We start from the raw sequence: 56,799 nt of genomic DNA, 5'->3' as shown, positions 1-56,799 counted from the left end.
TGTCGGAAGCTTAATGTCCATTTGAGACATGTATTTAGTCGGTTTATCTCTTGATACAATAATATAAGGAGACCACCACGATGGGCTGAATATCAAACTTAGGAAAATGTGATGACGGTATTGTATTACAGATTGTATCTACCGAATATTAGAGTAATTATAACTGAGATGGTTGCTAGTAAATGTCGTCATCACATCAACCAAGTCGTTCGGTAGTTTATCCAAACATACCGGTATTATATTATTTTGAATTTACAAAACATTCTGCTGGTAATAATTACCCTTGTACACATTATACATCGACCTGATAAAACATGTCGTATATCAAGACAATTGTGTACATATGCAAGCTCAAATTTGTTGTCATTTTTAGCAAACGTTCAAGTTCAAAGGCATTACGATAGCATATTTTGGTGAAAAAGATTGCGAGTAATGATGTTTTATAAGATTTTCTGTTAGAATTCTTCTTTAATGTTATCGTTAGGTCAATAGCTAAAAACATGAATATACATGAGTATCTTAAGTTGTGAATAAACTCAGGGTAATGTAATGAATTTATTACCTCTTATCAGCCATATTTGGAATTCCGTACATAGGGCATATAATGCCAAGTGAATAAGGGGCGAGATTAATAGTTCAATGTAGACAAAACTAAATTCTTATACCGGGGCCTCAGACCCCCACCCCCATCCCCACCCCACCCTTCTAACTGAATTGGCCTAAATTGAAAATTGCTTCAAACCATACAATCAATTTCAAATCAGTATGTAGTAGTATGTAATGTAATGAATATAAAGCCAGTATGTAGTAGTATGTATTGTAATGAATATAAAGCCAGTATGTAGTAGTATGTATTGTAATGAATATAAAGCCAGTATGTACATGTAGTAGTATATAAAGCCAGTATGTACATGTAGTAGTATGTAGTGAGTAAAGAATAGTTCTTTTGTTGACACTTTATTTTATTTTAACAGTGCAATGCATCTGCTATGTCAAAATTTCTTCCATTTCTCAATTTGTATTTAAGGGTACAAAAAATCAATTAAAAGTAAAATTGATTTTGTAGGATGAGAACTAAAATGGCTCAACCCTCTACCCCTGCCACCCCTCCCCAGTGACCCCCAAAGTAAAATAATTTATTTTTTTATCCTACATTGATCGCGCCTCTAAGTATGCCATTGTTGTGACAAAGTCAACTACTTAAGAACATGACCTGGTACCAATTTATAGACGTCACCGAGGAGGTACAGGTGGTCTAGTACCTAGTACAAGTGTATCGGTAAAGAACTAAATTGTACACAATCTATTATAATTACATGTGGTCAAGGTTGGCGATACTTCCATTATGTGGTGCACGTATATCGTACAATTCAAAGTCCGGTGGCGACCTGGTCGATCTTTGATTTAGTGAAAATATATTAATGTGAAGCTGGCGGACTAGTCACTTCTCAAAGCAGTGCCCACTCAGCAGTATGGGTGAAGGATCACGATCGTGGTGCAATAGTAGTCCCTCTTTGTACAATATACCTGTGTCACGAGGTATGATATGACGTGGCATGAGATGACGTCATTGCATTATAGGCTATTCTTCATAAGTTTTAGAACGACATCAGCCAAGATTTATTGACAACTTAGAGGAGTATAAAGCTTATGTGTAAGCTTATAGTACACGTCGTCAAACACATGAACTATTGACAATTGTTTTTCTTCAGTTTTGTGTTGAGAATTATTACTAAAGTCGACACGATACAAATATATTGTTGGAATACAAAATAAACAAATTTCAATTTAAACAAAACGAGTGAAAGTTGTTGAACTTCCTGGTACAAACAAAATTGAGCATTTTATACTTGTTTTTAAATACTAAACAAGCAATGCAATACTGTTTGAATGCTAGTCTGTACATATGGATCTATATGAACTATGTTACTAACTGTTGTATAAATGCCACCATACAGTTCTAGTTAGCGGTAGGGTCGTAAATATATATAAGACAACAATATTGCGCCCCCAGTGTTGAAAACCTTAATAGTTATATCTGGCCAAATAGCATAGATTCTGCAATAGAATTTAATTGTGTGTTTAATTATTTGGTTGCAGATATAATGAGAATCAAATTGCGATAGTTAATACATTAAAGGTCTATGTTTCAACCCCAGGTCATCGTCCTTTGAGTTGTCTTATCAGAAAATCCATTATGGATTGTATCATGATGGGATCATTATTTTTTTCTGGACTAACTTGTTCTATAGGTCTACTAGAGACTACTAAGTTTCACAACTAAGTTGTAGTCCTAATCCCGCCCTCAACGTTGATGGAGAGTCTATGATGTAAGGAATGTCCATATGTAAACTATAAAGCCATGAGAATTTAATCGAACATAATCGTTTACATAATATACAATTTCTAGAATTTCCAGTTCCCGCCAATATTCACTTGGAAACAATATTACATTTTTTATTAAAATATCACCTTATGGTATTTTCATGACAATATCATCAGTTAGTTGATGATGTTGATTGAGTCGACAAAATTGACTTTCACCATCGCGCGAATTCTCTGAAAATATTAGAAATAAAATTATTGAATTCAGCATCAAATCAACAGACCTTCTATAGCCTGGGGTAGGGAATTCTGGGTATGTTAGCAAGGGAGGTGCTTATTACATATTACAAAATAGGGCTGTTCATTACCATGGTTACAATGATGCTGTAATAAAAGTGAAACAAGTTTTGAGCACTTCATATAAATAATTAAGTCTGTAATAATTAAAGTCAAGTTCCTCTCTTTCAATTACGTCTCTGATTACGTAATTTACTCCAACCAGCGTCAATTTTTTTATCGAATAATAAATTATTGATTATTTATGACACCCAGCTATACCTAGCATGGATAAGTATATCGATAAACATTTTTAAAACAGTGCAGCTGTGCTACAACGCCATTGGCTCTATTTTTGTATTTGTAACTAAGATTACAAAAATAGCTGAGTTGTATCATAAACGCTTCCGTATTACGGACTTCGTTCGAACTCATTCAGCCATTGTGACAGCAAAGTTTTGGAACACTATAACTCGCTAGCGACACATGACATGCATGCGCGCGCATCTGTTGTAGCAACGCACACAGCGAACATTCGATACCAAACTTCGCTTGACGAAACTTTGAGTACTCATTCTACATCACTAAATACGTTTATTTTCACCTGAATTCTTAATCACTATGCAAACAATGACTTTTACTTGTTATGGCAATGTCTTGGGTAAGTTACTGTCATACATCTAAATTAATTTTAAATGAAATATTATGTCCCAGTAAAGAATGTACACTGTATTCTACCACTGAAAGTTTGCTATCAAGCAATATTTCTGGTCAACGTTGGTTACACAAAAGACATTTCTGCTGATATTTTGTGCTTAGCAACATGCCCAAAACAAATAAATGCATCTGTATAAATACATTTTCACACAGAATTGGATCGTTCTTGGTTTAGAAACGATGACTTGTTTCTAAAAGACTCACAACATATACGTAATACATCAGAAATACAAGTATGCAAACAAGACATAAGGTATGTAGTATTATCAAAGTTGAAACTGATTTACTAACATGTACACAACTATCAAAATATAGGGACATTAATGTTCCCATTACACATGCATGTCCACTAACATATACATCCCTACATTTCACTATAGTGGTGCTGTTCTATGGAACAATCTACCCCTATCCATAAGATCAGCCCCGAACCCATCGATATTTAAAAGATACCTTAACAATATATTATAGTCTGGTAATGTCATTGGATATAATTTTGAAGTACACTGTGCCTCTGTAACGTTTTGTCCTAGTTTGTCTCTTTTTTTGTTTATTTTTGTATGTAAGTAATCTTGCAACATGTCCAACTGGGAAAACAGTGCTTAGCATTTAAATGGTGTATGTATATTAAAGATTAATAAATAAAAAGTATCTGTCTATCTATCTGTCTGTCTGTCTAACTGTCTGTCTGTCTGCCTGTCTGTCTGTCTGTCTGTCTGTCTGTCTGATTGTGAAATAAATTCCACACATCTTGTCATATTTGTTGTCGGACGCTTTTCTCCCTCTCTTTCTTTTAACAATAATGTTTTCTCTTTACATTCAAATTCCTCCAGTATGACAAGCCAACTGAATAACTCTGAACTATACGTATTGGTAACGAGGTAACATACACCGGACCCACGATCATGGGATGAATGGGCCAATATGATTGAAAGTGAAGATCTGGATGAGAAATGTACGGCTGTCAAATAAATGTTTAATTTAGTACCAAACACAACAGATACAATTCCACAAGGTTCTATTATGCCATCGGAGTTCAAGGAAAAGGAAAGTAAAAACAGGTAAAATGAATACTAATATATTTTTAGCAGAATGGAACAAAAGTTCACTTTTAGATGCAGAATGTTCGCTGTACATGTTGGCTGACCACGTGTTGTTTGATACTAACCAAATCTATCATTTTCGCCGAATGCACGTTTCAAAAAGAGTTTATTCCACTGACAAATGTTGTGGAAGACGAGTTCATGACGTGGGATCAGTGGAAAGATTTGGTTGAGAGTGACAAAGTATTAGCCATGAATATCTAATGAAGGCAATTCCAAACCAACCAGTGCACGTCCCACAAAATGATTTAGAAAGTTATGAGAAGAAATATATCCAGAGAAAACGTCAAGACTGGTAACGTTATCCTACAATGTGAAACTTACAATATTGGAATTTTACCAATTTTAGTTTACTCTCAATATCGAAAATTCTAATCGATAACGAACCTTAGTTTTTGTGTTGACTGTCAGAGGAAACTACAAAATTATAGTGTTGATGTTCATTTGTTTCTCTGAAATTTCATTTTGAAAAGTTGATGAATATCCCTAATCAATGTAATATTTTCCTTACAATTCCTTAGCAACAAGATCCAAACGAGTACGTACCAATAGAGACACAATCATGAATACAACTCTCTATCAAGTCAGCCAATACTAGGACCATTCACAATGCCAGAAAGATTAGTCATTCAAGAAACAAATAATGAACATACAGAATTGAAATCAAGGAAAGGGAAACTTGTTAATTGGTAAGTTATTGATTGCGACCGTCGATGGTTGAATCCACGTCGAAACATTTTATGTTCAGGACAATATCCGTGCGTCTATCTGTCATATTAAATGTAGTTCACATTGATTCAGTTTGTACAAAGAGATTCACGAATGAAATCATATCGTAGTAACATTTATCGACTGTCTTCGTCATTTAGTTATAATCATCTTCGCTCTCTCTCTCTCTCTTTCAGTTTTCTTCCTCCTTCTAAGAAATTCCTATATGTGGCATTGAAAACCAAGAAAACCAGAGTGACTTCACCTCTTGTTTGGATGAATCCATGATGCTCAGTTCGTTTTGTAGCAATGAAGGATATCATAGATTGAGAACAAAGAAAGAACCAAGGAGAGCAAAACTATTCAGGTGTGTACATCAAAATATCAAAGACACTAATATCAATTGAATCAAATTATTTCACTATCAGTAGATAGGATATGAACGTTCGTAACATTTCTTGTAAGGATATGATGGTGAATTAAAACGACAAAAACACTGTCGATCTAACGACGCCCAAACATACGAAATACCGTTGACATCACAATACAGTGATAGTTCTAATTGTTTTGACGGCTGACAAGTACAAATTAATTTCGTATAAAATGCATCATCTTATTGTTCACACACGCACGCACGCACACGCGCACACACACACACACACACACACACACACACACACACACACACACACACACACACAAACACACACACATTTTAAATTTAATTTAGTTTGTGGTTCGTCAGGTTTTCGATTTGTAATAATCCATGTTGATATGCCCTTCTCCAATCTGATTAAAATCCGATGTAGACGTCAGCTAATCATTCATTGTTATTTTACCTCGGTATTTTTACTTCAATTGACCTTCGTGATACATGTTTACGTTTTCGTCTTGATGACCACCCACACAGGACCGTTCCTATCTTAGACGAATATTTCGTCATAGCAACCACGAAGACTGTTATTGCTGTATAACAGCACGAGTGGTAATATGACATCTACTAGTGACCGAATAAGGCCAGGCAAAAAGTGTTTTATAACACATCACATTCTCAGGAACATATTCTTTCCATAGCCAAATAAAATTTGGGATAAGACTTCCTTGCTACGTACGTAAATAGTGCCCCTATACCTACGTTATGTCAACTCAAACCGAATAAATCTAAAGCACTGCAGTATATGAAAGATTGTGTATATAATGAAATATTATTTACATAATCACCCAATGAACAACTTTGGAAGTTTTTCCGCTTCCATAACCATGTAATTAGTTTAGGGCAAACTTTGCATTCTTTGTATATCAGTCTACATTCCAAAAACGAACTTCTGTCGTTGGTGGCGCACTACGCCAGGTTGTTTCTACATGCTCTCCAGACACTACGATATATGAACATACTCCTACACACAATGGATGGAATTTGGTGGTTTCTCTGTACTTTTACAGTCACTAAATTATAAATTAGTATGAAATAAAGTGGGGTTGTGTGCAAATTGTCTTAGGATATGACGTTATCAATTTTATATACAAAATAATCTGAGATAATTTCAGACATTGCAAGGGTAAGTGACTTTATATCCAAAAGGAAAACACACATTCTTAACTTATATGGCAATAGTTTATTACAGACGAGTATTCCGTAGCCACAGACAGACAGACAGACAGACAGACAGACAGACAGACAGACAGACAGACAGACAGACAGACAGACAGACAGACAGACAGACAGACAGACAGACAGACAGACAGACAAGCAACCAGACAGACAGACAGACAGACAGACAGACAGACAGACAGACAGACAGACAGACAGACAGACAGACAGACAGACAGTCAGTCAGTCAGTCAGTCAGTCAGATAAAGCATCTCGTTTTAATACCTTGTATGTTGGCAAACTTTTTCACCTCATTTACCAACGATATATTTAATTAAGAGCCAATTGATAACCAAGCGAATATGTTTATCCGAGAGACATTATGGATTACACACAGTAATTTCGTTGTGGACTAACTTGTTCTATAGATCTACTAGACTACTAAGTTTCTCACCTAAATGTTAGTCCTAATCCAGATTGTGCATGTAAGCATAGACCGCCCCAACTTTGGTGGAGAGTCTATGATGTAAGGAAGGTCCATATGTAAACTATAAAGCCATGAGAATTTAATCGAACATAAGTTTTCATAAAATATATTTAATAGTGATCTTAGAAATAAACCGGTATTTTTTATTTGTAGGAATTGTGATATTTAACAGTGAAGCTAGATTTCTAAAGATTCTTTTTCTCGGTAATTTCCATAGAAATGGTCACATGCAAGTTGGAAATAATATATAAATATTATTAAATATTAGATTTTTATTTAAAATACCTTCTTATGTCATGTTCATGACAATATCATACGATGGAGTCTTCATCAAGTACTTTTTTGAAAACAATGGCAGGTCCCCATCACTACTCGAAAATTCAAATTTACCCACTTTTACCAAACCTGTGAGCCACCTAACCACCATCTCTGTCCAGGGATAGTACGAGACCAGGTACCACCTTTGATTGTCTACAGCCCCCAGGGGAGAGATCACCGGTGGTAAATTAAGTCAAAGGTGGAACTTTATCTCATACTCACCACATTCACATATCCTCTGCTCAAGCTTTACCCAGGGTGGAAAGACATGGTCAAATACTATGACTTTTCGTATAGTGCATATTTGCTTTGCATTAACTAATATGTCTTTACTTTCCCAATGATATCACACGAGGGCGCTCTACTATTAATAAGGAAGGAGCAAGCGAGAGTGATTTTGCTCTGCAGTTTATAGTTGATGTTCATTGAGTCGACGAAAGTCACTTTCACCATCGCGAGAATTCTCTGAAAATATTAGAAATAAAATTATTGAATTCAGCATCAAATCAACAGACCTGCTATAGACTGGGGTAGGGAATTCTGGGTATGTTAGCAACGGAGATGATTATTACATATTACGAAATGGGGCTGTTCATTACCGGTAACCATGGTTACAATAATGCTGTGATAAAAGTGAAACATGATTTGAGCACCTCATATAAATAATTAAGTGTGTAATAATTAAAGTCAATCTCCTTTCTTTCAAATTACGTCGCTTATTATGTAATTTACTCCAAACAGTGTCAATTTTATCGAATAATAAATTATTGATTATTTGTGACGCTTTATCACTTTTCACAAGTGTTTGTATTTTCGATATGTTGAAATGAGGAAATATTTTGTAATTCATAGATTACTATAACTTGCTGTGGTCTGGTATTTTTACATGCCTTTATATAAACGTATGTGATTGTAATACACTGAAAGTTGAGATATTTTTATTGCTCATGTTGGGACAAACTACAATATGTATCACGGTGTGGCAGTGAGCATTTATATCCCAAGGGAACATGCTAACATCAAGCAATTATCAAATCCATGACCTTAATTCAACCCATCTCCTATTCTTTGTAATTAACAAAACTGTTTTGAAAATAACTTACAGTAGCTGATCATGAAACAAAAACGTAACATCAAATTACTGTACGTAGAGGGCGCTATACAATACCCCGCCCCAAAAGAACATATGGGATATGCTATATTCTGTCTTGAGAATTAACAAATGATATGACAAACATTTATGTTATTTATGTGGTTATATAAATTATTTTTCTATCAAATTATAATTTTTTTGAATTTCATCCTGTAGAGGTGACAAACATTAGACGGTGCACTGTCTCAATAAACTACAGCCGTAATTCATCCTAGATACGTTTTGCCATTTTTTATATTTGTAACTAAGATTATAAAAATAGCTGAGTTGTATTATAAGGCTTAAACTCTTCCGTATTACGGACTTCGTTCGAACTCATTCAGCCATCGTGACAGCAAAGTTTTGGAACATTATAACGCGCCAGAGACACATGACAAGCATGCGCGCGCAACTGTTGTAGCAACGCACACAGCAAACATTCGATACGAAACTTCGTTTGACGAAACTTTGAGTACTCATTCTACATCACTAAATACGTTTATTTTCACCTGAATTCTTATTCACTATGCAAACAATGACTTTTACTTGTTATGGCAATGTCTTGGGTAAGTTACTGTCTGTCTGTCTGTCTGTCTGTCTGTCTGTCTGTCTGTCTGTCTGTCTGTCTGTCTGTCTTTCAGTGAATTATGAAATAATGAGGAGTAATATGACATCTACTAGTGACCGAATAAGGCCTGGTAAAAAGTGTTTTATAACACATCACATTCTCAGGAACATATTCTTGCCATAGCCAAATAAAATTTGGGATAAGACTTCCTTGCTACGTACGTAATTAGTGCCTCTATACCTACGTTATGTCAACTCAAACCCAAATAAATCTAAAGCACTGCAATACATGAAAGATTGTGTATATAATGAAATATTATTTACAAAATCACCCAATAAACCACTTTGGAACTCTTTCCGCTTCCATAACCTTGTAATTAGTTTAGGGAAACTATGCAATATGGTATACTCATATTAAATTCTTTGTATATCAGTCTACATTCCAAAAACGAACATCTGTCGTTGGTGGTGCACTACGCCAGGTTGTTTCTACATGCTCTCCAGACACTACGATATATGAACATACTCCTACACTCAATGGATGGAATTTGGTGGTTTCTCTGTACTTTTACACTCACTAAATTATAAATTAGTATGAAATAAAGTGGGGTTGTGTGCAAATTGTCTTAGGATATGACGTTATCAATTTTATATACAAAATAATCTGAGATAATTTCAGACATTGCGAAGGTAAGTGGTTCTATATCCAAAAGGAAAACAGACATTCTTTACTTATATGGCAACAGTTTATTACAGACGAGGATTCTGTAGTTAGTTAGTCAGTCAGTCAGTCAGTCAGTCAGTCAGTCAGTCAGACAAACAACCAACCAACCAACAGACAGACAGACAGACAGTCTCTTTGAACTTTTTAACAAAATTAAACCTCAAAAGTATCTCGTTTACCTTGTATGTTGGCAAAATTGTTCACTTCATTTACCTACCATATATTTGATTAAAAGCCAATTGATAACCAAGCGAATATGTGTATCCGAGAGACATTATGGATTACACACAGTAATTTCGTTGTGGACTAACTTGTTCTATAGATTTACTAAACTACTAATTTTCTCACCTAAATGTTAGTCCTAATCCAGATTGTGCATGTAAGCATAGACCGCCCTCAACGTTGGTGGAGAGTCTATGATGTAAGGAAGGTCCTTATGTAAACTATAAAATCATGAGAATAAGTTTTCATAAAATACATTTAATAATAATCTTAGAAATAACCCAGTATTTGTTATTTGTAGGAATTGTGTAAATATTAGATTTTTATTTAAAATATCTTCTCATGTCATGTTCATGACAATATCATACGATGGAGTCTTCATCATGTACTTTTTTGCAAACAATGGCAGGTCCCCATCACTACACGAAAAGTCAAATTTACCCATCTTTACCCAACCTTTACCCCTACCTGTGACCCACCTAACCACCATCTCTGTCCAGGGATAGTACGAGACGAGGTACCACCTTTAATTGTCTACAGCCCCCAGGAGAGAAATCACTCTGGGTAAATTAACTCAAAGGTGGAACTTTATCTCATACTCACCACATTCACACATCCTCTGCTCAAGCTTTACCCAGGGTGGAAAGACATGGTCAAATACTATGACTTTTCGTATAGTGCATAGTTACATTAACTAATATGTCTTTACTTTCCCAATGATATCACACGAGGGCGCTCTACTATTAATAAGGAAGGAGCAAGCGAGAGTGATTTTGCTCTGCAGTTTATAGTTGATGTTCATTGAGTCGACGAAAGTCACTTTCACCATCGCGCGAATTCTCTGAAAATATTATAAATGAAATAATTGGAATCAGCATCAAATCAACAGACCTGCTATAGACCGGGTTAGGGATTTCTGGGTATGTTAGCAACGGCGATGATTAACTTTTTGTCATAAAACCTTAGCATTTGGGTGTTTGAGACACACACAATTCTTGTTTGAAACACACACAATCCTTGTTCGAAACACTCTGAATTCTGGACATAAGACCTTAGCATTTGGGCATTTTCTGCAACAATTTACTCTAAAACAGCACACATCAAAGGGCCGTCAACACGGATTGACAGTTTGGGTAGTCTGCACGATGGGTGTTTTCGGTGACCAACACCCCGCACAATTCTGACTCTCTGACGCCCAAGCGGTGGCAGTCGCTCATCATGGATGGGTGGGTACCCCGGCGAACTTTCATATGTACCCCTTTTCTAGTTAATATTTCAATGAAAAAGAAACCACCCCCCCCTTCCTTTTTTTTTATAGTGAATCTGGGAGAAAATCACTTCAAAAACCCCCTTCTTTCCGAAATCCGGGAAGTTTTACCTTCAACTAGCCCTGGATTTCTATGCTATGGGGTTTTGACACGTCGTGTCAAAACCCCATAGCCCCGCCGTAGCGTATAAATCCAGAGGTATATACCTTCAACGACACCTAATCCATACAGAGAGAGAGAGAGAGAGAGAGAGAGAGAGAGAGAGAGAGAGAGAGAGAGAGAGAGAGAGAGAGAGAGAGAGAGAGAGAGAGAGAGAGAGAGAGAGAGAGAGAGAGAGAGAGAGAGAGAGAGAGAGAGAGAGAGAGAGAGAGAGAGAGAGAGAGAGAGAGAGAGAGAGAGAAGAAATGGGGCATCGTACCCATATTCTCGGAGGGTGATCTGAAAAAGTACCCCCTTTTTACGATTCAACGGACCTAGATGGCCGACGAGATGCGAAACATCCATTGGACCGCGACCAAGAAAACAGGTCGTAAATTGTGATATTGCGATTCTGAAGAATCACTTTCACGGTCGTCATGCTCGCAGACGGTGTACGCGTTTCGCTCAAGGGACGACTTACTCCGTATGCAAGCAGGACTACTATCACGGCAGAGTACCATCTAATTTGGATGAAGAATCATTGAAGTTTGAGCGTATCATACACCACTTTTTAAAATTTGATGTAGAACTGGACGTGTGTACTCTACGAAAAGACACAGCGAGAGAGGGGTGAAAAAAGGAGACACGAGAAACATCTGTGGAAAGCGGAATGGTCACCGAAAACACTGGACATCGCGTAGACGTCTACTGACTGCTCGAGCGCTCTCTTCAACGTTGAAAGCGGCATCTTCTGATGTTCATAAATGCTTAGCATTTGAGAGTTAATGTCAACAATTTACTCTGTTCGACAGACCAGAAGTTAGTGTGTCTTAGACACCACACGAAATTGTAACAGTGTGTAAAGCAGGATGCTTTGAAGAAGTTACCTCCGACTAACGCATCTTTTGATGTGTTCTGTGTTAGAGTAAATTGTAGCATAAAACGTCAAATGCTAAGGTCTTATGACCAGGATTCAGTGTGTCTCAAACAAGGATTGCGTGTGTGTCTCAAACAAGAATTGTGTGTGTCTCAAACACCCAAATGCTAAGGTTTTATGACAAAAAGTGTATTACATATTACAAAATGGGGCTGTTCATTACCATGGTTACAATGATGCTGTAATAAAAGTGAAACATGTTTTGAGCACCTCATATAAATGATTACGTCTGTAATAATTAAAGTCAATCTCCTTTCTTTCAAATTACGTCGCTGATTATGTCATTTACTCCAAACAGTGTCAATTTTATCGACTAATAAATTATTGATTATTTGTGACGCTTTCTCACTATCCACAAGTGTTTGTATTTTCGATATGTTGAAATGAGGAAATATTTTGTAATTCATAGATTACTATAACTTGCTGTGGTCTGGTATTTTTACATGTCTTTATATAAACATACCTAATTGTAATATACTGAAGGGAACATTCTAACATTCTAACATCAAGCAATTATCAAATGCATGGCCTTAATTCAACCCATCTCCAATTTTTTGTAATTAACAAAACTGTTTCGAAAATTTACAGTGGCTGATCATGAAACAAAAACGTAACATCAAATTACTGTACGTAGAGGGCGCTATACAATATCCCGCCCCAACAGAACATATGGGATATGCCCGGGGATATGTTATATTCTGTCTTGAGAACTAACAAATGATATGACAAACATTTATGTTATTTCTGTGGTTGCATAAATTATTTTTCAATCAAATTATAATTTTTTTTAATTTCATCTTGTAGAGGTAGGTGACTAATAGTTGAAGATGCACTGTCTCAATAAACTACAGCCGTAATTCATCCTCGATACGTTTTGCCATTTTTTATATTTGTAACTAAGATTATAAAAATAGCAGAGTTGTATAATAAACTCTTCCGTAAATTTACGGACTTCGTTTGAACTCATTCAGCCATCGTGAGAACGAAGCTGGAATGCTGTACAGCAACGTTCTGGAACACTAGAATTCGCTAGCGACACATGACTTGCATGCGCGCGCAACTGTAGTAGCAACGCACACAGCAAACATTCGATACCAAACTTCGTTTGACGAAACTTTGTGTGCTCATTCAACATCGCTAAATACGTTTATTTTCCCTGAATTCTTAATCACTATGCAAACAATGGCCTTTACTTGTTATGGCAATATCTTGGGTAAGTTACTGTCATACATCTAAATCAATTTTAAATGAAATATTATGTCCCAGTAATTTGAGTAAAGAATGTACATTGTATTCTACCAATGAAAGTTTGCTATCAAGCAATATTTCTGGTCAACGTTGGTTACACAAAAGACATTTCTGCTGATATTTTGTGCTTAGCAACCTGCCCAAAAAGAAATAAATGCATCTGTATAAATACATTTTCACACAGAATTGGTTTAGAAACGATGACTTGTTTCTAAAAGACTCACAAGATATAAGTAATACATCAGAAATACAAGTATATAAACAAGACATAATACTGTACATCTTAGTCTGTCTCAAGCTGTGCTACAACTACCTACTAGCAGCAAGTCTCTCTATTGATCACAGTGTAATCTTTCATTCCCTGATGTTTAGTGACCGGTCAGTTTCTCCAGCGTGGGGGGGGGGGGGGGTCGGGGTCGGTGGATTCTTCCAGCAGGACGACAAAAAGTCAATGAGCCCCCCCCCCATCTGTAAAACCGAAAATAGGCTGAACCCCCTATCCTACCACTTAATTCTAAAACAAGATGACCCCCCCCCCCCCATATATCATATTCACATTCACATATTCACAGGTATTTTTTTATCGTGACTAAGTTTGGACATGTAGTATCCGAAATAGAAAGTGTATTAATCCCTTCTGACAAGTTCATAGTGACGAGTAGAACAATTTAGATTAACTTCTTTTATAAACTATCTATGAAGATTACCATTACGAAACGTTCAAGTTCACTTTTGCCCAAAAAGTCCAATATAAGTGAAGCATTGATTGTGAAACAGCCAAGCATTTACATGACATGTTCTGTAACTAGTGGCGTAGCTAGGTAATACATGTATATGTACTGTATGTATAGTTATGTTTGAACTCTTACGCGACATAATATTAAAGAATTGATGTAAGAAACAGGGACAAGAACAAATATTGACATGTACCACATTTCAGACAAGGCTATATGCCATTGTATAAAGGTTTTTTTTATTCAACCCACAATTTTCAAAACAGCATGACCCCCCTGCCAATAAACAGGGTGACACCCCCATCGACCGCCATCACCCCTCCCCCTCCCCCTCCCCACCCTGCAACTGACTGGTCCCTTAATTGTAAACAATCTTTTGATAAGACCAAGGCAGGCATGTCATTACACAGATAATATGACTCACACACAAATGTACACTTAAACTCAATTCACTCAAACAGTAAACAAACAACACCAACATTTGATGTTAAATTACCAACTACAACACAATACAGCTTTACAATATTTATCCATATTATGCCAGAACAAACACAGGTCAGTTTTCTTTCTCCTTCTCAGGGGCAAAAATCTGGAATAGCATCCCTGTCAACATAAGATGTATCAATACGCTTAACGAATTTAAGCGATCTTATAAACAATTTCTTCTAGAAGAGTAAATTAAACCACTGTACAATTTATTGTTACCGTATGTTCTTCATAAGTACTATGAACTCCGAGGTACTATGTATTTCCTTTTGATATATCACTTTGCTGTCAAACATTGTATATAACTATGGTAGGGGACAGACTTGAATAGCTGTAAGGCTGCTTTTTCACAAAAACTTGTTGGGGGGGGGATATATTTTTATTTTTTTTATTTATTTTTTTTTGGGGGGGACTTGAAAATATATGGATAGTGTACCTGAAAAAATGTTATGGGTTGTACCTGAAAATTTTATGGGTTGTACCTGAAAATTTTGTACCTGAAAATAAATTAACATCATGACTTTTCAAACATGGGAAAATAAGCTTTTAAAATGTTGGTTTTCCTTTGTCAATAATAACAACAACAACAACAACAACAACAACAACAACAACAGCTACAAACAACAGTTGCTCACAAGTTAGTAAAATGAAAAACAAAAACAGTCAAATTTTAATTTTCTTTTAATAAACTGTTAATGTAATGATAAATTGAAATGGGCGAATTGAGTGGTACAGATTGTTTTTTGTCTGAAAATACCAGTGTCTTTCATGTACACTACTATCTACTGAAATTTGGTTCATTTAATGTGTGAAATTACCTTTACACTGTACTGAAAATATTCTTTGTGACATGACTGTGTTTTGGTTTGTGGTTAACACAATGATATGTAACTTTTTCATGTAAATTCTTACTAGTATTAAATGACAGACAAATATGACAGACAACATTTTACATTTGCAGCTCTTGGTTAGTTAAAAAAAATGAGTTGGAAAAGGTTCATCTCAGCCTGCCATCAAAATGTAAAAGATGCACCTGCACTAAAACATACTTGACAAGTATCAAAAACTTCTGTGCAAGGTATTTTTTCATCCTATAGATATGACTATAATTTTCAACATAAACTTTTAATAACACATTCTAAATATTTCCTAAAATTAGCATATTGGCAACGTCTGCTACATGTGAAACAGAAGACAATATCTCACAAGCTGAGTTAACAGAGAAAAAGTAAAAAAAGTTTTTTGCACATACTTTTCAACTTTGCATGAATATACTATTACTTGTAAATATAAAGATAAATAAATAAACTTTGACATAACTCTCAATATAAAGTTACCCTAAAGATATATATGGCAGGAATGAGGTAGTGAACTGAAACAATATGAGCAAATACTCCAATATAGTCTCAATAAACATTTTCATAAAGTAGTGTTTGCACAAACTGTGGAATTTTTTTGGAATGCTTATAAAAACATATCTCTGTAAAACATATCTGAATATAAATTTGATGAATATGACTGGGATGCGCTTGTCAGAAACGGTGACATTTCCAAATTGAAAGTGAAAGAACTTGATAAGTACCTTTCCAACTATGAAATTCCAGCTGTGGCAGGAATGCACAAAATAGACAAAGTTGAGGCTGTAAGATGCCACTATTATCAATCTAAAGAAAGTGAGAGTGATTTGTCATCTGATGACAGTGACAGTGAGAATGATGATACAGCTAGTTCCAACTCTGATGAAGTTGAAGGAGAAATTGGGTCTGATGATGATGACAATGCCATGTTTATATACACAAGATCTGGAAGGAGAGCTACCACTTGGAAATCAAAAATTTAAATAAACACATTCTGAGACTTTGTTTAAAATCCTGCATTCACCTTTGTAATCCAATGTCAAAACCAGTCCAATAATCAGGCTCTTACAAGGTAAATGTATTACCAGGTTCATTAAGATATATAATTACTATGATAATAGGGCCATCTTAATTATCATTACCACTAATATATATCACTTGATTCCTATTCTGTTAGATGAAATGTGGCTGGTATGTTTGAGTCATACATTTATTTTCTTTTGACATTATATTGAACTAATTTACATCAAATAAGAACGGGATACATGGCAATGCATTTTATTAAGAGTTTTTTCAGTGTTATTTAGACCAATTTGATTTCTTTTAGCACACATTTAGGAAACTGAACTGGAACAATACAGTATAAAACTCTCTTTAGATAACATGTGCATCACAATTGACATTCAACTGTAACACTACTAGTATAATGTACTGATACAATATTGAACAGAAAACAAAGACTCAGTTGGTCTGCTGATCATTTTACAAGAGTTATTCAAAGTGTAATTCAAGTATATGTTGTTTTTTGGAAAGGCAATGCACTGGTTAACATAACATTTTGTTTTAACTGGTGTTTGTGTATATATATACACACAATATACAAATTGATTATATATATAATGGACAAAGTTGGTATTAAGTGTATTATGTACAGTTTTGTACTTGGTATGGAATGTTAACGCACTGGAAGAGTATTCCAAAAAAAATTATTCGGGTGGGGGGTACTTGAAAATTTATTCGGGTAGGGGGGGGTACTTGAAATATTTGGGGCTTTGGCAGGGGGGGGGGGTACTTGAAAAAGTTTGGAATATGGCAGGGGGAGGTACTTGAAAAAAAATTAGGGTTTTACAAAAAATCTCCCGACCCCCCTAACAAGTTTTTGTGAAAGCAGCCTAAGCTAAATCCTGATTCCCCCATTTACCCACGAAATAGTATTTTTGTATGTGTATTTGTAATGTTCATTTGTGCTTTTGGTAAATAAACACTATATATATACAATAGATATCCCACAGTGTCCCTATCCTGAAGACCCTACTCCACTGGTGATATGACAAACACTAATTAAACATCAGGGAGTGAAAGATGAATAGAGAAACTTGCTGCTAGTAGGTAGTTGTAGAACAGCTTGAGACAGGCTAAAGAGATACAGTTGGTCGAACATTGTTGTAGTGATTTATCCAACCGTTCTGTACTGCATACTGTGACCAATAGAGAAACTTGCTGCTAGTAAGTAGTTTCAGCACAGCACAGCTTGAAACAGGCTAATAACAGATACAGTTTGTAGAGGAAACAATTGTTGCACTGTCCTTGTTCTTGTTGATGACATCACAAGAGTTGCTTTAATTTTTTATTATAAAGCATACTATGATTTTGAATGACGGACATCTATTGCAGAGCTTAGCGAGCTCGAGAGACATCAAAGGACCACTAGGAGAGCTGGACCATATAGCTGCAATAATTGTAGCGTCTTGTTGCGGTTTTGTGGGGGTGGGGGGTGGGTGGGTTTTTTTGTGTTTAACCCGCACCTTAGGTGCGGGTTAAACACAAAAACTTAAAAAGTCACCAAAACAGACGAAATAAACCCACAAAACCGCAACAAGACGCTACAATTATTGCAGCTATGGACCATAGAGCTCGAGAGATATGGGGCAGCGCATGGGCATGGATATGGGGAGGTGCAGTGCGCCCCCAACGCTAACCTGTGTACGTGATTTTTAGCATGAGAATGGGAGACTGTTGGGGATTCCCCATTACTCAACATGTTCATACCATTACCAACTCGCCGCGGCTGCTACGCATTTCACAGTGACTTCCCTATTCACACGGAACGTGAAGTGTCGGAGCATTCGTAAGAGCAGTGTGTTCTTCCTTGTTTTTTCTACGAGTGCCCCCAGGTTGAAGATTGACTTACTCAAGTGTACAGTACTGACTTGAGTTTTCTCCAACGCTGTTGCTTGTTGTAATTTGTAAAGACTAAAGTACACTGTTGGTAAGTGAAATATGATATTGATAAGATTGTGTAGTACCAGGAAGTACACGTATACAACCAGACTGTTGTGGAGATACCGGAATGTGTATGCGACCATGGATCTAATATTGTTAGGGCAGGATGTGTTCACCATCATTGGACAGTTGTCCTCCTGCAAAAAAATGTCCCTTTCTTTTGGAACGTTGTCAGAATCGAGTCTCGTACACCGTTTAAAAGGAGGACGACCATCGTATCCCTTAACTTGTATCAATCTATAAATAGTACTATGGTGATGGATCAACTCGTCCCATTTCAACTCGTCCAATTTTCAACTCACCCCATTTTCAACTCGCCCCAACTCTTTACAATATAATTTACCTGTGCATATATGAAATCGAAGCTAGAAGTACTCAGATTGGAGGGTCTGTGGTATCTCGTATTCCACTAATGAAGTACCACTGCTAGCTGTAAACACATACTACAATACTTAGGGGAGAACCATTTGATTTCGGGGGGGGGGGGTATGGAGGATTTTGAGAAGAAAAAAATTTGTTTCCAGGTGAACCAGAAAAAAAAGAATTTTGATCCTGTAATGGCTTGAGAAAAAAAAATTGTCATAACAGACAGAAGTGAAAAAAAAATTTGTCACAATGCACCAGAAATGAGCAAATTTGGAAACCTTATTCTCATGTATTCTTTGGCGGCGCGGCAAATGTTTTTAATACAAGTATAAATTCCTGTTTTTTTACAGCACTTATCATTAAAGCATGCACTATATAGCTCTGCTTTAAACCCAAGTGCACACAAAGTTTTCCTTTCCTTTTCTGACCCAAAAAAACATTTCAGGATTTTTGTTGCAGTATCTCAATGACACAGTCAATATCTGAAGGGGACTATTTGGATTCTGTAAATTAAGACAATTTGCTAATTCTTCTACTTGCACAGAACAAGTTATTTAGAGGTACAGTTGTGAACCATTGTGATTTGGTATAGGTATGAATAACGCATTACAAACAATGACTAATTAAATAAAAATTTGCACAGCTACTCCATTTCAAAAAAAAAAAATTGATGCAGGACTGACAGTAGAAAAAAAAATTGCTGTCACTCTGACTGGAAAAAAAAAATTTGCTCCCATACCTACTTCCTCCATACCCCCCCCCCCAGAAATCAAATGGTTCTCCCCTTAGTTGCGTTAACTAGGGAGCTGGGAGGAGATGCGTCTCCAAAACCCATACGCGCGGAAGTCGTAAGCGTGTCAGTCACTAATATTCGATCTCCTGGTTATTATCATTATTATTTCTTATTTTGGTTGTAAACATTAAGTCCTAATGTGAAAAGTGATAATTCATGACTGAGGAAAGTTGTTGTGCTAGTATAAGTTCTAGATCTACCAAACACTTAGCCAAAACCCACACCACTTTCTGCTACGAAATGTTACATTTGCTACGCTTCAACTGGCCACGTAGGTAAAATCATGTAAATTTTTCTGTCCCAGTACTTCGAGTCCATGTATCGTTTAGATTTATAAACGTTACTAGTGTTATTGGGGCGAGTTTAAAATGGTACGAGTTAAAATTGGGACGAAATGAATCGCAATCATTATAAATGTATCACACATGAAAAAAAATATTGATTCAATTCAGTGTCTATAAGTATATATGTTAGTTTTGTCTACACTCTCATTCCAAAACACTCAAGTTCATACACATGACCAAATATATAGGAGGACGCCTGTATGTTTTATTCTGAAAATATTATTTGCCAAATACCGTATGTTCCATATCTTGTTGCGAGAGGTCATTTTTCCGGTATAACAGAAAAATTACCTCAGGTAGTAAAATGTGGAACAGTATTTGGTAATTTAAATACCAGTATACGTCACCTGCGACTATATATGAATTCATTTTTGAATGTCTAAAAATGCTGTTTCATTTCAAAATAAAATCACTTTCACATTATATACTGCACATTTTAGTTTCGCATGACAACTTTTTCCAAGACAGAATTGGATGTTAAATCTAGCACAGATTTTACCAAACTCTTGCTAGATTGTTCATCCTGTAATATTCATGATTATTTTAGGAATTATACATACTATCATAGACAAAAGAAAGTTCAAGTTGTCGGTCTGTTCACTGCACAACTTTCCATTTATCTCTCGTACCACACTTGTGACTAGTATTGTCAAACTCTGATATATATATATATATATAACTCAGTGAGTGTCAATCTGCTAAGACAGTGCTCTATACCGCAGTGGCAGAGCGCAATAGTTTTGGTAGTTCTGGAACTCTTTCTTGGTTGTAACTCAAAGTCTCACGCATAGTGCGATCATCAGACAACAAAGACAAAGTGCGATCATCAGTTGTCTGATGATCGCACTATGCGTGAAACTCCGAGTTACAACCAAGAAAGAGTTCCAGAACTACCAAAACTATATATATATATATACCATCCAACAATCCCGACGCATAATTGTCCAATCAGGTTGTTTATGAAGTCATTATGTAGATCAACATGTGCAGCTGAAATGAACTCATTGCCAAGAAAATTCAAATCAGGTGTGCTTTGATTTCTGGAAGTAAATAATAACTACCACCACTACTAAGGGATGGTTCTAATGTGTTCAGGGGAACAAATCTTGAATATTGTCTTTGATTGCTACTCTTTACATGTGACAGTGACTGCGTCCAATCAAATTCATTCTGAATCTCACATGCACACTAAGACAAACAGTAGGGAAGCTAACAACATCTCCAACATGTACAGTATTTTGTTGGTAGCAAATCAGATTAATATTGTTACATTTATAAATAGAAAAATATATTTAACAAACCAGTGACATGTCAGTATTTTGCTGATTATGGAAATATTCTGCTTCTTTTTTTTCTTTTTGACAGAATAAAGAGCTGAAAAGAAGACAGAAAGTAGCATGGCAGAAGACATAGACCCAAACACCAATTTAAATAAAATCCCATATAAAATTCTATTAACGTTACATAAATATTTAGATACATTAGATTCACAGAGGAACTGGAGAAGCTTGATAGCAGCTATTCCAGATAACCCATATACGTAAGTATTTGTCTCTAATAAATTAGTAATTGATTGCCCTCCTTGTCATATGTGTCTTGGGATTAAATTCAGCCAATATCATTATTATACAAATTTCATCACTTTGCTACTTTTCTACTCCAAAGCTCACTGGTCATATGTGATGTATGCATCTTAGGTGTACATGTCATTTTTGGTTGTTTATGTAGAAAAAAAAATTTGATACCAAGTCATCAAAAAGCAAAACTTTCATGTGTTTCCAAGTACCGTGTGTAATCCCAAGGTATGTCTTAATTTGATCTGTTCTCTTGTACTCATTTGTTTCTCTGTCTGTCATTTTAAATTTGTCAAAAGTCATAATTGCTCAGGAGACCCCCAAAATTCACATGTGACTTGGACAACATACTGCAGCTGTGCTTTACTGAGCAATGAGGAACAAAACAAATTGGTACTGTTAGAAAACTGACACCAAGTCCGATAATATACCTTGGGATTTCATATAAGTGAAAAAACACACAAAACTTCTGAATTTAAAGGGGTACAAGCTGAGTTTATACATTTTTGGGTAAAATTTATGCTGCATATTTATTGTACTTACTGAAGCATATTAATCATTATGTAACTATCACTTGCAATTGACTGAACTCAAACCTGGTGATAATACAGTATATAACATACATGTATAAACAATCTGATGACGTCATTTTTGATACTTATAAAAAAAAAGTTGAGGCATCCTGACGAGGCAAGCAGCTGTTCTAACAAAACCAGTTTGATGACATGTGTCGACATTAATATTATTAATAGACTGAGTATAATAGTTTTATTAAGGTTTTATGTAAGTATTTTCACATTAGTAAAATGTTTGAAGCTAAGCCACTTTAAGTGTCAAACTCTTTGTTGTATTTAGTCTCATAGCAAATACACACAAACAATGAGCAGTACATGATCACTAAAGCTCTAATGATGTTGATTATAAGTTTATCACCAAGCCTACATGTCTGACACATATATTATTTTCATCTTTTGATACTACAATATGGGTAGATAAGGACAACACTCCAGACTTCTTGTCAGAAGTGTTATTCCTATATCTACCCATACACATGTATATAAGTGTCAGTATTAAAGATGTGTGTGACACATAGTTAGGGATAAAATGAATACCTCAATGTAGGATTCAAAACTAAATTCTCTTAGACCTCAGACCCCCCCCCCCCCCCCCCCCCAACTAAAGTGGCCAAAATTGATAATTGTTCAGCCAGCACAATCAATATCAAATCAGTATGTACCCCGGTAGTAGTATATACTATGAATACAAGGCCAGTGTGTATTGAGAAAATTGCTCTTTTATCAACACTTTATTGTCTTTGTAAAAGGCTGACAGCAATAACAACAAGAGTAGAAACCAGTATTTGAACAACTGTGAACATTGTGCTATGATTTCATGGATGGCCTGAAAAAGTACATTTATGGACGGCATAATACCTTGTTGTTTTTATATTGATCTCTCAGAGCTTGTTTGTTAGTCTCTCAAAATCGTTTGATGGATTTTTGTACAGTGTGTTAGGAGAGCATACATCTGGACTGGTCAAATGACTTACCAAATGTACCCGCTGTCCCTAACAGACACAATGAAAAGAAATTTAAAAGAGTGAGATGTATGCGTCATCTGCATGCACACACAGTGAATGTCATGTATTTTGACCTCATTCCCCAACATGTCTTCACTGTCATACATTTACTAGGAGTGAAAATTCTTACATTTCGCGATTGGACATTTTTCCCGAAATATTTCTATTTTGAGGTGCAAAACAGATTCAATTAAAAGTAAAATCAATTTTGTAAGATGAGAACTAAAATGGGTCAAACCCACCTTCATCAGGTGTTTGATACTAAGAAAAACATTGGTGCTCTAATGTGTGCATGGAGGTGTAATACATTTATAAGTGGTTTATTTCATTTAGACTAAATGTAGCAAAAAAGGCAATCTTGCTATTGAAGTGACACAGTGTGGCATATACAGTTTCTTATTAGTTTCTGTGTTGTATCAAACAGAAAAGCAGCATCGTATTGTGAAATTGACAGTATATATGCATGTTTTGATGCACATAATCATGATACATAATTATGTAATAATTGATAATTTGTTGTATGACTTACAGGAATAGTGCAGATGTTGAAAACTTCAGTTTAGAATTAATGCGAGGTGGCAGCCCCACTGCATCATTGTTACGAGATCTTGGTAACCGTGGATACACTGTCAGACAGCTTATCTCTTACTTGGAATCCATGAAACATGAAAATGCTTTGAAACTCATTAAAAAGGAGGGTAAGATTTTATTGTACTCTTGTAGCACAGATGATTAGAAATTCACTCTTATAACAAAGGCACAGTTTGAAATGGTCAACTTAATGAGATGGGGTAGGATGTAATATAGATGGTGATAGAGGTGGGGTAGGGTGTAATATAGATGGTGATAGAGGTGGGGTAGGATGTAATGTAGATGGTGATAGAGGTGGGGTAGGATGTAATATAGATGATGACGGGTGGGGTAGGATGTAATATAGATGGTGATAGAGGTGGGTTAGGATGTAATGTAGATGGTGATAGAGGTGGGGTAGGATGTAATATAGATGGTGATAGAGGTGGGGTAGGATGTAATATAGATGGTGATAGAGGTGGGTTGGGATGTAATGTAGATGGTGATAGAGGTGGGTTAGGATGTAATATAGATGGTGATAGAGGTGGGTTGGGATGTAATGTAGATGGTGATAGAGGTGGGTTAGGATGTAATATAGATGGTGATAGAGGTGGGTTAGGATGTAATGTAGATGGTGATAGAGGTGGGGTAGGATGTAATATAGATGGTGATAGAGGTGGGTTAGGATGTAATATAGATGGTGATAGAGGTGGGGTAGGATGTAATATAGATGGTGATAGAGGTGGGGTAGGATGTAATATAGATGATGATAGAGGTGGGTTAGGATGTAATGTAGATGGTGATAGAGGTGGGGTAGGATGTAATGTAGATGGTGATAGAGGTGGGTTAGGATGTAATGTAGATGGTGATAGAGGTGGGGTAGGATGTAATATAGATGGTGATAGAGGTGGGGTAGGATGTAATATAGATGGTGATAGAGGTGGGTTAGGATGTAATATAGATGGTGATAGAGGGGTTAGGATGTAATATAGATGGTGATAGAGGTGGGGTAGGATGTAATATAGATGATGATAGAGGTGGGGTAGGATGTAATATAGATGGTGATAGAGGTGGGGTAGGATGTAATATAGATGGTGATAGAGGTGGGGTAGGATGTAATATAGATGGTGATAGAGGTGGGTTGGGATGTAATGTAGATGGTGATAGAGGTGGGTTAGGATGTAATATAGATGGTGATAGAGGTGGGTTAGGATGTAATGTAGATGGTGATAGAGGTGGGGTAGGATGTAATATAGATGGTGATAGAGGTGGGGTAGGATGTAATATAGATGGTGATAGAGGTGGGTTGGGATGTAATGTAGATGGTGATAGAGGTGGGTTAGGATGTAATATAGATGGTGATAGAGGTGGGTTGGGATGTAATGTAGATGGTGATAGAGGTGGGTTAGGATGTAATATAGATGGTGATAGAGGTGGGTTAGGATGTAATGTAGATGGTGATAGAGGTGGGGTAGGATGTAATATAGATGGTGATAGAGGTGGGTTAGGATGTAATATAGATGGTGATAGAGGTGGGGTAGGATGTAATATAGATGGTGATAGAGGTGGGGTAGGATGTAATATAGATGATGATAGAGGTGGGTTAGGATGTAATGTAGATGGTGATAGAGGTGGGGTAGGATGTAATGTAGATGGTGATAGAGGTGGGTTAGGATGTAATGTAGATGGTGATAGAGGTGGGGTAGGATGTAATATAGATGGTGATAGAGGTGGGGTAGGATGTAATATAGATGGTGATAGAGGTGGGTTAGGATGTAATATAGATGGTGATAGAGGGGTTAGGATGTAATATAGATGGTGATAGAGGTGGGGTAGGATGTAATATAGATGATGATAGAGGTGGGGTAGGATGTAATATAGATGGTGATAGAGGTGGGGTAGGGTGTAATGTAGATGGTGATAGAGGTGGGGTAGGATGTAATATAGATGGTGATAGAGGTGGGGTAGGATGTAATATAGATGATGATAGAGGTGGGTTAGGATGTAATATAGATGGTGATAGAGGTGGGGTAGGATGTAATATAGATGATGATAGAGGTGGGTTGGGATGTAATGTAGATGGTGATAGAGGTGGGTTAGGATGTAATATAGATGGTGATAGAGGTGGGTTAGAATGTAATGTAGATGGTGATAGAGGTGGGGTAGGATGTAATATAGATGGTGATAGAGGTGGGTTAGGATGTAATATAGATGGTGATAGAGGTGGGGTAGGATGTAATATAGATGGTGATAGAGGTGGGGTAGGATGTAATATAGATGATGATAGAGGTGGGTTAGGATGTAATGTAGATGGTGATAGAGGTGGGGTAGGATGTAATGTAGATGGTGATAGAGGTGGGTTAGGATGTAATGTAGATGGTGATAGAGGTGGGGTAGGATGTAATATAGATGGTGATAGAGGTGGGGTAGGATGTAATATAGATGGTGATAGAGGTGGGTTAGGATGTAATATAGATGGTGATAGAGGGGTTAGGATGTAATATAGATGGTGATAGAGGTGGGGTAGGATGTAATATAGATGATGATAGAGGTGGGGTAGGATGTAATATAGATGGTGATAGAGGTGGGGTAGGGTGTAATGTAGATGGTGATAGAGGTGGGGTAGGATGTAATATAGATGGTGATAGAGGTGGGGTAGGATGTAATATAGATGATGATAGAGGTGGGTTAGGATGTAATATAGATGGTGATAGAGGTGGGGTAGGATGTAATATAGATGATGATAGAGGTGGGGTAGGATGTAATATAGATGGTGATAGAGGTGGGGTAGGATGTAATATAGATGGTGATAGAGGTGGGTTAGGATGTAATATAGATGGTGATAGAGGTGGGGTAGGATGTAATATAGATGGTGATAGAGGTGGGGTAGGGTGTAATATAGATGGTGATAGAGGTGGGGTAGGATGTAATATAGATGGTGATAGAGGTGGGTTAGGATGTAATGTAGATGGTGATAGAGGTGGGGTAGGATGTAATGTAGATGGTGATAGAGGTGGGGTAGGATATGATTGGGGATAGGTACAAGTCATATCCAAGATGATCAGAATAGTGCATGGTCATATCGCTTAAATGCATTTATTTAAGATCCAAGTCATATTTGTGTGCATTTACTGTTGAGAATACATATATATCTCATACAACGCTAAATAAATGTTTACTAGCTACACTCCCTATGGCATACATGTAGGTTGTCCCAGTTTGATGAGACATGACAAGTTGTCACGTTAGCAAACCACTCTCGCCTCTCATGATGTCGTAGACATTTTAAATAACTCAAAGTAAGTCAATATAAATTATTCTCTGTTTCTTTAGTATCATACTGTCTTGTTATAGTCCCAATTATTTCTGTTTTCTTCAGAACCGGTTCACATCACTAAGCAACCTAAATCTGCATCATTGATGGAGAAGCAAACATTGCGTTTGACATGTGAAGCAACAGGATTCCCTTACCCCAAGTATCAATGGTTCCGAACTATCCTTGAAGAAGTTAACGGCATGATTGATAGGAAATGTCAGATTATCCAAACGGGTACTGATAAAGTCCTTGAAGTTCAAAATGTGGATGATGATGATAGTGGCTTATATATATGTCGCATTCACAATAGAATCAGTTACCAATTTACAAAGTGGGTGCAAGTAGATGTCATAGTCAAAAATGGTAAGCTTTCCATACATTGTACAGACAGAAAGATCCATTGTAGTCTACATTCCTTGTATGTAATACATTTAGCTAGTCAGTAACAACAACTTTTCAGTCTGAAGTACACAATCATATGTTAGTTTTTTCTTACTTCAATAATATGTAAAAACTATTTCTAAACAGAAAAGTATGTACCAATGTTTTTGCCTGAATTACACCCCAAACTATGTATTTGTTGATTGATGCATACTATTTACTGGAAAAAAAATTCTGGAAAACAAATTCTGTAAGTGCAGTACATGTAATACATGTAACTAATAACCCTCCTACAACGGTCTAGGTAACCTCGACTAGATTATTTTTAGTTATGGTAATACCTAATCTGGGGTGATTGGAAGGATAGCCCTCGTACAAGGGTCTGGGTAACCAAGACTAGATTATTTATAGTTGTGGTTATACCTAATCTGGGGTGATTGGAAGGATAGCCCTCGTACAAGGGTCTGGGTAACCAAGACTAGATTATTTGTAGTTGTAGTAATACCTAATATGGGGTGATTGGAAGGATAACCTTCCTGTAAGGGTCTGGGTAACTAAGACTAGATTATTTATAGTTGTGGTTATACCTAATCTAGGGTGATTAGAAGGATAACCTTCCTGTAAGGGTCTGGGTAACCAAAACTTTTATTACATGTGGTTACAAACAATATGATCTGGATTGTTTGCATCGGTAACTGATTCTGATTCATGTTTACCCATAGACTGATATACATAAACAACTGCCATACCATATCTTTACCATAGACTGGTATACATAAACGACTGCCATACCATATCTTTACCCATAGACTGGTATACATAAACAACTGCCATACCATATCTTTACCATAGACTGGTATACATAAACAACTGCCATACCATACCTTTATCCATAGACTGGTATACATAAACAACTGCCATACCATACCTTTATCCATAGACTGGTGTACATAAACAACTGCCATACCATATCTTTACCATAGACTGGTATACATAAACAACTGCCATACCATATCTTTACCCATAGACTGGTATACATAAACAACTGCCATACCATACCTTTACCCATAGACTGGTATACATAAACGACTGCCATACCATACCTTTACCCATAGACTGGCATACATAAACAACTGCCATACCATACCTTTACCCATAGACTGGTATACATAAACAACTGCCATACCATATCTTTACCCATAGACTGGTATACATAAACAACTGCCATACCATATCTTTACCCATAGACTGGTATACATAAACAACTGCCATACCATATCTTTACCCATAGACTGGTATACATGAACAACTGCCACACCATACCTTTACCCATAGACTGGTATACATAAACAACTGCCATACCATATCTTTACCCATAGACTGGTATACATAAACAACTGCCATACCATATCATTACAAAATGCAGGTACATTATTAAATTCAGTATGGTACATATCTGTGAGCAGTAAGTGCCAATATTAGATTCAGTATGGTACATGTACATGTATGTGATCAGTTGTACATGTGCCAGGCAGAGATATGCCACAATTTGCACATTTTAAACAAAGCAAAAAACACTTTGAAACTTTATGGCTGATTACATAGTGGTTTTGTACTTATTATCAGTTGTACAACAAAGTTTTTTGCTATATTTTTTGTGCAGAGCCATTGAAAATAGCAGTCCAGCCAGAATCCAAAATAGTTGAAGAAGGAAAAGCTATTAAGTTAGTGTGTGCTGCTATTGCTAAGCCAGCTCCTATTTATCAATGGTTTAGATACGATCAGTATATTGAAAGAGAGACATCATCTGAATTATATGTGAGTACAAACGTTAACGTTCATTCTACATGTATGTCATGTATTGATTAGTAATTCACAAGAACATACTTGTAGAAAGTAATTTCTTTATCTTTGTCATATAGAATCTATAAAAGTGAATTGCAGATCATATACATGTTGTATCTCTTTGTATCATTGTAAAACAGTTTGAAAGTGTCACAGTCCAATTCTATAATTAGATAATTATGTACATTGTACAGCTGTGAGTACTTGAATTGGTCTGTGTGTGTGTCTGTGCGTGTGTTTGTATATTTGTGTGTGTATGTATGTGTGTGTGTGTTAGTATATTTGTGTGTGTATGTGCATGTGCGTGTATTGTGTACATGCATGTATTTGTGTGTGTGTGTGTGTGTGTGTGTGTGTGTGTGTGTGTGTGTGTGTGTGCAAAACTTCAAACATAAGTATCTCCAATTTACATGTAATTACCTTATATTCAGCTTATGTGTGGTGTACAGTGCAATTTTTGATGTCATATTATTTTTCAATTGTGTGTTTTTATTGGTACTTTGTACAGTGGGAGAAAGCATTACCAGAAGACAATGCTGTGTACCGTTGTAAGGTATCCAATATGAACGAAGAAGTGTGGTCTGATGCAGTGCAAGTAACAATCAGTAGGTGTATCTATTAGTTACTGATAATTGATGCAGTGCAAGTAACAATCGGTAGGTGTATTAGTTACTGATAATTGATGCAGTGCAAGTAACAATCGGTAGGTGTATTAGTTACTGATAATTGATGCAGTGCAAGTAACAATCGGTAGGTGTATTAGTTACTGATAATTGATGCAGTGCAAGTAACAATCGGTAGGTGTATTAGTTACTGATAATTGATGCAGTGCAAGTAACAATCGGTAGGTGTATTAGTTACTGATAATTGATACAATGCAAGTAACAATCAGTAGGTGTATCTATTAGTTACTGATAATTGATGCAGTGCAAGTAACAATCAGTAGGTGTATCTATTAGTTACTGATAATTGATGCAGTGCAAGTAACAATCGGTAGGTGTATCTATTAGTTACTGATAATTGATGCAGTGCAAGTGACAATCAGTAGGTGTATCTATTAGTTACTGATAATTGATACAATGCAAGTAACAATCGGTAGGTGTATTAGTTACTGATAATTGATGCAGTGCAAGTAACAATCGGTAGGTGTATTAGTTACTGATAATTGATGCAGTGCAAGTAACAATCGGTAGGTGTATCTATTAGTTACTGATAATTGATACAATGCAAGTAACAATCAGTAGGTGTATCTATTAGTTACTGATAATTGATGCAGTGCTAGTAACAATCAGTAGGTGTATCTATTAGTTACTGATAATTGATGCAGTGCAAGTAACAATCAGTAGGTGTAACTATTAGTTACTTATAATTGATACAATGCAAGTAACAATCAGTAGGTGTATCTATTAGTTACTGATAATTGATGCAGTGCAAGTAACAATCAGTAGGTGTATCTATTAGTTACTGATAATTGATACAATGCAAGTAACAATCAGTAGGTGTATCTATTAGTTACTGATAATTGATGCAGTGCAAGTAACAATCAGTAGGTGTATCTATTAGTTACTGATAATTGATGCAGTGCAAGTAACAATCGGTAGGTGTATTAGTTACTGATAATTGATGCAGTGCAAGTAACAATCGGTAGGTGTATCTATTAGTTACTGATAATTGATACAATGCAAGTAACAATCGGTAGGTGTATTAGTTACTGATAATTGATGCAGTGCAAGTAACAATCGGTAGGTGTATTAGTTACTGATAATTGATGCAGTGCAAGTAACAATCGGTAGGTGTATCTATTAGTTACTGATAATTGATACAATGCAAGTAACAATCAGTAGGTGTATCTATTAGTTACTGATAATTGATGCAGTGCTAGTAACAATCAGTAGGTGTATCTATTAGTTACTGATAATTGATGCAGTGCAAGTAACAATCAGTAGGTGTAACTATTAGTTACTTATAATTGATACAATGCAAGTAACAATCAGTAGGTGTATCTATTAGTTACTGATAATTGATGCAGTGCAAGTAACAATCAGTAGGTGTATCTATTAGTTACTGATAATTGATACAATGCAAGTAACAATCAGTAGGTGTATCTATTAGTTACTGATAATTGATGCAGTGCAAGTAACAATCGGTAGGTGTATCTATTAGTTACTGATAATTGATGCAGTGCAAGTAACAATCAGTAGGTGTATCTATTAGTTACTGATAATTGATGCAATGCAAGTAACAATCGGTAGGTGTATCTATTAGTTACTGATAATTGATGCAGTGGAAGTAACAATCAGTAGGTGTATCTATTAGTTACTGATAATTGATGCAGTGCAAGTAACAATCAGTAGGTGTATCTATTAGTTACTGATAATTGATGCAGTGCAAGTAACAATCAGTAGGAGTATCTATTAGTTACTGATAATTGATGCAGTGCAAGTAACAATCGGTAGGTGTATTAGTTACTGATAATTGATGCAGTGCAAGTAACAATCAGTAGGTGTATCTATTAGTTACTGATAATTGATACAATGCAAGTAACAATCAGTAGGTGTATCTATTAGTTACTGATAATTGATGCAGTGCAAGTAACAATCGGTAGGTGTATCTATTAGTTACTGATAATTGATGCAGTGCAAGTAACAATCAGTAGGTGTATTAGTTACTGATAATTGATGCAGTGCAAGTAACAATCAGTAGGTGTATTAGTTACTGATAATTGATGCAGTGGAAGTAACAATCAGTAGGTGTATCTATTAGTTACTGATAATTGATGCAGTGCAAGTAACAATCGGTAGGTGTATTAGTTACTGATAATTGATGCAGTGCAAGTAACAATCAGTAGGTGTATTAGTTACTGATAATTGATGCAGTGCAAGTAACAATCGGTAGGTGTATTAGTTACTGATAATTGATGCAGTGCAAGTAACAATCGGTAGGTGTATTAGTTACTGATAATTGATGCAGTGCAAGTAACAATCAGTAGGTGTATTAGTTACTGATAATTGATGCAGTGCAAGTAACAATCAGTAGGTGTATTAGTTACTGATAATTGATGCAGTGGAAGTAACAATCAGTAGGTGTATCTATTAGTTACTGATAATTGATGCAGTGCAAGTAACAATCGGTAGGTGTATTAGTTACTGATAATTGATGCAGTGCAAGTAACAATCAGTAGGTGTATTAGTTACTGATAATTGATGCAGTGCAAGTAACAATCGGTAGGTGTATTAGTTACTGATAATTGATGCAGTGCAAGTAACAATCAGTAGGTGTATTAGTTACTGATAATTGATGCAGTGCAAGTAACAATCAGTAGGTGTATTAGTTACTGATAATTGATACAATGCAAGTAACAATCGGTAGGTGTATTAGTTACTGATAATTGATGCAGTGCAAGTAACAATCAGTAGGTGTATCTATTAGTTACTGATAATTGATGCAGTGCTAGTAACAATCAGTAGGTGTATCTATTAGTTACTGATAATTGATGCAGTGCAAGTAACAATCAGTAGGTGTATCTATTAGTTACTGATAATTGATGCAGTGCAAGTAACAATCGGTAGGTGTATTAGTTACTGATAATTGATGCAGTGCAAGTAACAATCGGTAGGTGTATTAGTTACTGATAATTGATGCAGTGCAAGTAACAATCGGTAGGTGTATTAGTTACTGATAATTGATACAATGCAAGTAACAATCAGTAGGTGTATCTATTAGTTACTGATAATTGATGCAGTGCAAGTAACAATCAGTAGGTGTATCTATTAGTTACTGATAATTGATGCAGTGCAAGTAACAATCGGTAGGTGTATCTATTAGTTACTGATAATTGATGCAGTGCAAGTGACAATCAGTAGGTGTATCTATTAGTTACTGATAATTGATGCAGTGCAAGTAACAATTGGTAGGTGTATCTATTAGTTACTGATAATTGATGCAGTGCAAGTAACAATCGGTAGGTGTATTAGTTACTGATAATTGATGCAGTGCAAGTAACAATCGGTAGGTGTATCGATTAGTTACTGATAATTGATACAATGCAAGTAACAATCAGTAGGTGTATTAGTTACTGATAATTGATGCAGTGCAAGTAACAATCGGTAGGTGTATCTATTAGTTACTGATAATTGATACAATGCAAGTAACAATCAGTAGGTGTATCTATTAGTTACTGATAATTGATGCAGTGCTAGTAACAATCAGTAGGTGTATCTATTAGTTACTGATAATTGATGCAGTGCAAGTAACAATCAGTAGGTGTAACTATTAGTTACTTATAATTGATACAATGCAAGTAACAATCAGTAGGTGTATCTATTAGTTACTGATAATTGATGCAGTGCAAGTAACAATCAGTAGGTGTATCTATTAGTTACTGATAATTGATACAATGCAAGTAACAATCAGTAGGTGTATCTATTAGTTACTGATAATTGATGCAGTGCAAGTAACAATCGGTAGGTGTATCTATTAGTTACTGATAATTGATGCAGTGCAAGTAACAATCAGTAGGTGTATCTATTAGTTACTGATAATTGATGCAATGCAAGTAACAATCGGTAGGTGTATCTATTAGTTACTGATAATTGATGCAGTGGAAGTAACAATCAGTAGGTGTATCTATTAGTTACTGATAATTGATGCAGTGCAAGTAACAATCAGTAGGTGTATCTATTAGTTACTGATAATTGATGCAGTGCAAGTAACAATCAGTAGGAGTATCTATTAGTTACTGATAATTGATGCAGTGCAAGTAACAATCGGTAGGTGTATTAGTTACTGATAATTGATGCAGTGCAAGTAACAATCAGTAGGTGTATCTATTAGTTACTGATAATTGATACAATGCAAGTAACAATCAGTAGGTGTATCTATTAGTTACTGATAATTGATGCAGTGCAAGTAACAATCGGTAGGTGTATCTATTAGTTACTGATAATTGATGCAGTGCAAGTAACAATCAGTAGGTGTATTAGTTACTGATAATTGATGCAGTGCAAGTAACAATCAGTAGGTGTATTAGTTACTGATAATTGATGCAGTGCAAGTAACAATCGGTAGGTGTATTAGTTACTGATAATTGATGCAGTGCAAGTAACAATCGGTAGGTGTATTAGTTACTGATAATTGATGCAGTGCAAGTAACAATCAGTAGGTGTATTAGTTACTGATAATTGATGCAGTGCAAGTAACAATCAGTAGGTGTATTAGTTACTGATAATTGATACAATGCAAGTAACAATCGGTAGGTGTATTAGTTACTGATAATTGATGCAGTGCAAGCAACAATCGGTAGGTGTATTAGTTACTGATAATTGATGCAGTGCAAGTAACAATCGGTAGGTGTATTAGTTACTGATAATTGATGCAGTGCAAGTAACAATCAGTAGGTGTATTAGTTACTGATAATTGATGCAGTGCAAGTAACAATCAGTAGGTGTATTAGTTACTGATAATTGATACAATGCAAGTAACAATCGGTAGGTGTATTAGTTACTGATAATTGATGCAGTGCAAGTAACAATCAGTAGGTGTATCTATTAGTTACTGATAATTGATGCAGTGCTAGTAACAATCAGTAGGTGTATCTATTAGTTACTGATAATTGATGCAGTGCAAGTAACAATCAGTAGGTGTATCTATTAGTTACTGATAATTGATACAGTGCAAGTGACAATCAGTAGGTGTATCTATTAGTTACTGATAATTGATGCAGTGCTAGTAACAATCGGTAGGTGTATCTATTACCGGTAGTTACTGATAATTGATGCAGTGCAAGTAACAATCAGTAGGTGTATCTATTAGTTACTGATAATTGATGCAGTGCTAGTAACAATCAGTAGGTGTATCTATTAGTTACTGATAATTGATGCAGTGCTAGTAACAATCGGTAGGTGTATCTATTAGTTACTGATAATTGATGCAGTGCAAGTAACAATCAGTAGGTGTATCTATTAGTTACTGATAATTGATGCAGTGCAAGTAACAATCGGTAGGTGTATTAGTTACTTATAATTGATGCATTGCAAGTAACAATCAGTAGGTGTATTAGTTACTGATAATTGATGCAGTGCAAGTAACAATCGGTAGGTGTATTAGTTACTGATAATTGATACAATGCAAGTAACAATCGGTAGGTGTATTAGTTACTGATAATTGATGCAGTGCAAGTAACAATCAGTAGGTGTATCTATTAGTTACTGATAATTGATACAATGCAAGTAACAATCGGTAGGTGTATTAGTTACTGATAATTGATGCAGTGCAAGTAACAATCGGTAGGTGTATTAGTTACTGATAATTGATGCAGTGCAAGTAACAATCGGTAGGTGTATTAGTTACTGATAATTGATGCAGTGCAAGTAACAATCGGTAGGTGTATTAGTTACTGATAATTGATGCAGTGCAAGTAACAATCGGTAGGTGTATTAGTTACTGATAATTGATACAATGCAAGTAACAATCAGTAGGTGTATCTATTAGTTACTGATAATTGATGCAGTGCAAGTAACAATCAGTAGGTGTATCTATTAGTTACTGATAATTGATGCAGTGCAAGTAACAATCGGTAGGTGTATCTATTAGTTACTGATAATTGATGCAGTGCAAGTGACAATCAGTAGGTGTATCTATTAGTTACTGATAATTGATGCAGTGCAAGTAACAATCGGTAGGTGTATCTATTAGTTACTGATAATTGATGCAGTGCAAGTAACAATCGGTAGGTGTATCTATTAGTTACTGATAATTGATACAATGCAAGTAACAATCAGTAGGTGTATCTATTAGTTACTGATAATTGATGCAGTGCAAGTAACAATCGGTAGGTGTATCTATTAGTTACTGATAATTGATGCAGTGCAAGTAACAATCAGTAGGTGTATCTATTAGTTACTGATAATTGATGCAGTGCAAGTAACAATCGGTAGGTGTATCTATTAGTTACTGATAATTGATACAATGCAAGTAACAATCAGTAGGTGTATCTATTAGTTACTGATAATTGATGCAGTGCTAGTAACAATCAGTAGGTGTATCTATTAGTTACTGATAATTGATGCAGTGCAAGTAACAATCAGTAGGTGTATCTATTAGTTACTGATAATTGATACAATGCAAGTAACAATCAGTAGGTGTATCTATTAGTTACTGATAATTGATGCAGTGCAAGTAACAATCAGTAGGTGTATCTATTAGTTACTGATAATTGATACAATGCAAGTAACAATCAGTAGGTGTATCTATTAGTTACTGATAATTGATGCAGTGCAAGTAACAATCGGTAGGTGTATCTATTAGTTACTGATAATTGATGCAGTGCAAGTAACAATCAGTAGGTGTATCTATTAGTTACTGATAATTGATGCAATGCAAGTAACAATCGGTAGGTGTATCTATTAGTTACTGATAATTGATGCAGTGGAAGTAACAATCAGTAGGTGTATCTATTAGTTACTGATAATTGATGCAGTGCAAGTAACAATCAGTAGGTGTATCTATTAGTTACTGATAATTGATGCAGTGCAAGTAACAATCAGTAGGAGTATCTATTAGTTACTGATAATTGATGCAGTGCAAGTAACAATCGGTAGGTGTATTAGTTACTGATAATTGATGCAGTGCAAGTAACAATCAGTAGGTGTATCTATTAGTTACTGATAATTGATACAATGCAAGTAACAATCAGTAGGTGTATCTATTAGTTACTGATAATTGATGCAGTGCAAGTAACAATCGGTAGGTGTATCTATTAGTTACTGATAATTGATGCAGTGCAAGTAACAATCAGTAGGTGTATTAGTTACTGATAATTGATGCAGTGGAAGTAACAATCAGTAGGTGTATCTATTAGTTACTGATAATTGATGCAGTGCAAGTAACAATCGGTAGGTGTATTAGTTACTGATAATTGATGCAGTGCAAGTAACAATCAGTAGGTGTATTAGTTACTGATAATTGATGCAGTGCAAGTAACAATCGGTAGGTGTATTAGTTACTGATAATTGATGCAGTGCAAGTAACAATCGGTAGGTGTATTAGTTACTGATAATTGATGCAGTGCAAGTAACAATCAGTAGGTGTATTAGTTACTGATAATTGATGCAGTGCAAGTAACAATCAGTAGGTGTATTAGTTACTGATAATTGATACAATGCAAGTAACAATCGGTAGGTGTATTAGTTACTGATAATTGATGCAGTGCAAGTAACAATCAGTAGGTGTATCTATTAGTTACTGATAATTGATGCAGTGCTAGTAACAATCAGTAGGTGTATCTATTAGTTACTGATAATTGATGCAGTGCAAGTAACAATCAGTAGGTGTATCTATTAGTTACTGATAATTGATACAGTGCAAGTGACAATCAGTAGGTGTATCTATTAGTTACTGATAATTGATGCAGTGCTAGTAACAATCGGTAGGTGTATCTATTACCGGTAGTTACTGATAATTGATGCAGTGCAAGTAACAATCAGTAGGTGTATCTATTAGTTACTGATAATTGATGCAGTGCTAGTAACAATCAGTAGGTGTATCTATTAGTTACTGATAATTGATGCAGTGCTAGTAACAATCGGTAGGTGTATCTATTAGTTACTGATAATTGATGCAGTGCAAGTAACAATCAGTAGGTGTATCTATTAGTTACTGATAATTGATGCAGTGCAAGTAACAATCGGTAGGTGTATTAGTTACTTATAATTGATGCATTGCAAGTAACAATCAGTAGGTGTATTAGTTACTGATAATTGATGCAGTGCAAGTAACAATCGGTAGGTGTATTAGTTACTGATAATTGATACAATGCAAGTAACAATCGGTAGGTGTATTAGTTACTGATAGTTGATGCAGTGCAAGTAACAATCAGTAGGTGTATCTATTAGTTACTGATAATTGATGCAGTGCTAGTAACAATCAGTAGGTGTATCTATTAGTTACTGATAATTGATGCATTGCAAGTAACAATCAGTAGGTGTATTAGTTACTGATAATTGATGCAGTGCAAGTAACAATCAGTAGGTGTATTAGTTACTGATAATTGATGCAGTGCAAGTAACAATCAGTAGGTGTATTAGTTACTGATAATTGATGCAGTGCTAGTAACAATCAGTAGGTGTATCTATTAGTTACTGATAATTGATGCAGTGCTAGTAACAATCAGTAGGTGTATCTATTAGTTACTGATAATTGATGCAGTGCAAGTAACAATCGGTAGGTGTATTAGTTACTGATAATTGATGCAGTGCAAGTAACAATCGGTAGGTGTATCTATTAGTTACTGACAATTGATGCAGTGCAAGTAACAATCAGTAGGTGTATTAGTTACTGATAATTGATGCAGTGCAAGTAACAATCGGTAGGTACGTGTATTAGTTACTGATAATTGATGCAGTGCAAGTAACAATCAGTAAGTGTATTAGTTACTGATAATTGATGCAGTGCAAGTAACAATCGGTAGGTGTATTAGTTACTGATAATTGATGCAGTGCAGGTAACAATCGGTAGGTGTATCTATTAGTTACTGATAATTGATGCAGTGCAAGTAACAATCAGTAGGTGTATTAGTTACTGATAATTGATGCAGTGCAAGTAACAATCAGTAGGTGTATTAGTTACTGATAATTGATGCAGTGCAAGTAACAATCAGTAGGTGTATCTATTAGTTACTGATAATTGATGCAGTGCAAGTAACAATCAGTAGGTGTATCTATTAGTTACTGATAATTGATGCAGTGCAAGTAACAATCAGTAGGTGTATCTATTAGTTACTGATAATTGATGCAGTGCAAGTAACAATCGGTAGGTGTATTAGTTACTGATAATTGATGCAGTGCAAGTAACAATCAGTAGGTGTATCTATTAGTTACTGATAATTGATACAATGCAAGTAACAATCAGTAGGTGTATCTATTAGTTACTGATAATTGATGCAGTGCAAGTAACAATCGGTAGGTGTATCTATTAGTTACTGATAATTGATGCAGTGCAAGTAACAATCAGTAGGTGTATTAGTTACTAATAATTGATGCAGTGCAAGTAACAATCAGTAGGTGTATTAGTTACTGATAATTGATGCAGTGGAAGTAACAATCAGTAGGTGTATCTATTAGTTACTGATAATTGATGCAGTGCAAGTAACAATCGGTAGGTGTATTAGTTACTGATAATTGATGCAGTGCAAGTAACAATCAGTAGGTGTATTAGTTACTGATAATTGATGCAGTGCAAGTAACAATCGGTAGGTGTATTAGTTACTGATAATTGATGCAGTGCAAGTAACAATCGGTAGGTGTATTAGTTACTGATAATTGATGCAGTGCAAGTAACAATCGGTAGGTGTATTAGTTACTGATAATTGATACAATGCAAGTAACAATCGGTAGGTGTATTAGTTACTGATAATTGATGCAGTGCAAGTAACAATCAGTAGGTGTATCTATTAGTTACTGATAATTGATGCAGTGCTAGTAACAATCAGTAGGTGTATCTATTAGTTACTGATAATTGATGCAGTGCAAGTAACAATCAGTAGGTGTATCTATTAGTTACTGATAATTGATGCAGTGCAAGTAACAATCGGTAGGTGTATTAGTTACTGATAATTGATGCATTGCAAGTAACAATCAGTAGGTGTATTAGTTACTGATAATTGATGCAGTGCAAGTAACAATCGGTAGGTGTATTAGTTACTGATAATTGATACAATGCAAGTAACAATCGGTAGGTGTATTAGTTACTGATAATTGATGCAGTGCAAGTAACAATCAGTAGGTGTATCTATTAGTTACTGATAATTGATGCAGTGCTAGTAACAATCAGTAGGTGTATCTATTAGTTACTGATAATTGATGCAGTGCAAGTAACAATCGGTAGGTGTATTAGTTACTGATAATTGATGCAGTGCAAGTAACAATCGGTAGGTGTATCTATTAGTTACTGACAATTGATGCAGTGCAAGTAACAATCAGTAGGTGTATTAGTTACTGATAATTGATGCAGTGCAAGTAACAATCGGTAGGTACGTGTATTAGTTACTGATAATTGATGCAGTGCAAGTAACAATCAGTAAGTGTATTAGTTACTGATAATTGATGCAGTGCAAGTAACAATCGGTAGGTGTATTAGTTACTGATAATTGATGCAGTGCAAGTAACAATCGGTAGGTGTATCTATTAGTTACTGATAATTGATGCAGTGCAAGTAACAATCAGTAGGTGTATTAGTTACTGATAATTGATGCAGTGCAAGTAACAATCAGTAGGTGTATTAGTTACTGATAATTGATGCAGTGCAAGTAACAATCAGTAGGTGTATCTATTAGTTACTGATAATTGATGCAGTGCAAGTAACAATCAGTAGGTGTATCTATTAGTTACTGATAATTGATGCAGTGCAAGTAACAATCAGTAGGTGTATCTATTAGTTACTGATAATTGATGCAGTGCAAGTAACAATCGGTAGGTGTATTAGTTACTGATAATTGATGCAGTGCAAGTAACAATCAGTAGGTGTATCTATTAGTTACTGATAATTGATACAATGCAAGTAACAATCAGTAGGTGTATCTATTAGTTACTGATAATTGATGCAGTGCAAGTAACAATCGGTAGGTGTATCTATTAGTTACTGATAATTGATGCAGTGCAAGTAACAATCAGTAGGTGTATTAGTTACTGATAATTGATGCAGTGCAAGTAACAATCAGTAGGTGTATTAGTTACTGATAATTGATGCAGTGGAAGTAACAATCAGTAGGTGTATCTATTAGTTACTGATAATTGATGCAGTGCAAGTAACAATCGGTAGGTGTATTAGTTACTGATAATTGATGCAGTGCAAGTAACAATCAGTAGGTGTATTAGTTACTGATAATTGATGCAGTGCAAGTAACAATCGGTAGGTGTATTAGTTACTGATAATTGATGCAGTGCAAGTAACAATCGGTAGGTGTATTAGTTACTGATAATTGATGCAGTGCAAGTAACAATCGGTAGGTGTATTAGTTACTGATAATTGATACAGTGCAAGTAACAATCGGTAGGTGTATTAGTTACTGATAATTGATGCAGTGCAAGTAACAATCAGTAGGTGTATCTATTAGTTACTGATAATTGATGCAGTGCTAATAACAATCAGTAGGTGTATCTATTAGTTACTGATAATTGATGCAGTGCAAGTAACAATCAGTAGGTGTATCTATTAGTTACTGATAATTGATGCAGTGCAAGTAACAATCGGTAGGTGTATTAGTTACTGATAATTGATGCATTGCAAGTAACAATCAGTAGGTGTATTAGTTACTGATAATTGATGCAGTGCAAGTAACAATCGGTAGGTGTATTAGTTACTGATAATTGATACAATGCAAGTAACAATCGGTAGGTGTATTAGTTACTGATAATTGATGCAGTGCAAGTAACAATCAGTAGGTGTATCTATTAGTTACTGATAATTGATGCAGTGCTAGTAACAATCAGTAGGTGTATCTATTAGTTACTGATAATTGATGCAGTGCAAGTAACAATCAGTAGGTGTATTAGTTACTGATAATTGATGCAGTGCAAGTAACAATCAGTAGGTGTATTAGTTACTGATAATTGATGCAGTGCTAGTAACAATCAGTAGGTGTATCTATTAGTTACTGATAATTGATGCAGTGCTAGTAACAATCAGTAGGTGTATCTATTAGTTACTGATAATTGATTCAGTGCAAGTAACAATCGGTAGGTGTATTAGTTACTGATAATTGATGCAGTGCAAGTAACAATCGGTAGGTGTATCTATTAGTTACTGATAATTGATGCAGTGCAAGTAACAATCAGTAGGTGTATTAGTTACTGATAATTGATGCAGTGCAAGTAACAATCGGTAGGTACGTGTATTAGTTACTGATAATTGATGCAGTGCAAGTAACAATCAGTAGGTGTATTAGTTACTGATAATTGATGCAGTGCAAGTAACAATCGGTAGGTATATTAGTTACTGATAATTGATGCAGTGCAAGTAACAATCGGTAGGTGTATTAGTTACTGATAATTGATACAATGCAAGTAACAATCGGTAGGTGTATTAGTTACTGATAATTGATGCAGTGCAAGTAACAATCAGTAGGTGTATCTATTAGTTACTGATAATTGATGCAGTGCTAGTAACAATCAGTAGGTGTATCTATTAGTTACTGATAATTGATGCAGTGCAAGTAACAATCAGTAGGTGTATTAGTTACTGATAATTGATGCAGTGCAAGTAACAATCAGTAGGTGTATTAGTTACTGATAATTGATGCAGTGCTAGTAACAATCAGTAGGTGTATCTATTAGTTACTGATAATTGATGCAGTGCTAGTAACAATCAGTAGGTGTATCTATTAGTTACTGATAATTGATGCAGTGCAAGTAACAATCGGTAGGTGTATTAGTTACTGATAATTGATGCAGTGCAAGTAACAATCGGTAGGTGTATCTATTAGTTACTGATAATTGATGCAGTGCAAGTAACAATCAGTAGGTGTATTAGTTACTGATAATTGATGCAGTGCAAGTAACAATCGGTAGGTGTATCTATTAGTTACTGATAATTGATACAGTGCAAGTAACAATCGGTAGGTATGTGTATTAGTTACTGATAATTGATGCAGTGCAAGTAACAATCAGTAGGTGTATTAGTTACTGATAATTGATGCAGTGCAAGTAACAATCGGTAGGTATATTAGTTACTGATAATTGATGCAGTGCAAGTAACAATCGGTAGGTGTATCTATTAGTTACTGATAATTGATGCATTGCAAGTAACAATCAGTAGGTGTATTAGTTACTGATAATTGATGCAGTGCAAGTAACAATCAGTAGGTGTATTAGTTACTGATAATTGATGCAGTGCAAGTAACAATCAGTAGATGTATCTATTAGTTACTGATAATTGATGCAGTGCAAGTAACAATCAGTAGGTGTATCTATTAGTTACTGATAATTGATGCAGTGCAAGTAACAATCGGTAGGTGTATTAGTTACTGATAATTGATGCAGTGCAAGTAACAATCGGTAGGTGTATCTATTAGTTACTGATAATTGATGCAGTGCAAGTAACAATCAGTAGGTGTATTAGTTACTGATAATTGATGCAGTGCTAGTAACAATCGGTAGGTGTATTAGTTACTGATAATTGATGCAGTGCAAGTAACAATCGGTAGGTGTATCTATTAGTTACTGATAATTGATGCAGTGCAAGTAACAATCGGTAGGTGTATCTATTAGTTACTGATAATTGATGCAGTGCAAGTAACAATCAGTAGGTGTATTAGTTACTGATAATTGATGCAGTGCTAGTAACAATCGGTAGGTGTATCTATTAGTTACTGATAATTGATGCAGTGCAAGTAACAATCAGTAGGTGTATCTATTAGTTACTGATAATTGATGCAGTGCAAGTAACAATCGGTAGGTGTATCTATTAGTTACTGATAATTGATGCAGTGCAAGTAACAATCGGTAGGTGTATTAGTTACTGATAATTGATGCAGTGCAAGTAACAATCAGTAGGTGTATTAGTTACTGATAATTGATGCAGTGAAAGTAACAATCAGTAGGTGTATTAGTTACTGATAATTGATGCAGTGCAAGTAACAATCGGTAGGTGTATTAGTTACTGATAATTGATGCAGTGCAAGTAACAATCGGTAGGTGTATCTATTAGTTACTGATAATTGATGCAGTGCAAGTAACAATCAGTAGGTGTATTAGTTACTGATAATTGATGCAGTGCTAGTAACAATCGGTAGGTGTATCTATTAGTTACTGATAATTGATGCAGTGGAAGTAACAATCAGTAGGTGTATCTATTAGTTACTGATAATTGATGCAGTGCAAGTAACAATCGGTAGGTGTATCTATTAGTTACTGATAATTGATGCAGTGCAAGTAACAATCGGTAGGTGTATTAGTTACTGATAATTGATGCAGTGCTAGTAACAATCAGTAGGTGTATTAGTTACTGATAATTGATGCAGTGCAAGTAACAATCGGTAGGTGTATTAGTTACTGATAATTGATACAATGCAAGTAACAATCGGTAGGTGTATTAGTTACTGATAATTGATGCAGTGCAAGTAACAATCGGTAGGTGTATCTATTAGTTACTGATAATTGATGCAGTGCAAGTAACAATCGGTAGGTGTATCTATTAGTTACTGATAATTGATGCAATGCAAGTAACAATCGGTAGGTGTATCTATTAGCTACTGATAATTGATGCAGTGCAAGTAACAATCGGTAGGTGTATTAGTTACTGATAATTGATGCAGTGCAAGTAACAATCAGTAGGTGTATTAGTTACTGATAATTGATGCAGTGCAAGTAACAATCAGTAGGTGTATCTATTAGTTACTGATAATTAATTGTTAGTCTATAAATGTAATGTTATTATCTATATATAGTAACATTGAAGTTTGAAGTCAAACCTGCCAACAACTGACTTAGTTTTGGTGGGGTCAAACCTGCCAACCTGTGACTTAGTTTTAGGAGGGTCAAACCTGCTAACAACTGACTTAGTTTTGGTGGGGTCATATCTGCTAACAACTGACTTAGTTTTGGTGGGTTCAAACCTGCTAACAACTGACTTAGTTTGGTGGGGTCAAACCTGCCAACAACTGACTTAGTTTTGGTGGGGTCAAATCTGCCAACATGTGACTTCGTTTTGGTGGCGTCAAACCTGCCAACAAGTGACTTAGTTTTGGTGGGGTCAAACCTGTGAACAAAGGACTTGTTTATTACTTGAAGCAAATATCACTTGGACCCAGCTAAATAGCATTGTCACATGTTTTTTTCTTCTTTCTGCATGGATTAAATTAGAACCTTTCATGACAGGCTCTCACTGACTGTTGTAAAAACTTGACTAACAAACACCTGTAGTGTATTGTAAAGATGGTAATTGCATGATACAAAGTCACTGTACTATATGTAAAGATGGTAATTGCATGATACAAAGTCACTTTGATAATTTATGTATTATTCCTTGTTTATATATAATCAAGTAATTGTTAGGATTCTTACTTGTATCTGCAGTTCCAAAAGGTCCACCTGTGATATTAAAACAACCTAGAGATACTGAGTGTCAAATTGGAAAACCTGTAGTACTTCAATGTGAGGCGAGGGGTAAACAACCTTTGTCCTATCAATGGTATAAAAATGGAGATATTCCAATCCATGGTAAGTAACCATGTTCCTAGTTGGGCTAGTAATAACATTTGTTTTAATATTCCTTTTACTAAATAACCCTTGCATGACAATTCTACTGCTTGACCATTATTTCATCTTGTTTTCTAACATTCACAAAATAATATTGGCTGCAGCTTAAATCTTTTATTTTGTTGTTTGTAATTTGTAAAATTTATCAAAATCAAGACTCTGATCAATTAAGAAAAATACATTGTAACACCTTAATCAACCCTATAGAGGCATCAAGAAAAATAACACCACAGTCTATATAGAATTGACAAATGTGTCATTTATTTGTAGATTATGACTTCAGAATATTGTCTTTAAATAGTAGACCGTTTGCTTTGAAGTTACCTTCAGTTATTTGCCATGATACTTGTATGATGTATTGTGTGAATGTATAGTGATTATATACTAGAGATATGTAACAATGGCAAGACTATCTATTGTATAATAATGTACCAAATATTTCCATTTTACAGGTGCCATTCAGGAAACATTACAGATATCACAAACACAAGTTGAAGATCAAGGGCAATACTACTGCAAGGTGAAGAACTCCTATGGATTTACAGTATCTAAAATTGCAACAGTTTTACTGAGAAACCAAATTCCACAACACTATGGTAAGTCTATACATTCTGTATTGGTTTGTATGTCTGTTACGTGGTCTGTATGTCTGTTACTTGGTCTGTATGCCTGTTACTGGTCTCTGTATTTGGTACACAGTTTATAAGTCTGTCTACCCTGGAGATTAAGATTTGTTCATGACATGATGATTCCGTCAGTAATATGTATATTACATAAATAGGGCTATAAATGAGTCTGTTTGTTAAAAAATCTTCAATTCCAAAAGTACTGAACAGATTGGGCTGAAATTTAATGGGGATACATCAGTGATATGCAAATTAGGTGTAAAAATGTGAATTTTAATCAACTACTTATATCTCAGAAAGTACTTGGGCAATCAATGAGACTGAAATTTGGTGAGATGTTTCTAGAAGTCTTATTCTACAGATTTTGTTCAAAACATTTTGACAAAATTGGTCCTAGCAACCATGATCACGCCCTTAGCAACTACCAAATGCCAGTATATTTTGCTAAAAAAAGATAAGAACAGCATCTGGTATGTAAATGAGTAAACATTCAAGTATATGCAAATATCCATAGCAACCATGACCACATCTATAGCAACAGCCAAGCGATGATGTACAAATGTATTTCACAAAGATAACAGGAATTCTTAGATAAGTGAACATTCAAAAAGTGTATGCAAATATGCCTAGCAACAGGACCACACCCATGGCAACAGCCAAATGATCACATATACATGTATTGCAAAGATATCACGGATTAATAGACAAGCGAACAAAAATTCAAAAAATGCATGTAAATGTGCCTAGCAACAAGACCACACCCACAGCAACAGCCAAATGGTGGTGTATATTGCAAAGATGAAACCTGGAATGGGTAGGAATGTGAAGATTCAAGACCATGCCCATAGTCGCAGCCAAATATAGTTGTGCTACAATGCCATTGGTGCTATTTTTATCAATTTTAATTCATAAATCATTTATTTATTATTTCAGCAACTGACAAGATTGCCTTAGTGATTGGTAACCAAGAATTCCGTAGTGAAGGACCACTCCAGGCTCCAGCTAAGGATGCATACGCCCTTGCATCCCTGCTGTCAATTGACTGTGGCTTTAAAGTTGTATCACTAATTGACTTAACTCTAGAAGAAATGGAGAGAGCAGTGAATGCTTTCTGTGAATTACTTGGACCTGGTGTCTATGGTAAGTGGAAGTGAACACTTTCTGTGAATTACATCGACCTGCTGTCTAATTCTTTGAATCATTAAATGCGATGTATATTGGTCTATGATACCAGTAATTAACATGCACATAGACACTCACACATACACATACACATATCATATAAACATACAGGCAAGGGCATGCACACACATATATGCATTTATCATACATGGTATTTGCCAGGGTTTAAATGTACATAATATCTTGCCTTATCCTTTGTAAAAGAATATTAATTCAAAATGTCAGATTGTACTTATTGGGCAGGATTGTTTTCCTTCTTACTTAAATTGCACTCCTATCCATACATATACCTGCACAAACACAGCTATGATGCACTAATAAATGAAAATAAAATGTAGTGGTCTTGGTCTCCTACAATTTCTTTAACTCTGTGATTCATGTTTATTTTTTAACATATTTTGTTTTTATTTTGTAGGATTGTTTTATTTTGCTGGTCATGGTTTTGAGCATAATGGACAGAGTTATTTGGTACCAGTAGATGCCCCTGCTGGTTATGCAGTGGAGGATTGCTTATGTGCTCAGTGGGTTTTGGACAAGATGCAACGTAGGCAAACAGGACTGAATGTACTACTATTGGACACTTGTAGAATCGTGTAAGGAACTCAGACATTTTGTACAATGTACATACTACTATTGGACACTTGTAGAATCATGCAACAAACTCACTACAGACATTTTAATCTGATGTCTGTTTTGAATTGCTATTTAGAAGTCAGAAAGTATTGTAACCCAAATATAACACTTTACCAATTCCCCCTTTCAGTTTCATATCCAGAGATGATTTTCTCCTTAACTCTATCATGAAGTGTGTTACTTAACTGGGTTGAACTAACTCCAGGAGTCCCTATCTCTACAGTAAAACATAAATTACACCCATTTTTCTAGTGGATTGTTTTGGTCAAATAAGAGCCATTCAATGTTCTTCTTGTTAAAATTGTTTAAACGATAGCTAGGTGTGGCAACATATTAAGTGATTTGAAACACTGATCTTATGATATGAACTGTTTTTGAATTTGCTATAAATTCTCTTTTCACCACCAGAAATAGTTATGTTCGTGGTACCATCACTCCCTATGAACCTAAAGTAAGAGGAAACACTGTCTTTGGATATGCATCGTAAGTCACACCTACAAACATTACCATTTATTATCAGTACACAGAGATACCGGTATGATAACAATATCAACATTGTTCAGTTTGATTGAGTTATCAGTAGACACAGATATATTGTGATATCAACATTATTCAGCATGATACACCAAGAAAACAGTGGTCAGTTGTGGATGGAGGGCATTACACACTCACACTGTGATATATTTTATAAAATTGTTTGTTTGTTTGTTTGTTTGTTTTCAGAGTTCTATTAAATCTAAAGAATCTGTTCTTTTAATATAGTTTAAATTAAGTGGTATTTTTGTGATGATAGGTGTGAATATGTAGGACCAATGTATTTGATTTCAAAGTTACAAAGCTATACACTTGATATTACTGTTATCAATGTTTTAATCATGATAAATTGACGGCATTCTGGTCCAATATTCAATGCTGTACAGAAGTCTATCTGATGTATAAATTTATCATTTCACCTTATATTAGATCATTTACTACTGGTGCCTTTGAAGTAACAGGTGCTGAGAATGGTATATTCATGAAGTATTTGAAGAGACATATCACTACAAAAGACAAGGTGACAAGGATCATAGAGAGGGTAATATCAGGTAGGTACAATAAATTAATGTAATGAATAGTCATTGAGTCACACTGATCTAGTTTGTATGGAGGGTAATATCAGGTAGGTACAATAAATTTATGTAATGACTAGTCATTGAGTCACACTGATCCAGTTTGTATGGAGGGTAATATCAGGTAGGTACAATAAATTAATGTAATGACTAGTCATTGAGTCACACTGATCTAGTTTGTATGGAGGGTAATATCAGGTAGGTACAATAAATTAATGTAATGAATAGTCATTGAGTCACACTGATCTAGTTTGTATGGAGGGTAATATCAGGTAGGTACAATAAATTAATGTAATGAATAGTCATTGAGTCACACTGATCCAGTTTGTATGGAGGGTAATATCAGGTAGGTACAATAAATTTATGTAATGAATAGTCATTGAGTCACACTGATCTAGTTTGTATGGAGGGTAATATCAGGTAGGTACAATAAATTAATGTAATGAATAGTCATTGAGTCACACTGATCTAGTTTGTATGGAGGGTAATATCAGGTAGGTACAGTAAATTTATGTAATGAATAGTCATTGAGTCACACTGATCCAGTTTGTATGGAGGGTAATATCAGGTAGGTACAATAAATTAATGTAATGAATAGTCATTGAGTCACACTGATCCGGTTTGTATGGAGGGTAATATCAGGTAGGTACAATAAATTAATGTAATGACTAGTCATTGAGTCACACTGATCCGGTTTGTATGGAGGGTAATATCAGGTAGGTACAATAAATTAATGTAATGACTAGTCATTGAGTCACACTGATCCGGTTTGTATGGAGGGTAATATCAGGTAGGTACAATAAATTAATGTAATGACTAGTCATTGAGTCACACTGATCTAGTTTGTATGGAGGGTAATATCAGGTAGGTACAATAAATTAATGTAATGACTAGTCATTGAGTCACACTGATCTAGTTTGTATGGAGGGTAATATCAGGTAGGTACAATAAATTAATGTAATGACTAGTCATTGAGTCACACTGATCCGGTTTGTATGGAGGGTAATATCAGGTAGGTACAATAAATTAATGTAATGAATAGTCATTGAGTCACACTGATCCGGTTTGTATGGAGGGTAATATTCTTGAATTCACTATACAACAAGTTTCATCTATCTGCTTCAATTCAGTTGTGGGTTCTGAATCACAATCCCTCACTGACCTTCTTCATCAATATACTCAACAAAGACAACCCCATTCAGAAGAACAAATGTTTCTTGATTCATATGTCATCATATTTGTATTTTGTTTGCTTCCATGTACTGCATAATTAGATATAAAAACACATTCATCAATGACACAGTGTTTATCTGTCTTTGATTTTAGATGTAGCACGTGATCCTGATGCCAAAGAACGTCAATATCCAGAATTGAAGTCAGATCTGAGAGAGTATCGTACTTTACTTGATCCAATAGCTCATGATGGACACACTCAAGAGTTTCTAATCCGTAGACAGCAATGGCAAAATGCCCATCGTAAGTTAGATAACTTTGCAACATACTAGTAGCCACTGAATACCTAAGAAGTACATAATTTACAATGGAAGTTACTTTCTCAACAAAGTGCAGAATGTTCATGTTATAGAGCCTATAGTAGATTGTCCAGACACATTACAACTGATTGGAACCATTATTACAGTGACCCAGTGATGAACACACATCTATAGGTACCCCTATAATACATAGGCCAAGTGGTGAATACTCACCTTATTGGTATCCCTATAGTACAGTGACCCAGTGATGAACACACATCTATAGGTACCCCTATAATACATAGGCCAAGTGGTGAATACTCACCTTATTGGTATCCCTATAGTACAGTGATCCATTGATGAACATTCGTAGTACCCCTATAGTAGAGTGGCCTAGTGGTGAACACTCATAGTACCCCTAAAGTATAGTACAATGGCTCAATGGTGAACACTCATAGTACCCCTATAGTATAGCACAATGGCTCAATGGTGAACACTCATAGTACCCCTATAATCAGTGGCCCAGTAGGGAACACTCACCTTAGGTACCCCTACAAATACAGAGGCCATACAAAGCTGATTCATTGTATTCTGTGTTATTTGATATTGCCAGAACTACCACCTCCAGTCTCTCTATCCTTCCAACTTGAAGGTTTTAAAATTGTGGTCAAGATCAGCTTCAGTACTCCATTTTCAAATCAGTTGATAATATTTGTCAACGTTGAGAACCCTGGTCCAACAAGTCGCTGTACAGCCACTCTTCAAGACTTTCCGCCGGTGAGTACTTCATGATTAAGTTGAGAACCCAAGTCCTACCAGTCACTGTAGGGCCATTCTTCAATTTTGCCATTTTGATTGATAATCTTGATATTGTGATTGATAATGACGTTGTGATTGACAATATCGATATTGTGATTGATAATGACGTTGTGATTGATAATCTTGATATTGTGATTGATAATGACATTGTGATTGACAATATCGATATTGAGATTGATAATATAGATATATTGATTGATAATATAGATAATATCATAACTAGGCAAAGCCCATAAGCTCGTGCAGGGTAGATTCATTTGTGACAGGCTGCCTGAGCTGAGCTGCCTCACGATGATATTGTAGATAGCGCCCTCTATGTGGAGAATGCGCATAACATATAGAATGCGCATGCATAGTCATTGCGCCGCAATGCATCCTTGGGTAACACCCCCCCCCCCCCCCCCCCCCGAAAAATAGCATAGTATATAGGACGCGCATGCATACTAGTCATTGAGCCGCTATGCAGCTGCTTTGCAGCCACTGCGTGAGCTATTATGATTTATAATGTTGATATATTGATTGATAAAGTAGATATTGTGATTGATAATATAGAATTGGAGTTGATAAAGTAGATATATTGATTGATAATATAGATATTGTGATTGATAATATAGACATTGTGATTGATAATATAGATATTGTGATTGATAATTTAGATATTGTGATTGATAATATAGATATTGTGATTGATAATTTAGATGTTGTGATTGATAATATAGATATTGTGATTGATAATTTAGATATTGTGATTGATATTGTATTGTTTCAGGAACTGGATGTAAATGTCAGGTACACTGTGATGAATCAGACATATGAAAATGCTATGCAAGTAAGTCTAGCAATCATTACATTACACATCACTTCATCCTAGCATCTGCATTACAACCAAGTTCAAAGTTGTGTAGAAAGTATATTGTATACAACAATCGATAAAGTTGGTCAAAGGCGATTGATCGAGAAACTTAAATGGTATTGTGTGAATGGCGTAACTAATAAATGGATACAAAGTTTCCTTAGCCATCGATCCCAATCTGTTGTAGTGAAAGGGTCCAGCTCTGGTCGTGTTCCAGTGGTGTCCAGGGTACCTGAAGGGGTCAGTGTTGGGCCCTGCTTCTTTCTATTTTACGTAAATGATATTGTTGAAAATCTCTCCTCCACAGTTAGATATTTGCTGATGACACAATGATATACATTGCCATAGAAAATACTACTAATGTACTGATATTGTACAAAGGGATCTTGATTTGCTATGTAAATGGGAATCTACCCGGATGATGGAGTTCCATCCTGACAAATGTGAAGTCAACAGTATGACAAGGAAAAGAACCCCTATTGTTTACCTATACCAAATCTATGGTCATCAGTTAAAACATGTTGACTATGTGAAATATCTAGGACTGGCGTAAAGATTTCATCCGACCTACGCTGGGACAAACATATTGACCATATTACAACCAGAGCAAACATTATGCTCTCAGTTTCCTGCCTCACAACATCAACATCAACAACCCCAAAATAAAGGAACAGGCATATACCGTACTTGTTCGACCTCTGTTAGAATATTATCAGACTGTGTGGGACTTCTATACAGCCAACTTAACAAAGAAAATAGAGCTGGTCCAAAGACGTGCTGCACAGTTTACCCTACAGTTTACCCTCTAGTGTAGGTCAAATGTTTTCCGAACTTGAGTGGAAAACACTAGCTGAAAGACGTCATATTGATCTCAAAACACCTATCACATACCAGCATTGAATTATGACTATCATTTGTATTCTTTCTATCCATGCACTTGCAGAATTTGGAATCATCTCCCTGTACACAAAACAACTCCTGATACATTCCGAAATGCCATCAGTGACACCGAAGTTTAGCTTTGTCTATGTCTATGTATTTATTGTTAAATTTATCTCACACGACAGGCATACGTCACATCACATATCAGGGTTTGAGCCTTAATTCGTTTAGGAAGTTGATTCTTAATGGAAGAAGAAGAGGAGAAGAACAGTCTATTTCTTTCAGTTTGTAAAATGCCACACAGTGAGAGTCTGTGTGTCTATATTCATGAGTTGGTAGTAGTGTTACTGCAACATTGTTTCACAAAAGTGGTAATCAACCAAGGTTACCAGACACACCATTTCCAATACCAGAAACAGTTGGTGTCATCCCAGACAACAAACATAATGTCTGAGATGTTATTCAAAGCAATGTCTCCAACATTGTAACATTGTCTCCAACAAATAAACCAGATGAGTGAGTGTTACATTGTAACATTGTCTGTACCAAATAAACCAGATCAGTGAGTGTTACATTGTAACATTGTCTGTACCAAATAAACCAGATGAGTGAGTGTTAGATTGTAACATTGTCTGTACCAAATAAACCAGATCAGTGAGTGTTACATTGTAACATTGTCTGTACCAAATACAACTATGTTACACACATTTTCAGTGACACTTAAACTAAGCAGCAACGTGAAAGGGGGAAAAGTGACACATGTTGCAGACTTTCCACATAACTTTGACCTCGGTGTATTTGGATGTAAATCATAGATTTCAACTCAGGCTTGTAGTTCCCTTATGGGAACAATTGACTATATAACCAGGCAGAGTTTTACATGTATCTCTCCCAAAGGTAGCTGTTAACACTGATGGGTACTTCAGTGAATGAGCATCCAAAAATAAACACAAAATGTGCATTGTAGCCATGGTCACACCCATGGCAACAACTAAATCTAGTTTTATACTTCCACTGTTAATTTTACAGTTCCACTGCTAGCTTTATAGTTCTTCTACTACTAATTTTATAGTTCCACTGTTAGTTTTATATTTACAATGCTACTTTTATAGTTCGGTTGCTAGTTTTAATGTTCCACTGCTAGTTTTTACAATTTTACTGTATATGTTGTATTGACTCAAATTATTGTCATTTCTGTGTAGGATCCCAGGTACCGATCTCTTCCACATCCAGTAAGAGACAATGCTCTGATTACGTATGTCAAGAATATTCAGAAACTAAGGGTATGTATGGTTTGTAGCAAACTAAGACACCATGTATTAGCAGAATGTTGTCTTTGATTCTCAGCAGATCTGAAGTAGATAAAGTGTCATGTCTGCACAAATCATTTACACAAATGTATTTCTTTACATTCTAAAACAGTGTTACAGTAGCAAACAAGTGAGAGAATATAAACAAGTTTTGTGCAATACATATTGACACTATAGTAACTATTGTTTTCAACTGATGAGATGGTTTTATACATAATACATTCAATAACAACTGTGTCTCATTATGAACTATTCCATAATTTACTTGCATTGACAGGACGACATGACTACATATTACATTCAATAACAACTGTGTCTCACTATGAACTATTCCATAATTTACATACATTGACAGGATTACATGACTATATATTACATTCAATAACAACTGTGTCTCACTATGAACTATTCCATAATTTACTTGCATTGACAGGATGACATGACTATATCTATTGTGCTGGATATGGAATGCAATGGACGAAAATTGACAGCTCGATCTCCCTATGTCATTGAAAAACCTCTTATTGCCAGATGTGCGATGTTTCAAAGGAAGCCAGTGGAAGATGGTTATTAGTTTGCGAATAAAGTGCCAACTCGACATTTGCTATCATGAATCCAGTGGAACCTATACCTGATAGTATGTGAAACATACTTGATAGCTTGTGGAACATACCTGATAGTATATGTGAAACATACCTGATAGTATATGTGAAACATACCTGATAGTATATGTGAAACATACCTGATAGCTTGGAAGTCTACCTAAATGACTAGTAACTGGCAAGATTTTACCAAATCCAGTCTGGCTGACAAATGCAAGAAATAAGATCAGAAGCAAGCAATAAGTTGTGAAAAAATGAAAAAAAATGAAAAAAAAAGTAAATTTTAGAATCATTCCTATGTAAAGGGGCTGTTCCAAGAATTTAGCATAACTCATACTATAAAACACAATATTTCAATTAATTTCATTTTTTATATTTGACTGTGTACATTAAATGTTTTATAGCATTATACATTATTTTAAACTAAAGGATTGTAGAGTCCATTATGTAACAACAGATATAAACATCAAATTAAAGTTGTAGGTTTATGCTATACATGTAGTTAGATATTTATATACAATCATGGAAGTACATAACCCACAATATATGCTAGAGATTTATGTAGAAGTTTGTAATTTACATACTTTGTTTTTAGCACACAACTGAGAATCAGTGGATCAAAGGAGGACACCAGGGAAAAAGTAAATCCAAGGGGACATGTACTAGATCCAGGGGGACAGGTACTAGATCCAAGGGGACATGTACGAGATCCGGGGGACAGGTACTAGATCCAGGGGGACACATACTACATTCAAGGAGCTACTAGATCCAGGGGGACACATACTACATTCAAGGAGCTACTAGATCCAGGGGGGACACATACTACATTGAAGGAGCTACTAGATCCAGGGGGACACATACTACATTCAAGGAGCTACTAGATCCAGGGGGGACACATACTACAATGTAGTATGTGTCCCCCCTGGATCTAGTAGCTCCTTGAATGTAGTATGTGTCCCCCCTGGATCTAGTAGCTCCTTGAATGTAGTATGTGTCCCCCTGGATCTAGTAGCTCCTTGAATGTAGTACATTCAAGGAGCTACTAGATCCAGGGGGACACATACTACATTCAAGGAGCTACTAGATCCAGGGGGGACACATACTACATTCAAGGAGCTACTAGATCCAGGGGGACACATACTACATTCAAGGAGCTACTAGATCCAGGGGGGACACATACTACATTCAAGGAGCTAGTAGATCCAGGGGGACACATACCAGATACAGGGAGAGAAAAAGTAAGCAAAAGTTCACTAGTGTGATATTGGGATAGGTAATTCAAATACATTGTAACAGTTTCATTGTACACATGGGTTTAGATTTAATACTGACTTGGAAGTCACAAACCAATGTCAACATAAATAACCACACTATCCAAATATCCTGATTCTCATACATTGTATATGTTATCTAAGAAGTGTATGACATTGAGTTATTTGTAAAGGTTCAAAT

At 35.6% G+C, this 56,799-nt stretch overlaps 1 protein-coding gene across 1 annotated transcript; it reads left to right on the top strand.

Moving 5' to 3' along the window:
* The first annotated feature begins 18,572 nt into the window (after window positions 1-18,572).
* On the top strand, window positions 18,573-56,232 carry LOC144443541 (mucosa-associated lymphoid tissue lymphoma translocation protein 1-like). The gene is made up of 17 exons (XM_078133067.1): window positions 18,573-18,827; window positions 21,710-21,884; window positions 24,029-24,195; window positions 27,447-27,746; window positions 29,428-29,582; window positions 30,118-30,214; window positions 45,677-45,820; window positions 46,312-46,455; window positions 47,419-47,625; window positions 48,083-48,260; window positions 48,709-48,783; window positions 49,264-49,385; window positions 50,736-50,885; window positions 51,495-51,658; window positions 52,470-52,529; window positions 54,638-54,718; window positions 55,179-56,232. The coding sequence occupies exons 2-17, from the start codon at window positions 21,742-21,744 to the stop codon at window positions 55,317-55,319; spliced, it is 2,328 nt and encodes a 775-aa protein (XP_077989193.1). The 5' UTR covers window positions 18,573-18,827; window positions 21,710-21,741; the 3' UTR covers window positions 55,320-56,232.
* The last annotated feature ends 567 nt before the right edge of the window (window positions 56,233-56,799 follow it).

Source organism: Glandiceps talaboti, chromosome 12 (assembly GCF_964340395.1).
Source record: "Glandiceps talaboti chromosome 12, keGlaTala1.1, whole genome shotgun sequence".
NCBI classification, from domain to species: Eukaryota; Metazoa; Hemichordata; class Enteropneusta; family Spengelidae; genus Glandiceps; species Glandiceps talaboti.
This window is presented reverse-complemented; position numbering and strand designations above follow the sequence as displayed.

Excerpts from the sequence above, each read along its gene's own strand:
- LOC144443541 (XM_078133067.1), top strand. The coding sequence starts at position 21,742 with ATGGCAGAAGACATAGACCCAAACACCAATTTAAATAAAATCCCATAT. Across the intron at positions 27,747-29,427 it reads AGATGTCATAGTCAAAAATG|AGCCATTGAAAATAGCAGTC; the intron begins GTAAGCTTTCCA and ends TTTTTTGTGCAG. Across the intron at positions 50,886-51,494 it reads GCAATGGCAAAATGCCCATC|AACTACCACCTCCAGTCTCT; the intron begins GTAAGTTAGATA and ends TGATATTGCCAG.